The 72,089-nt window shown below is 44.5% G+C and overlaps 2 protein-coding genes across 5 annotated transcripts; both read left to right on the top strand.

Moving 5' to 3' along the window:
* Nucleotides 1-4,099: 4,099 nt before the first annotated feature.
* On the top strand, nucleotides 4,100-17,384 carry LOC106584497 (transcription intermediary factor 1-alpha). Of its 2 annotated transcripts, none has more exons than XM_014169872.3 (18): nucleotides 4,100-4,981; nucleotides 5,339-5,457; nucleotides 7,559-7,706; nucleotides 7,951-8,083; nucleotides 8,288-8,404; nucleotides 8,568-8,682; nucleotides 9,107-9,253; nucleotides 9,426-9,540; nucleotides 9,863-10,263; nucleotides 11,304-11,453; nucleotides 11,950-12,049; nucleotides 12,381-12,435; nucleotides 12,552-12,687; nucleotides 12,980-13,338; nucleotides 13,654-13,792; nucleotides 13,952-14,026; nucleotides 14,789-14,944; nucleotides 16,194-17,384. In XM_014169872.3, exons 1-18 carry the CDS (start codon nucleotides 4,720-4,722, stop codon nucleotides 16,464-16,466), a joined length of 3,000 nt encoding a protein of 999 aa, XP_014025347.1. In that variant the 5' UTR covers nucleotides 4,100-4,719; the 3' UTR covers nucleotides 16,467-17,384. The 2 variants fall into 2 exon arrangements, with proteins under 2 accessions (XP_014025347.1, XP_014025346.1); XM_014169871.3 differs by having other exon boundaries at nucleotides 4,100-5,050.
* A 2,421-nt stretch (nucleotides 17,385-19,805) lies between these two features.
* On the top strand, nucleotides 19,806-63,989 carry LOC106584496 (fibulin-1). Of its 3 annotated transcripts, none has more exons than XM_082968079.1 (17): nucleotides 19,806-20,081; nucleotides 24,685-24,793; nucleotides 27,596-27,728; nucleotides 28,894-29,041; nucleotides 29,379-29,444; nucleotides 29,578-29,670; nucleotides 29,845-29,982; nucleotides 30,567-30,704; nucleotides 32,502-32,645; nucleotides 32,928-33,053; nucleotides 33,302-33,427; nucleotides 33,736-33,855; nucleotides 34,003-34,134; nucleotides 34,570-34,693; nucleotides 39,138-39,280; nucleotides 40,771-40,908; nucleotides 63,032-63,989. In XM_082968079.1, exons 1-17 carry the CDS (start codon nucleotides 20,027-20,029, stop codon nucleotides 63,169-63,171), a joined length of 2,073 nt encoding a protein of 690 aa, XP_082824205.1. In that variant the 5' UTR covers nucleotides 19,806-20,026; the 3' UTR covers nucleotides 63,172-63,989. The 3 variants fall into 3 exon arrangements, with proteins under 3 accessions (XP_082824205.1, XP_014025344.2, XP_014025345.1); XM_014169869.2 differs by having other exon boundaries at nucleotides 39,135-39,280; XM_014169870.2 differs by lacking the exons at nucleotides 39,138-39,280; nucleotides 40,771-40,908; nucleotides 63,032-63,989 and adding an exon at nucleotides 35,299-36,068.
* Nucleotides 63,990-72,089: the final 8,100 nt, after the last annotated feature.

Here is a 72,089-nt window from a genome sequence, read left to right as displayed (position 1 = left end):
TCACGGTTGACAACTCCATTGTGTCCTCCTCCCAGAGTGCTAAGAGCCTTGGCGTGACCCTGGACAACACCCTGTCGTTCAACACCCAACTCGCTGCTGGCGGGGCTCCCTGCCTGTGCCATTAAACCCCTACAACTCATCCAGAATTAATCTCATTTGAAATACGTGGATCCTTGATTCTCAAAAAAGATTCCAGTTTACAGGTGGCTTACCTCGTCCCCAGGCTAAACGTGTCTGGGAATGAGATTAACAGGTGAGAAATCCTAATAATGTGAGCCAAATCAGGCTGGCAGGTATTCTGTACATTCTTGAAAAATAAGAAATTCCAACACTGACAATTGTATTCTTGAATACTCCACAAATAATGTAATGGCTCTCTTAATGTGCAAAGTATTCGTGCTGGAGTTTCATCTTTGTCAAATAGTTTTCTCCCATGCACAGCGTGCATGCGCATCCTAAATATGCATGACACTATAATAATAAAGTAAGTCAAATCAAATCATGCTCTTGGTGCTCTCGGACGGTAAGAGAAATAGGTTTCTCTTACCGTCCGTGGGTCTCCATAAGTCCCTAGCCCCAAGAAGGGAATCTGGTTCCCATCACTGAGAAAATCACTGTGGTTCTCAGCATTAGGTTAATCTCTGAGTCTGTCTGTCTGGGCCAATGATATATATAAACCCTGGAATGCTGATGCTATGTTTTGGCCAATGAAAGGCTTTGAAGCCACCGGTCGGCCATATTGGCACACAGCAGACCTCCATAGGAATGAATGGAATTCTACAGTATTTCGATAAAATATTTCAAGGCTTAAATTACATGTATTTAAGTATTTTTGTTGTTGTAGTGGGGACAGTAACTTTAGTAATTAAAAAATATATATTTTATATATTTTTATGTTTAGCTCACATAATATAATTTAAAAGTATGCATTAAAGTGTCTGTAATAGAATACATTTGTCACTCTCACTCAGATATATTATTAAAAACTGCAAATATTTCTCTCCACCCTATGGCAAAATTTGTAGAATTGCATGAAATTTGTTATAAAATTGTCAAATCTTCTCTCTGCCCTATGGCAAAATGTGTAGAATTGCAGGAAATTAACTCTAAAACTAAGGGGCTGCTAAAATGTGTGTGTGTGTGTGGGGGTGGGGGTGGGGGGCACCAAAAGGCCTCACCAAAAGGCTAGGGCCGGCTCTGACTGCATGTGTAGGTATGGATGTGGGTACGCAGATCTGCAAGCTACTGTGGCCACTCATGATGAGTTGTATTTCTTGGTGGGACTCTCAGTTCTCCTTTTCTCTATAAAAGAGCACAGGAGCAAGCTGGTTTGCAACACAGGATGATACTCCCAAGAACAGGAGATTATAATAGGACAGTTTCACAAGGTTAGTCACTTACTTACTCAGTTATGTGGACACATACAATTAAAATTTCCCATTACACCCCCACCCCTATCAAAGTTGCCCATCCCTGGTCTCTGGACTATGGGAGAGGTGAGGCTGGGGCTTACCTATCTAGGAAACATAATGGCTGATGTATTATCTACTGAGTTACCTTTAATCCAGAATGCAAAATGATCTGCCTAGTTCTCTGCTCTCTGTGTCACTCAGAGCAAAATTACCCGCCTAGTGCTCTGCTCTCTGTGTCACTCAGAGCAAAATGACCCGCCTAGTGCTCTGCTCTCTGTGTCACTCAGTGCAAAATGACCCACCTAGTGCGCTGCTCTCTGTGTCACTTAGTGCTCTGCTCTCTATGTCACTCAGAGCAAAATGGACTAGAAAACCCACAAAGTAGGGTGAATGATGACATAGTACACTTTTGGTTATTCAACTAAAGGCCTGCAAAGCCTGTACGATTTTAGCCGTCTTATGCCACGATTTTGCAGTTTCAGGAAAAATTGCCACATTGTCGTAAACGATTGTCGGATGTCTTGGTTCGTTCAGCGTGACAGGGTCTGCTGATTAAGTACCACTACATGCGCTCGTAGGCTCTGACAAAGTTCTGGTAGTGTCAGAAATTTGGAGCCTTTATCGTGTAATGTGGCTGGTGTTAGGAGCCGATCCCGTTGACTGACCAATAGGAACAATATGATTATTGTGAATAGTCAAATTAATATAATAGCAGGCGTGTCAAACATATGGTCCAATCCGGCCTGGTTTGAGTAAAAAAAAGGTGAGGAAATATAACATATTTTCAGTGCGGCCCTCTGGACCTTGTTGAAGACCAAATGCACCCAAAAGAGCATAGGCTATAGCTAGCTACATCTATGGGCTTTTCTGTTTTTCTGTCATGCTTAATGTGCAGTAGCCTATATCAATACTGTATGTATTGGATAATGGCACAATCATTTGGGCTTTTTTGGACTTGGGCTAATTAAATGTCATTAATGTAGGGCTCATAAAATATATTTAATATATGGCTCATCAGGCTCAGGTAGCATCAGGTTTGAATTTTCATACTGACCAAAGCTCTAATCAAATCCAGACTTATTTATATGCTTTATAATGCTTTTGAATGACACTTCTGGTTTTGGCGGGAAATATTGGTTCACCCAGGAGAAAAGTGATTTATTCTCGGGATGGAACATTTGTAAAATACCGGGAAAATATTAAACCCTAATATAGGCATCATTCCTAACTCAGTTGCTGGAGAGGAAGGAAACCACTCAGGGATTTCACCATGAGGCCAATGGTGATTTTAAAATAGTTACAGTGGTGATATGAGAACTGAGGCTGGATCAACGACATTGTAGTTACTCCACAATACTAAACTAAATGACAGAGTGACAAGAAGGAAGCATGTACAGAATAAAAATATCCCAAAGCATGCATCCTGTTTGCAACAAGGCACTTAAGTAATACTGAAAAAAAATTAGCAAAGAAATGAACTTTTTGTCCTGAATACAAAGCATTATGTTTGGGGCAAATCCAACACAACACATCACTGAGTACCGCTCTTCATATTTCCAAGCATGGTGGTGGCTGCATCATGTTATGGGTATGCTTGTCATCGGCAATGAATAGGGAATACAGCTATAAGCACAGGCAACAGACACTGGAAGACAAATTCACCTTTCAGCAGGACAATAACCTAAAACCCATGGCCAAATCTACACTGGAGTTGCTTACCAAGACGACATTGAATGTTCCTAAGTGGCCTAGTTACAGTTTTGACTTAAATCGGCTTGAAAATCTATGTCAATACTTGAAAATGGCTGTCTAGCAATGAAGAATAATGGCCTAATATTGTATAATCCAGGTGTGCAAAGCTTTTAGAGACTTACCCAAAAAGACTCACAGCTGTAACCACCGCCAAATGTGCTTCTACAAAGTATTGACTCAGGAGTGTGAATACTTATGCAAATGATATTTTTTTTTTAAACATGTTTTCACTTTGTCATTATAGGGTATTGTTTGTAGATGGGTGAGACATAAAAAAAAATACATTTTGCATTCAGGCAGTAACACAACAAAATGTGGAATAAGTCAAGGGGTATGAATACTTTCTGAAGACACTCTAGCTAGCCTCACAAGCCAATTGCAGTCTTCAATGACAAAACTGAAGCAAAGCATACAATCTGGCCAGGTTGATATCAAGATTTGAATTTGGTAACAGCGTACAGTGTGTCATGTAATAATTGTAAAATATGTACAGTGTCGGAAGGCCTTATTAAAGGTGGACTCGGCTAAATGACGGTGCTGCCACATCAGAACAGCGGATATTGAGTTGAGCGAGATGCAAGTCTTAGCTCTCACACAGTATCTGCGCATGTGCACAGGTTCCCTTCACGCACCAAAACAGCGGAGAAGTTGAGCCTCACACTCTTAGTTGTTGCAGAAATTGCCCCACTATGCTGTTTACTTTCTGCACCTATGTCTTATTGCTGAGTCTACCTTTTAAATAAAATTACACTATGGAATAAACTTTTGCCGTTGAGGGTGATTCGCTCAATATTATTATATTTTCATTTGTATTTACATTATATTGTGCAATGTCCCAGGGACATCATACATGTACAGAGCCTTCTCCTCTATGACCAATATAAAAACAAAACCCTCCCACATATGAACGGTCTCCACTGTCGTCCGTCAGATGGCGTCATTCTAACGCGACACGTCATCAGTGCAGACGGCCCTTGCGCTATCAGACGCGAGACAATGGTTTAGAAATTCTGTGATGGAGCTGTCCCTAAATTTAATTCAATTTATTGGAACAAGCGCGCGCTTGAAAGGAGCACACAATTCCCTCCTATCACAGTGCTTTACTGCACCTGACCCCACCCATCTCAGATACCGCAGCTTGCGCGCCGAGGAGCAGTCTGGGACAAATATACAAGCAGCATCTGGATTTGATTTAATTCATACGCGCTGTTGTGCAGTACTGTAGCCTGTAAACAATCATAGAAATTGCTTATATATTTGTTGTGTGTTTGCAAACGAGGGATTTAATTCAGTTATAAATGCGTAGTGCTGCTGAATATCTGAAAGCATTTGACGAAAAGGATCTCATCTGCACGCGGATGTTGACCAAAGAAGACATTGGAGTGTTCCGGAGGCAACACAACACCGACGAGAACGAAGGATGTCTAGACTAGTTCTATTCTTTTGAATGGACATTTTTGGGAATACCTGCTTGTTTGGATAGCTCTCTGTCAGGTGACATAGATAGACAGGGGTTCTTCTTTATCTGTGTTGTTTTAATAAAAGTGAAGCAGCGATGGATGAAGGTGCAGAGTCCGATGATGCTGTCATTATTGTGGAGAACGAAGCAGAGAGCATGCCAGTTCAGGAGAACACGAACGCCTGCAACGAGCGGACAGGCACCTTGAATTTTCTGGACACTTGTCCCGTGTGTCATTTAAACTTTCACAGTCGAGAACCAAAACTTCTGCCATGTCTCCACTCATTTTGTAAGAAGTGTTTGCCGTCGGCTTCCAGGAATTTGGCCATGCCAGACACTAACAGCTCGACGAAACCACGTGAGCTGCTCATGTTTACAAACTATAGATACGCGAGACAGTGCATCCCAAATGGGGAGGTGCATCCGGGTGTGTAAAATTGCAGTCTGTGCAAGACAGGATGCTATCGTGGGATTTGCACTTGTCTGTGATGTATTTAAAACAATGAATCTGTATTGGAAGTCATTGCATCTACCAAGAGGAATTTAATGCACAGATTACAATTTCAGACATGTGATGAGTGGGGTTTGAGGGAGGGAGTGAGTCTTATTTCATGTTGTGCTTTCTTGGAGATATTTAACCATTACAGTTGTGTGTGTGCAACTTCATTCAATATGTATGCATGCTGTGTTTGTCTGCCCATTTACCCATTTACAGTGAATGTGATTCGCTGTCCGGTGTGCAGACAGGAGTGTATGGAGGTAGACGTGATGGAGAACTTCTTTGTGAGGGACTCAGTGGAGGCTTCCAGCAGCACTGTGGAGAGGACTGTTCAGGTGGGTGGAAATACTGGTCAATGTAGGTTACTGCTGGATTGTACATTCCATTTTGTATTATTGGACATAGTCTTGCTTGCCTGACTCATGGCTGCCCTGTAAGAAGAGACTATGGATAACCCAAGCAAAGCTTGTTCAGCCGCCTGGATCTCTCAGTTATTTACCAAGCAATTTCACCAAGATGCCGGGTGTTTTTCAGCTTAGTAGCCCATGAGCATTATACAGATGTAAAGCTGAAGCCTGGCATTATCTCCAACATCAATGTCACTACCACAGACACACAGTTTTGTCTTTGGCAGATTTCAGATTTGTAATGTTTACTTTCTAACCGATATTCTCTGTTCTGAGGCACAATAAGTTCAAGTTCACATTCGACTTAACTTTCGTGGAAAGTAATAAGACTGACTGGTCCCTCTACCTGTCTGTCAGTAGCTATGTACAGTGGGGGAAAAAAGTATTTGATCCCCTGCTGATTTTGTACATTTGCCCACTTACAAAGAAATGATCAGTCTATAATTTTAATAGTAGGTTTATTTGAACAGTGAGGGACAGAATAACAACAACAAAAAATCCAGAAAAACACATGTCAATTGCATTTTAATGAGGGAAATAAGTATTTGACCCCTCTGCAAAACATGACTTATTACTTGGTGGCAAAACCCTTGTTGGCAATCACAGAGGTCAGATGTTTATTGTAGTTGGCCACCAGGTTTGCACACATCTCAGGAGGGATTTTGTCCCACTCCTCTTTGCAGATCTTCTCCAAGTCATTATGGTTTCGAGGCTGACGTTTGGCAACTCGAACCTTCAGCTCCCTCCACAGATTTTCTATGGGATTAAGGTCTGGAGACTGACTAGGCCACTCCAGGACCTTAATGTGCTTCTTCTTGAGCCACTCCTTTGTTGCCTTGGCCGTGTGTTTTGGGTCATTGTCATGCTGGAATACCCATCCACGACCCATTTTCAATTCCCTGGCTGAGGGAAGGAGGTTCTCACCCAAGATTTGACAGTACATGGCCCCGTCCATCGTCCCTTTGATGCGGTGAAGTTGTCCTGTCCCCTTAGCAGAAAAACACCCCCAAAGCATAATGTTTCCACCTCCATGTTTGACGGTGGAGATGGTGTTCTTGGGGTCATAGGCAGTATTCCTCCTCCTCCAAACACGGCGAGTTGAGTTGATGTCAAAGAGCTCCATTTTGGTCTCATCTGACCACAACACTTTCACCAGTTGTCCTCTGAGTCATTCAGATGTTCATTGGCAAACTTCAGACGGGCATGTATATGTATTCTTAAGCAGGGGGACCTTGCCCTTGCGGGCGCTGCAGGATTTCAGTCCTTCACGGCGTAGTGTGTTACCAATTGTTTTCTTGGTGACTATGGTCCCAGCTGCCTTGAGATCATTGACAAGATCCTCCCGTGTAGTTCTGGGCTGATTCCTCACCGTTCTCATGATCATTGCAACTCCACGAGGTGAGATCTTGCATGGAGCCCCAGGCCGAGGGATAGTGACAGTTCTTTTGTGTTTCTTCCATTTGTGAATAATCGCACCAAATGTTGTCACCTTCTCACCAAGCTGCTTGGCGATGGTCTTGTAGCCTATTCCAGCCTTGTGTAGGTCTACAATCTTGTCCCTGACATCCTTGGAGAGCTCTTTGGTCTCGACCATGGTGGAGAGTTTGGAATCTGATTGATTGCTTCTGTGGACAGGTGTCTTTTTTACAGGTAACAAGCTGCGGTTAGGAGCACTCCCTTTAAGAGTGTGCTCCTAATCTCAGCTCGTTACCTGTATAAAAGACCCCTGGGAGCCAGAAATCTTTCTGATTGAGAGTGGGTCAAATACTTATTTCCCTCATTAAAATGCAAATCAATTTATAACATTTCTGACATGCGTTTTTCTGGATATTTTTGTTATTCTGTCTCACTGTTCAAATAAACCTACCATTTAAAATTATAGACTGATCCTTTCTTTGTCAGTGGGCAAACATACAAAATCAGCAGGGGATCAAATACTTTTTCCCCCCACTGTATGTGTCTGTCTGGTCTGTATACCTGTCTCTCTGTTGATGTATATGTCTGACTGGACTCTCTTCCCTGTACGTAGCTGTGTATGAGTTGTGAGGATAACACAGAGACTACAGGTTTTTGTGTGGACTGTGTGGAGTTCATGTGTGCCACCTGCGTGGAGGCCCACCAGAGGGTCAAGTTCACCAAAGACCACACCATCAGACAGAAGGGGGATGTATCTCAAGGTACAGTACAGCTTCCAGTCTGACTGAGGCAGCAACGATTGTCAAGGAAATACCTACAGTACAACAAGCAGAAGCTCTATTTACATTATATTCTTGTTGATTCAGTGATAATAACATTCACATCCTCCTACACAGTACAAAAAGCCTGAGAGAAAATGCATACCTGTACTGTAGCTGACAGATTGGAATTGGTTACAGAAAGATTAACTTCTGGCTTTTAAATGCTTTCCTATTGGTTTTCCAGAGTCTGTGGGTGTTTCCACTCATAGGCCAGTGTTCTGTGAAGTCCACAAGCAGGAGCCCCTGAAGCTGTTCTGTGAAACCTGTGATCTACCAACCTGTCGAGACTGTCAGCTACTCAAGCACAAGGACCACAAGTACGGAATACTGATGTGCCACTATTGATTTAAAAAAGATATATCTAAAAACACATTTTATTTGAATGAAATGTGCTATTTAAATAAATATTGATTTATATATGAATTAATTAATTGATTGATAGTGACTAAAGCTGTACTATATTTGAGTGGATTTGAATTATTTTGTAACAATTAAATAACTAACTATGGTATGTTACTTAGTTACCAGTTTCTGGAGGATGCCTATAAGAATCACAAACATTACATGGAGGATATGAATCGTCAACTGCAGGAAAAAAAGAAGATAATTGAAGATGTGTCAAACTCCATAAACAATGGGTAAACAATGCATATTCTTTAGCATCAGAGAATCTATGCTTGCTGTATATGTACACAATGTATAATAAAATGTGAAGACTATGTCCATCCCTCGTGTATCCAAATACATTTTGTGTTTAGTAAGATGAATTTGTTCATGTCTATTGTCTTTCATGTTTCTCAGACTCCTTCAAGTTGATGAGAACCGCATATCAGTTCACAATGAAATCAAGAAGTCGATCTGTAGTCTGATACTAGAGATCAACAGAAAGGGAAAGATTCTTGTCAATCAGCTTGAGGTACAGTATGATCACAATCACATCTCTAACATTAGGATAGGATGATTCTGTATATTCTCACGTTTCCATAGCTATTCCGACTCTAGGATTTGTCAGGTTTCTTTGTATTCATTATGAGTGCAGAGAGCAGGAGGAAATGGCAAGGCCTACAAATGTTTTGACTGTCATGTGCCCTAAAGTCATGACAGGAGCTTACCCTGAAGGCAGTGTTAAAATGCCACAGATTCTGGGAAAAGGCTATACGGATACTCCTGACCTGCAAAACAATATTTCATTCCAGAATTTGTTAAAATTAGGTTAAGGTTAGGATTTGGTTAAAGTAGGGGTCAGTTTTAGATTTTGGTTAGTCGTTTTAGAGGTCAGGAGTGTCCTTATAGCCTCTCCCCAGATTCTGACTTCTCCATCTATTTCCTATCCCCCGAAGGGCCTGACAAAGGATCATGAGAGCGGTCTGAAGAAGCAGAAGGAGGATATTGGCTATCTGTCCAGACACCTGGATCACGTGATCAACTTCACAAAATGGGCGACAGCTAGGAACGGCGGCACAGCTCTCCTGTACTGCAAACGTTTGGTAAGGCCTCCCTCCCAGACTCTCCCTCAGCCTCAGTCCGCTGACTCCCAGGCATCCCCTATCCCTAAAGCCAGACAGGAGCCCATGGTGTAAAGCATAGATGAAATGCAGAACATATGCCTTGTGTTTTCTCAGTTTCTCCAAATTATTAATAACATCCCTTCTGCTGCAGATTCTGTTTCAGATCGGAAACCTCCTGCGGGCTAAATGCAATACCTCGTTTGTACCGCAGAGCACTGTGCGTTTCCAGTGTCGGTCAGGCTTCTGGGCTTCAAATGTCGATCTGGGTAAGATAGAAAGCACAATGAGTGGCTACACTGAAATCTTACAATTCTATTTAATTGAAACATTTAAATTGGAGTGTTTTATGTTGGGGGAGAAAATGATCTGTTGGACAAGGAGCAGTAGTAGTAGTAGTAGTTATTATTGTAGTGGTTTTAAATGAGCAGTTGCAGTGTGCACTAATTGAGGTAGTAGTATTGTAATAATCTTAGTTATACTGGATGTGTTTGGTATGGCGCAGTTTGTTCCTGAAATAAAAGATCTTTACCAGGTCAGTGTATTACCTCTTCCGTTATGCTGAAGCCGTCTCTCTTTCTGTTCCCTCAGGCTCATTAGTGGTGGAGAATGTCCCAGGCCCACAGCTGGGCGGCTTCCAGGGCATCCCTCATCAACTCCCCCATCCTGGGCAGGGCCCCTCAGGCTCCCCCAACAGCCTGCCCCCAGGCCTCTCCCAGCCCCGCCTGGCCCCCCACAACCACAACACCCTGGCTCAGCTCCAGATGCAGGTGGAGAAACTAGCCCAACAGCCTCACTGGCAGCCCCAGACCCCACCCTGGGCCTGGTACCAGAGCATGCGGCTCCAGAGACCACCTCCAGGGCCCCTCCAGGGTGGCTCTCCCTCCCAGAGTCTCCCCCCCATGCACCAGCAGGGCCGGAGGTTCATTGCCCCCCCTGCAATCCATCTCAGTCCCACCAGTACCCTGCCAAGTCCTGGATATCCTCCCCAGGTGGGAAAGAGTGTGCACGCTCTTGCGTGTGTGTGTGTGTGTGTGTGTCAGTTTGATTGACAGGGATTCTTAACAGGTGCAGACAGTGGATGACGTCTTCCCAAATGGAGCAGACAGCCTTCACATCCTGGGCAATTTATGTCTTGACTTGTCAAGATCAGTTTGAGTCATAAGGTACCATATAAATAAAACACGTATATAAAAAAAGGGCTAAATCTCAGTGCAGCTGCTCATGCGTGATACAGAACAGGCCCAAAGCCTCCAGAGATGATGATGGATATGTCTGCTCTACAGTGTTTAGTCTGAGGTTGAGGCTGTTTTATACAGGCTCTAAAATACAGGCAGATCAAGAGGACAATCCACTGGCCTGTAGATTTCAGACAAGAGTTGCGTCATGGCTGATGTGAACAAGCTGTTGAGGTGGAGCCTGGAAGCACTGTTCTTTTCAACAGCCACGTTATGGATCATTAATACGCTAGGCCTTGTGTTTAGTTTGACTTTATAATGTGTCATCACTGTTTTGAATTATATACAGTGTCAGGAGGGAATGGTTGGTCAGGGCAATGTCTAGTCTCATTATTTCATGAGTACATTTCTGACAAAACGGTGTATAACATCTTTAGTTATATAACCCCTTATCATATTGTCTGTGGAACTCAAAATTCCAGTTTCTATGCATTTTTCCCCCAAAGTAACAACTGTTCACCATTGACCGTTGCACCTGCAGGCTTGGATCTAGACCAAACAAAGAAGGCTGTTTCAAAACAAAGTGCTTAAGTAAAGCATTCTGGAACATTTACAAGTGGCTTGTTTGTGTTCTGTCTTCTGTTCTGCTCTGTGTTGTGAAAGCCAAGGGGCTCCTATCCTAGACATAACCAATCACAGGCTACTATCCCAGACTTAACCAATTACAGACTGACGACACACCATTTCATCTGTCTGTCACCACCATTGACTCATAAGAATAGATATGACATTGATTGTTGATGGCATAGCTCTGTCTGACTCTGTCTCCAACTGTCTGTCTCTTTCACTTACAGGCTGTCCAATCACTGAGAGGCCTGGTGAGCAGCCCCAGCAGCTATGCACTCAAACACATGGACGTATTCAACCCAATGCCTCACTTCTCCCACAATGCACCACTGCCTAGCAACGGCAGCCTCAGTTCTCCTCACTTGCGACAGCAACAGGTACATACAGCTGCGCTCAAATATACTGGCACCCTTGCACTTCACAAAGGAGTGTAATGGAGGAGAATGTTCTGTTTTCTCTCTTCAAAATGGAGTTGAATGGCTATTTCTACCCTGTAGGCACCTGCCACTTACCACAGGTGATATAAATTCCACAGTAAAGGACAATCACCTGCCTCCAACCTATTCATTTGAATTCTGAATAATTTAGTCCAGGCAATTTTTTTCAAACTTTGAATTGAAAAATCTAAATGTCAGTTTAGATACTTTTTGGGGGGGGGACCCTGTGCAGGTGAAAATCCAAAATATACATGTGAAGAACACTAAACATTTTCAAAATGTCAACTTATTTGAGAAGAAATAGTGAATCGTGCAAGGGTGGCAGTATATTTTAGCACAACTGTAGCTCCATTTCACATCCACATATCAATCTGTAGCATTATGTTGTTAAGAATCAGATTGTTAGCAGCTTAATTGATGTTGTGAAACGTTTTAGATGGAGTCTGCATATCACAACAAGCACCCTGGAGGCCCTGTCCAGATAATAAGACCCAACTTCCCTCAGACCCTACCAGCTTCCCTCCCATACAGAACTGGTATGTATTGGTGTTGTGTACTACACTACTAATACTACACAACAAAATATAAGAAAACAAATGCAATGCTTCTTATATATATGACCAGGAATGGAACTTCAGGATTTTGGACACTGTCCAGCCAGGCTAGTAGACGTCAATGTTTTACTAGCCCGGGTTCAAAATCTGTTCTATGGCATATTTGAAAATAAAAAACTTTCACTAGTCAGCAGGCTAGTTTGGCACATTTTCTACTAGCCCGGTCTGAAAAGTACTAGCCACGGTCAAGCAGGCTAGATTAATTTCCATCCCTGTATAATATGTATGAGGAATACAATTTATCTTCCTTTAGCACAAGGACACCATCATGCAGGACTAACTGCTATATCCTGTGAAGAGAAACCAGGGTAAGATAATGATTTCACATTCTTCGGGAATTCTATACAGGCATGGCATTTTGATAAATAAAAAAAATCTTTATATTTCTCTTTCTCTCACCTTCCTTCTGATTGGCTGATTGAAGGACTGTTTCCTGGAAACCTCTGGAGACGCAGCAGAAGGCGTATGGAGCTGGGGGATCAGCTGCCAAGAGGAGACGAAGGTCATCGCCTGGACCCATCATCATCATCAAAGACGAGCCAGAGGACGACATCAGCTGTGTAAGAGGACGGATGGACTATAAATAGACAAATGATAGACAAATGTTCATAACTGATCATTACAAAGTTATGATAATGATTACATGTACATCGTATTGCATGTTACTTGAAATGGTATGGGTGATTTATTTGTCTTTGAGCCACGGTATTTATAGATGGTAACAGCACAGTAATGATATACTGTGATGTTGTAATAGTGTTCAATACCAGGATTGCTGTTGGGTGGTCCCTGAGAGGTCACTGTTCTGTTTTTGAGTGTTCTGTTAAGTAAGTGTGTTTGTGTGTGTTTCAGGTACAGGGTAACCTGAGAGCCAACCTCCCAGACAGTAGCACGGGGGTCCAGGCCCAAACCTGTCAGCAAGATGGAGGGGAACAACAAGTCCAGATATCTCGTCAGAGCACAGAGCAAAAGGCCCAGACCCCACCACAGCCTCCAGGGCCTTCAGGGGACCTGAGTCAAGCCCCACAGCAGAGCCACTCTCTGGGGGCAGAGCAGCAGCTAGGCAGTCAGGGCCCAGCTCCAGAAGAGGACCCTAATGAGGATTGGTGTGCTGTGTGTCAGAATGGAGGAGAGCTGCTGCTGTGTTGTGACAAGTGTCCCAAAGTCTTCCACCTCTCCTGCCACATCCCCACCCTCTTCAGATTACCCAGGTACTATAGGCCCTAGGAGAGAGGTGGACAATCTTACCCTTGGTGGGCCTGAGTCTGTGCAGGCCTTTTCTCCATCCATGCAGAAACACACATGATTGTAAATACTATGATTATTAGAATCAGGTGTGTTTCTGCTTGGTTGGAGCAAAAGCCTGCACATCAGGCTCACAGCCCTCACTGGGTGAGATTGCCTACTGTATCTAATGCACTGCCCTAAAATGGGATTAAATTAAATGGATCGGTTAACTGAAATTGATGCTATAATGTTGTTATTAAACTAAAGTTTCTATTGGCCTGCTGTTGTTTTTCTTTCAGTGGGGAGTGGTTCTGCTCATTCTGCCGTGACCTGTCAGTGCCTGAGGTGGTGTATGACTGTGACATCAGCAGATTAGAGCCCAGAACAGTGAAGGAGGAACCAGACTCTGAGGGAGGATTCTGCCCTGTGGACAAACGGGTCAGTATTGTGCTGTACTGTACTTGAAAGAGACAATAATTTCTCAGGCCTACCTGAGGTGTTTATCTTTGTATAAAGTGTTACTTTTATCTTATTACAATACATCAGCTCTGGGGTTGATATAATGTAAAGGTGTGTTGTATTTCTCTCTCTCTGCAGAAATGTGAGAGACTGTTGCTGAAGATGTACTGCAGTGAACTCAGTGCTGACTTCCAGGAGGCTAGATCTCCCTTGGTGAGTGGAGAGACTAATGCCCAATCCCAGGCTAGATCTCCCTTGGTGAGTGGAGAGACTAATGCCCAATCCCAGGCTAGATCTCCCTTGGTGAGTGGAGAGACTAATGCCCAATCCCAGGCTAGATCTCCCTTGGTGAGTGGAGAGACTAATGCCCAATCCCAGGCTAGATCTCCCTTGGTGAGTGGAGAGACTAATGCCCAATCCCAGGCTAGATCTCCCTTGGTGAGTGGAGAGACTAATGCCCAATCCCAGGCTAGATCTCCCTTGGTGAGTGGAGAGACTAATGCCCAATCCCAGGCTAGATCTCCCTTGGTGAGTGGCGAGACTAATGCCCAATCCCAGGTTAGATCCTCCTTGGTGAGTGGAGACACTAATGCTCAATTGCAAAAATGATCTTCTTACCTTTACATCCATGTGGAGATGAAGAGAATTTAAATTTGATCACTCTTTTGTTGCTAATAATTTCCCTGCACTGCATGAAATGCAGATGAATTCCACAGCAGCACACTGACAACACAGGCTTTGGCCCCACCTTGACTAACCACACACAGGGGAAAAAAACATCCTAGTTTTAAGTCACATACTGAACAGTGTTTCACCTAGGATTTTTTTCAGCAGTGGTGGCAAAGGTAGCTGGGTGGGACATGGATTGAAATGTCTCCTTGGTTTATCATCCACTGTATAGCCATGATGAGGGACATTGAGAGAAACACTTTTTGTTGTTTTGTATATTGTGATAGCCTCTGTCTTTTGCTGTAGATAATGCCAGAGAACCAGGAGAGCCCAAAGACGCCGATGGTTCTGTCCATTGTGAAGAGCAAGCTGGAATCCAGGCAGAGCCCCTGCTACCAGACACCTTCTGAGTTTGTATCAGACATCCGACTCATCTTCAGGAACTGTGCAGCATTCAATGAGGTAGACTAGACAGCACTAACGTTTTCCAGAAGAGTCCTTTTATCTTAGTTTACACAGATGTGTTAATTAAGCTGTTAAAACCTCTGGTATCATTGGGACGCTAGCGTCCCACCTCGACAACAGCCAGTGAAATTGCAGGGCGCCAAATTCAAACAACAGAAATCCCATAATTAAAATTCCTCAAACATACAAGTATTATACACCATTTTAAAGATAAACTTCTTGTTAATCCAACCACAGTGTCCGATTTCAAAAAGGCTTTACGGCGAAAGCACACCATGCGATTATGTTAGGACAGCGCCTAGCCACAAGAAACCATACAGACATTTCACAGCCAATGAGAGGACTCACAAAAGTCAGAAATAGCGATTAAATGAATCACTAACATTTGATGATCTTCATCTGGTGGCACTCCCAGGACTCCATGTTACACAATAAATGTTCGTTTTGTTCGATAATGTCCCTCTTTTTGTACAAAAACCTCAGTTTTGTAGGTGCGTTTAGTTCAGTAATCCAAAGGCACAAAGCGCACTCTCAACACCCAGGCGAAAAGTCAAAAAAGTACAATAAAAGTTCGTAGAAACATGTCAAACTATGTTTAAAATCAATCCTCAGGTTGTTTTTGTTATAAATAATCACTAATATTTCAACCAGACAAAAGCTTCATCAATAGAAAAAGAGAAACAAGAAAGGCGCGCTCCCGATCACGCACTGGCTTCATGTCTGGAAAGTGCTGTGTCCCTCATTTTTCAGAGTAAAAGCCTGGAACAATGCCTAAAGACTGGCCACATGTAGAAGAAGCCATAGAGATCGTGAACTGGGTCCTAAGTCTTTGTATGGTGGATAGGCTTTCAATGGAAAAACAGCCTTTCAAAATAATAGTACTTCCTGGATGGATTTTCCTCCGGTTTTCACCTGCCATATTAGTTCTGTTATACTCACAGACATTATTTTAACAGTGTTGGAAACTTTGGAAAATGTCTATCCAAATCTACCAATTATATGCATATCCCAGCTTCTGGGCCTGAGTAGCAGGCAGTTTAATTTGGGCACGCTTTTCATCCAAAATTCCGAATGCTGCCCCCTACCCGAAGTTAATGTGTGTGTGGATGGACTGTTTTTACAATGTTTCTGTCATTTACATGTTAGTTTTAGTGGATGCTCTTATCCAGAATTAGTTAGTCAGTGCATTCAACTAAGGTAGGTTAAACAACCACATACATCTGTCATCTCTTTCCTCCCATGCCAGGCTGACACTGAGGTTGCCACTGCAGGGAGAAACCTGGAGAGGTTCTTTGAGGAGCAGCTGAAGTTCCTCTACCCTGAACGAATGTTTCCAAAGGTCAAGTCTGAGGTCATCAGTCCTGTGACCCCTCCCGTCTCTCCTCCCCCTCCCACAACCACTGATGAGGAGAGCTCCCAGCATGCAAAGCATCAGCGCAGGTGCTCTGAGACCCAGGAGTTGTGTACTCCTACTCCTGCTCAGCTAAGCTCACCAAAGGGAGAGGAAGAGGCCATATAAGCGCGCACATCGTCATCTCATCAACTTTTATGAGTCAATAACACTGCCAGTACTAGCCTATACTAGTAATTAATCTTATTCTCTGAGAAAGTCTGATTTTCTTAGATGTGCCAAAATACTCCATGTTCTGTGATCGAATCATTTTACACAAAAGAACAGTGAAGCAGGGTACCAAAACCCTTTCCTCCTTCTACTATACCTGCTTAAGACTGGTTTACATTAATGCTGTACTAATATAGTGTTGCTATGACTAAAGAACCTGAGTATCAAATATGAAAACAGAAGCTGTTTGATTATCCAGCAGCCTGTGTGGATATGGATCTTGTAACAGGGTTTGTGTACCTTCTGGGGAATAAGAACTGTGACAAGGTTAATCCAGGTTAGTAAAGTGAAAACACGTCAAAGGTATCAAATCAGCCTGATAAAACATAAGACTATTTCAGTTGTTATTGCAAGACTGTATGAAGTGTTAGTTTCATGAACATGTCAGCTGTGCGAGGTGTAGTTGTTCAGGCCTACGGTAGCCTTGACTCTAGTTTACAGTGTGATGGCTGGTAGCATGACACGAGGCCTACTTTATTAATCGCAACAATAGAACTTCATCGTTGTTCCCTCATTGTTTTGTCATTGAGCCATTCAATGTGTCATGTATTTATATTTCACATTGTTGTAGTGATTTTTATGCAATGTATGTAAATATTTACGATGATTCATTTAAACCAGGCAAGTAAATATTCAACAAAATGCATTTTGTTTCTCTTGCAGTCCCAAATAACCTTTCATTTGCCATGTTTTCTCATGACTTCATACCATCGCTACTTATGAAAACCAAAATATTTTATTCATAAAAAATACTTCTTGCATGCAAGTTTACTTGCAGCTGTTTACAGGGTAAAATAAACAATGTCCAATATCTTACTTTATGATTCTTATTGCTGTTTGGGGTCTGTGTGGTATTCATTCAGCATTTACAGTAAGACATGTTTTATGGGGTGAAGGAAATGTAATCTATTGGTGATGAATATATCTGTCGGAATAGTTTAATATTGGCATAATAGCTAATCCTCTATAAGTTTACTGTAGTAATTAATCATGACATGGGGCCCCAAAGGGCAGGACCAGATAACCAACAGTACAGTATATGTTAGTGGCCTGACGCTGGGTGACATGGAGAGTGTAAGACAAGTCTGGTTGTGGTTCAAAAGGACTTCAGCGCCCTCTAGAAGATTAGCACCATTTAAAAGTGACCTCAGCCACTAATTTCCTCTACCTAAGAGATCTGAGTTTGTCCTGAGCTGCTGTTTCTCGTTAAAGGGTGAAAAGGAGAGGGGAAAGTGCTGTGTGTGATCTCTTGGCCCTCCCACCCTTACTGGAGGGCAGCTCCCGCTCAGCCCAGTCAAAGCTCCCAATGGTGGAACAAGCTTCCCCATAATGTCAGGACAGCGGAGTCCCTGCTCATCTTCCGAAAACGTATGAAACTCTACCTGCTTGAATAGTATCTCAAATAAATCCCACTGATCTGGGTTTGAGTCTGGTCCTCATCATATGGCCTTTTATGGCCCTATCTTTACACTGGTCCTCATCATATGGCCTTTTATGGCCCTATCTTTACACTGGTCCTGTGATCTTACCCCCACCACCCCACACACATTAACCCAGAGAGGAGATAAGATAAGGCGATATACCAGCAGTATAAGTGTTACCTTCTTGTTGATATCTAAAGATGAATTGAGTTTGTGCTCTACTTTCCTGAGTGATGTGAATGCAGTCTGTGGAAACGTGATACTCTTATTGTGTAACAGTGCATCATAAACTTGCTTCTATATTTTCCCACTGCTGTCTAAGATACTTGTTTAGAACTAATTGTTTTACAAGATGACAGTACTGGTGTACCCCCCCCCCCCCCAAAAAAAAAAAGTTGACAGAATGCACTTAGTTGACACTTCCAACTCTCCTCATTTCAGCAAGGGTCCAGAGCATTTCGATAGTAACTAGCCTTAGCAGCACAGGGAGGCCCATCCAGTAGAGTGCTAGTATTAGCCATGCATGGCCACTCGGAGATGTTTCTAGAGGGGCTGTGTGATGTGGTGTGTGTGAGGGGGAGGGGGGACACACATGGCTCTGATTAGATGATTGTTTACTCTTGGCTCTCTCACCATGCATACCCAACGCCAGATGACTGATTGAATTTGCAGAAAGACTTAGTTTGGTATAAAAGGTTTATAATGCCATCCATCAATTATTTACCTCCTTGCAAATTTTGGCACATGGCAGTGTGTGTGTGTGTGTGTGTGTATGTTTATGTTCGCTCGGGCGCACGCACGCACGCACGCGCGTGTGAGTAGCTTTCAAAGGGATTGTGCCCTCTAACAGTTTGAGAAACCTAATGAGTGGTTAATCAAGTGCCCATGGCAAGCTGTCCACAGGCATTATGTGGAAAATGAAATAATTAGTCATTCAGAAAATGTGTGGTGAACACACTTAAAAAAAGCCTCTGCCGCAATTACATGTTATGATTTTTAGCATGTAAACTAATCAACTAATCATTTAATGCATTTTTCCCCTTATAAGCTAATTAGCAATCCATGCATTGAGGTCACCACCTCTACGCAACACCTGGCTGTTACAGAACAGTAGGCTAACACTGGCAGTTCAGATCGAGAGGAAATAGTCCATATACAGTATCTCTTCCACTTCGGAATGTGCTTTGTTTCACCATTTGGTGAAAAAGAAACCCCACGTCTGTGACAGTCTGAGAGGATGAAATAACATACGCTTCAATGAAATCAATCATTTTCCTGAGGAGCAATTTTGTCAACCTCCAATATCAAGTCTGTCTGCGGTAAATGTTGCAAAATATGGAATATGCATTAGATCAAAAAAACATACAAAAAAATATACCTACAAATTCTAAAGATTTTATGTATTGCAGTCTGGAAATGGCCACAACATATTTTTAGATAACCACAGAATCACTACGGAGTGGAGTCCAGGTCTTCTTAAGTGTGATCGTTCTGCCACAGACAGACGTCTGAATGAAAGTAAACGAGGTTGGAGGACAGTGTCAATCAATGTCGCCATTACGTGTCGTATTATTCAGTCAGAAGAAAATGATATTTAGGGCTACTTTAAATCTGTCAGTAGGCCTAGCTAATGGAAGTCATTAAAACGACTTGAATTAAATGTAATTGTGTCATATAAGAACCTGGTAGTTAATAAGAGGAAGTATAATAATGTAATGTCTAAATCAATACACTCCATTTAGGGTTTCTGAACTTTTGATTTAAGAAAGTATTACTCGTCACTTGCGATGGCCCCCACCCGCCCCTCTGAGCGAGATAATTAGACGCTCGTTCCGAGACAGTCACGCTGCGATTCATTCAGCCACATCACCCACACGCATACTCCTGCCCAGCGTGAGCTCACAGTCTGTCTACCTTTCGCTACAAAATCTGCGTGTCCGTGAGAAACTGTGCTGTTGTTTCACACCTAAAGCAGAATATTACAGATCTGACTGTTGTACACTTTCTTTAGTTGAGCAAGAATCTCTCCTCCTTCCAATGGGTCCCGGTATAGTTTTACTATTCTCTCTGTTCGGAGTTCTCAACGGGCAAGGTAAGTTATCTTTCTGCTTCAGGATAGTAGTAGCCTACTGTGTCAAGATGTAATTCTAGCCATGAGAATCAATCCATGCCCATGCGTGATGTACCGCATACTGTATAGACTCAAAGGAGGCTGATGAGGGGAGAACGGCTCATAATAATGGCTGGAATGGAGTATAATGGATGGAATGGAATGTTTTTGATACCATTCCATCTACTCCATTCCAGCCATTATTATAAACTGTCCTCCCCTCAGCAGCCTCCACTGGTATAGACATACAGTAGACAAAATACTCCTGTAAGTACACATAGGCATGGTAGATATTTCAAGCTTACCACCTTACTGCAGTATCACTGTGTGGACAGAGATGAAGTCGGGTACCACTAGAGATAACCAACGGTTCCATTAAGTTTTACATGTCATTTTATGAACACTTTGTCAGTTATATTACAGTACAAATATGTAGCCTACTGTGTCACATGCTGTTCAGAGTGTGTCATTTGATTTTGATTTGATTTGTGAGTGTGTGTGCCATGTGTGTTTGTGTGTATCTTGCCAGTGAAACATCTGCCCATGATTACAAGCTTAAAGGATGGTTTCAACATTCTCAACTTGTCCTAAGGTGATTTGGCAGTGATGAAATGCATTGTGCATAGTTTTTAATATGGACTCATTTCGTTGGTAGAGATTGGTCAGACTACTGCCAGGACTGATATTTGTAATCAGTGAGCGGTCAGTATGCTATTTACATTTTACATCCCTCTTATCCAGAGGGACTTAGAGGAGCAATTAGGGTTAAGTGCCTTGCTCAAGGGCACATTGACAGATTTTGCTGGCTCAGGGATTCAAACCAGCAGCTTTCTGGTTACTGTCCCAACGCTCTTAACCGCTAGACTACCTGCCGATTACAATATTACAGAAGGAAATTATTGCCCAAGCTCTAACAGTAACAAGGCTTTAAAGTTTAGAATACGCAGTACAGAGATGTACTCAAGAGGCTTGATGCTCAGCCAGCCAGCCAGATGCAGGCCAGGTTTCTCCTTACACTATGACGGTGTGTCAAATGAGTCTGGAGCCACTTAAGCAGTACCCCACTGAGCAGTACCCCACTGAGCGTTTGCTGGTCAGGGGGGAGGAGCTCTGATTTAGACCTTTAAGGGCCCCTCCAGGGGTCACAGAAGCTTGGGACGACCCATATACCCCAGATTAGGGTCCACTGGACACACATGGGGCCAATTCCACTCATGGGGCCACTTTCACAGCCTGCCGGGCTCCTGACAGTGGTGTGCCTAGGAAATAAGTTGACATCACCCCATCTCCATTGAATCCAATGTCATTGGGCATGTCGCACGGGGGCTATACCCTCCCCCAACACCTATCAGCACCCCTCGCGCCTCTTCTCAGCTTCCATGCTCCACAGGAGAGAGTCATGGTATGGGGTCAGAGTGGACTGACTGAAGATCTGAAGATGGCCCCATAGGACCAGGTTATGGAACATCCATGTACATTAATCACTCATTCAGACATTTTTGTATCAGCTCAACCATCATAGACTCCACCATCAGCCAAATACGTATTAGGTTGAGTGAAATGTGTCAATGACAGACTTTTGTGACAGGTTCTCAGCACTTATAAGGTAATTTGTGCAACTACGATGCCATTAGGTAAACTGACTAAAGTGTGTTAGTTAAAGGATGTGGCCCATGGAAGTGGACTGTTCTGATGCAATGTCTGGCTCTGTCTGATGGGCCATTGTTGTGGGCTGAGGGACTGGGGCTCCACTGAGCTCATTAAGCAGCGTTTACATGAGGAGTCTAGACGTTCTCTCTCTCTCTCTCACTCTCTCTCTCTCTCGCTCTGTCATGACAGCCCTCACCACCAGCAACACATTCCAAGATGGAAATCAGCCTTTTATGCAGACAGACAATGCATCATACGGACAGGCAGGCGGGTAGACTGCTAGATCTCCTCTGCAACCGCTGGGTTTTCCTCGTTTGATACAATAATAGAGGGTAGATTTAAGACGCTCTGCTCATTCAATTAGTTGGGAAAGGGGGCAGGCTGCGGACTGTGGTGGCTATGGAATGGTCCTGTCATGCACTGTGGGTTAGGATTAGTTATCAGTATAGAGTGGAGGGAGAATACACCAGAACTGCAGGAAGCGAGAGTCATGTGACCACCTCTTCCCATCAGATGAAACTGAGATTCTATGACATTCTCATGCTATGCCTCCTCTGAGCTGGGAAGGGAACCTCATGGAGCTTTGTGGGAGCTGGCGAGATGCATTCTGGGGGTTTGTCTGCTCTTTCTAAAGACATAGTGAGGGTCCCAGCTTCCAGGGTGTTTTGGCAATGAGACGTCAGTTAATGCCAGTGGTAATGGTCAAGAAAAAGAAAAAAGGCCAAACCGGCCAAAACTGGCCTGTGGGGCAGCCGAGCAGGGAGAATTGTTCACTACAGGAGGTTTTGACCATTCCTACTATTCCCCGCTCTTCCAGCTAATGTATTTTCTTCACTTATATATGCGTAACTAAGTTCTCTTTCCAAGCAACTCTTTTGTCACTCTCCAAGAGCATCCTGGTGTTGGTTTCAGCCCTCAGATGAAAGCTGAGATAGACTTTATCACTGTTGAAGAGAGTGGCACTAGTCTAGTCAGAGGCCCATGTGAAGTATTTTACTAAACGCTTTCCCACTGGGCAAGAACTGTTTGAATCAATGTTGATTTCACGAAATTTCAACCCCATTCTGTGATGACATTGAATCAACGTGGGAAAACTGATTGGATTTGAAAAAAAGTCATCAAGATAAGTGAATTTTGACTTTTTTCCACCCAACTTTGAACCTAAATCTAATGACATGGTGACATTTTGATTTGATTTCATGTTGAATTCACCTTAGTGAATGTAAATCAAAACGTTGGACTGACGTCTGTGACCAGTGGGTTATGACTCAGTTAGGACATGGTGGGATGAGGAGCTCGACTGCTGCAGTTGTTAGTCTAGCTGGTCACAACAAGCTCGTTCAATGAGTCAGCAAAATAGTGTTTGTTGGCATGATAATCCATCTTGACTACCTAGTCTGTATTTGTTTGATGATACACATTACTCTTGATTTTCAGCATAAGTTATCTGCGTGGTTGCTACATAATTTAACTACTTTTTATGAATCTGCCCAAATTAACTTTATCATATCTGTTTCTCTCAGGGTCAATGTTGACAGTTTTGTGATTTCCTTCGCATAAATGACCATATTCTTTTTACATTAAGTCACTTTTTATTCACACCTTTGGCCCGTATCTGTACTTCCCATATTCAAAGATATAAAACAAGTTCCCTAGCTCCTCTGGCAGAAATAATTGGAACTCTAAATTGTTATTTTATTACTTTTTTATGGAACTATAAATTAAAGGTGACACATCCTCCCTTAGTTGAAACTTCGGATCCTATTTTGTTGACTCGTCTGCCAAGCTAGAATTAGAAGTTAGACATGCCTATGATCCTCTACGATGTCTGTTATTATTTTCAGTTGTTGTATTCACTATTATTCCTCTAGTCTCCGACTAGGCTACGAATCAACAGCAGGTTTATTGGATGAACTAAGATGACTTTACTTTGAGTGTTCTTCTGGAGGATTTATATCGATAGTACCAATTTGGAAGGCAGAGCTTTGTTTATGCCTAAGGCAAGAAAGGACCAGCCAACCTGCCAGAGTTATTTCACGTTTGGCAAATCACAGTAACCACATGGAAATGAATGTATTTGATCTGATTGCGATGGCTGAATTGTTTACAGAGTTGAGGCATTCCGAGCTCTTTAATCCACATGAAAAAAACAGACGGAGCGCCATAGAGTTGGTTCAGCTCCAGTCGTAAAGCCTCTCTTATTTCTACACAACAGATCCATCATTCAGTATCGCTGGCAAAACATTCCTATAACAGCTCTGAATTTCATTTCCAATCACTTGGAAGACACATTGTTAATAGTTGGGGAGTGTGAGTGGACTTGGGTAAAACAATATATTTTTGTTTGGCTAAGAGTTTTGCACGTTTGGTAAACATGCTTTGCATAATCATTCTAAATAATGTTGTATTGTTCATGCAAGAGAATAGACTCCATTGTATGCTAAACAGGACTTGAAACCTCCATGTATTCTGCTCTATCAGTGTAGTTCTAAGTAATGTTAGAGAGTTTCTTATCCCTTAGATTGACTGTTACCTTATGTAACATGGAAGGTGGTTCTGTGCGTTATGAGTTACCTTGCCTGGGCCCTGAAGTCTAACGTTAGCTCTCAGCAGGCTAAAACCATAGACATAGAACAGCTATAGTCCTACTCCATTTGGGGTCTCTAGATTTCCCACACTGAAGCAATCTGCTACATTACATTTTAACAGACACTCTTGTCCAGAAGAACTTACATGAGCAATTAGGGTTAAGTGCCTTGCTCAAGGACACATTGACAGATTTTTCACCAAGTCAGCTCGGGGATTCAAACCAGCAACCTTTCGGTTACTGGCCCAATGCTCGGCTACCTGCCACCCCACTCTTCACTAGGGCCAGTTACAGCACACAACATAAGCCTATAACCCACTGTTTGTTTGTGGTTTTGTCCAACCACAGGTGGAAAGCAGATGTCAATAGAGGAGTGCTGTAAGGATGGTCGGGACCGAGGCATTGATAACCAGGACTGCACAGCCCTCCCTCTCATCTCCGAGTCCACCACATGCAGGTGATTGCGGCCCCACTACTGTACTTACTGGGCTCTCTTAGCCATAGAAATGTAATGATTACAATAGATAGAACATGGATTGTATTTCTATGGTCTTACCTCTGTGCCCATAGTGGGAAGTGCTTACCTCAGTATTAGTCCCATGGGTTAATTTAAAGCTGTAAAGATAGACTATAGGGCAATATGTATGGTGGTAGGCCATAATGTGAGATGACTTTACCTTACCCCCGGTCATAAATCCCCAGCCACATTATTGACTTGATGTGAGAGCAGGGTACATTACACTAGTAATAATGACAGTAATAACAGCTCTGGTAGTAATATTAGAAGGTGTGTTGCCACAGGTTCAAGCCCGATAAGGAGGAGATCTGTTGCTCAATCTGCTCTCTGGTGGCACATGTATTTACATTGGCTACCCAAGTGATAGAGAATTTGTTCAAATTATAGAGTGAGGGGGGGAAGGGTGAGGGTTTTTGGTTGAGTGGTGGGTTGGGTTTAGGGTTTAGAGAGAGGGGGTATTGCCAAATCCAGGAAATACCACTGAGGTGAAACTATACTCAAAGAGAGGACTGGAGAGGGGGAAGAACAGGAAATCAGAGGGATTATTTCAGACACTGAAAAAAGAGAAGAAGAGAAAAGAAAAACAGGAGCCTGGTTGTGCCCTTAAAAGGTCCTGCGGAGGCGGCGTGAGTGTGGTTGTAGTTTATAAGGAAAAAGAGATCATTTCTGGTAAGAGGTTTGATAAAGACATGGAGCCAGTTACAGGAGTGGAGTAGAGAGGGGATCTAAGTGCTGTACAGTACTGTATATACACTCAAACTCGTAAAACAGACAATGGATTTCACTCCCTCCCTACAGACAGACAGACCAAACAGACCAAACAGACCGACAGGACAGACAGACAGACAGGACAGACAGACCAGAGACAGGACAGACAGACAGACAGACCAGACAGACAGACAGACCCAGAGAAACCAGACAGAACAGAGACAGACCAGACAGATAGATAGACAGACGGACCAGACAGACAGAAAGACAGACAGACCAGAGACAGACCAGAGACAGACCAGAGACAGACCAGACAGACCAGACAGACAGACAGACAGACCAGACAGACAGACCAGAGACAGACCAGAGACAGACCAGAGACAGACAGACAGACAGACAGACAGACAGACAGACAGACAGACAGACAGACAGACAGACAGACAGACAGACAGACAGACAGACAGACAGACAGACAGACAGACAGACAGACAGACAGACAGACAGACAGGACAGATAGACAGATGGACCAGACAGACAGAAAGACAGACAGACCAGAGACAGACCAGACAGACCAGAGACAACCAGACAGAAAGACAGAGAGACAGACCAAAGACAGAGAGACAGACCAGAGACAGACCAGACAGACCAGAGACAGACCAGACAGACCAGAGACAACCAGACAGAAAGACAGAGAGACAGACCAAAGACAGAGAGACAGACCAGAGACAGACCAGACAAACACAAACAGCCCTTAACTTATTAAATTCCCTCAGAGGAGCAGACCATTGAAGGCAAAGCATAGGAACCCCAGACTGTTGATGGTCTGATAAAGCTTGTCTACAGTAAAGAGGTGTGCTGCCTGCACTCACTCTCATTTCAGATCTGATTATTTACAGCAGCTTTTTGTCTGCAGTACAACAACCGTTTCTGGTTTTACTGTAAAACGGCTAATCAAGCCACTCCAACTGGACAGACTGGTCAGAGAGGTGGATATCACTGGTCCTCCAACTGTCTGGAAGTGCTCAGGCATCCTAGATAGGCTGGTTCCACTCCAGACTCAGCCTGGCCATCCCCCAGAGGAATGTAATTCCAGTAATGTTGTCCAGGAAATAGGGATGCAAAATCCAACCAGGATTTCTGGAAAACCTGGGAATTTTGGGAAAGTAAAAATGTTCAAACCTTATCCAGGAAGTGTTGCAGCTCTGCACCCCTCTGTGTCAATCAGGGGAGGAACATCCAATGGGGAGGTGGGTTGGTTAAAATAGTCACGGTAAATAATCGATTCTTAAGTTGGCTTCACTGTACGCATAACAGTGGGTGTGTGGTAAGTCAAATGAAGGCAGTGTGTAACGGGGTGAGTGACTGGTTGCTGGGAAGTCAGGTACAGGAGAGCAGAGATGGGTGATAACAGGAGAACTTTAATATACACCCTGGCCCAAAGGCACAGGCGAGGCAGCACAAAGCACAACCACGGTAACATGAACTGGATTAAACAAAACAAACAAACCTAGGTTTGAAACAAACCTAGCGCAAGCCAGCCTGTAGCGTAACACCCTACACAAAGAACAATTCCACACACTGACATGGGGGAAACAGAGGGTAATATACATTTAGTCTGATGCGGGAATGTGAACCAGGTGTGCGGGAAAACAAGACAAAACAAATGGAAAATGAAAGGTGGAGCGGCGATGGCTAGAAGCCCGATGACGTCGACCGCCGATCGCCGCCCGAACAAGGAGAGGGACCGACTTCGGAAGAAGTCGTGACACAGTGGTGCATTTACCCAACTGTTAAATTGAAGATTTTATACATAAACAACTTTTTATCCACCTTGAGCTCACACAGGGTCTTCCTTTATCACTCAACCACGTACAGCAGCTGCAGCAGGCAGGACTATGAATAGATCCCTATTAGGCATGCCCAGGGCTCTTAACAGGAAGCACTTTGAGACAGCACTCTATTCCACTAATGAGCCCAGTGATGGAATTGAGAATAAACTGTGTTCTCTGTATCTTTCCTGTTCCTGTTTGACAGGATAGTACAGGAGCAGTGCTGCGCGACGGTACTGGAGGACACCATCTGCACCAACGGCATCAACATGGCCAAAGACCAGGGGGGCTGTGACACCCAGTTTCCTGGAAGCACCTGCGAGACCAAGACCGCAAAGGTGTGTGTGTCTGTGAGAGAGTATGTGTGAGAGAGTGTGTGTGTGTGTTTGTGCATATGTGCATACATTGCACAAATACTTGTGTGTGTGTGCGTGTGTGTGTGTGTGTGTATAAAAAGTGTGTATGTCAGAGAAGAATTCATTGTCTGCTTCAAAAACCTTATGTTGAGCACCAACGTGCAATTTCTGCAGGAGAGTGAATGTGATTGTGTGTGTGTGTGTGTGTGTGTGTGTGTGTGTGTGTGTGTGTGTGTGCGATCCTGTTGAGCAGGATGAAACATGTCACTCTGGGGAGAAATGAGGAATGGAGCTTGTTGCTATCAGGTAGATTATACATTCACATAAGATACTGTCTACTACAGGCTCTCTGCCAAGATAGGCGCTCTACACCCAGCTGTCTTCTTCCTCAGGATCCTACGCCACCATATCACTACAACATACTACAGCACATCAAGGCACCAGTCAAGACCCTTGCAGAGCTTTGCCAAGGGATCCACAGTAAATTTGCCCAGAAGAATGAGATCGTTGTTAGTGCAGCCAGCAACATGTCTTAACTTGAACCTCCACCTCCCTGAAATGCAGGTGTTGGCTGATTGCATTAAGGTGTGCTGCATTTTATGAATGGGAGAAAAGAGGTACAGGATGAGTTTAGAATGGGGGATAAACCATAGCATGCTCATTTTCTAGCTCCCTCTAAAATCTCTCAGTACACTACCAGACTACAACCCCACCACCCAATACCCACATTATGACATCCTCAAGACATACACACACAGAAGATACAGACACACTCAGACTAGACTCCTCGGTCGTCACTAGTTACCACAGCCACAAAGTCATAAACCCTGCCTATTTGTGATTTTAAACCTAACCCTAACCACAACCACACTGCTAACCTTATGCCTAACCCTAAACTTAAATTAAGACCAAAAAGTTATGTTTTGATATGATACATTTTTACAATATAGCCAATTTTGACTTTGTGGCTGTGGTAACTGGTGGAAACCCGACCCCTCCCCCGAGTCAAGCCCAGACAGTTCCCTTTCAGACGATGGTGATTGGTGAAGTTGTGAAGTGGTGGTGTAATTTCCCTCTGTATGTCCGTCTGGCCAAATGATGCATATTAACACATTGAGTAATCATGTCTATGATCTGACCCCTCCAGATGTGCTGTGACTGTTGTCTGCTGGGCCGGGCTGCTCAGGAGAAGGGTCTGCCCTGTGACCACAGCCTGTCTTTGGGCTACCAGTGTGGCCTGGTGTCCCGGGCCTGCTGCGATGATGGAGCCCCTGATGTGAAGACCAACACTCTGGGTAAGAGAGGAGGGTAGAAGGAGAGGAGGGTGGAGGGAGAGGAAAGGGTGGAGAGAGGGGAGAGGGTGAAGATAGAGGAGAGGGTGGAGAGAGGGAGGAATGGGAGGTGTTGTAATAGAGAGGGCAGGGAGGAGGGGAAAGATGGAGTACAGTAGAGAAGCTATATGGACTATTTTTCATCTAGTGCTACACTGCCATCTGGTGGCCATTAGGAGACATGGCTCTTACTGTAGTTTTAGTAAAGACCTCCATTGTCATGATGAATAGTTTCAACACTCTTTGTTTGCAAACAGTTTTTGCCTGTACTGGTCAATATGTTATTTCTTATCCCCCACAGTTTCTGACAAAGACAACGAGGCCCTCACTGGCAAGGATAATCCCTTACTGAATGAGTGCAGCAACGGTACTAACTTCCCCTTCACACATTATTGTGACATGTTATTAGCTGACTGTCCTCACAGAGAAAGTCAGAAACATAGGTACTCTAACAGAAAAAAACTATTTACTTTAATGTGCACATTTTCTGTTCTCAACAGGATTAGCGAAGTGTGCACAGGAATGTGTGGGCAACGGCACTTGTGCCTGCTTCAAAGGCTACAAACTCAAACCAGATGGGAAGAACTGTGAAGGTGAGTGGACAGGAGGCAGCAGCCATATCTTGTTGAATAGTAAATGAGTTGGAATAAATCCCTATCGGTCTAGTATCTCCACAGGACTAGGATATCTTACTTCTTAGATACACCTTCCATATTATCCTCTCCTCTTCCTCTCTCCTTCTCTCCCTCTCTCTCTCTCTCGCTCAGATATAAACGAGTGCCTGCTGGGTGCCAGTAACTGCCGAGGAGGCGAGCGCTGCATCAACACGCTGGGGTCATTTCGTTGCCAAAGAGAGGTCAGCTGTGGTACCGGTTACGAGCTTACCGACAGCAACAACTGCAAAGGTCAGAGGTTGCAACACAACGCCTCCTACAGGGGAGAGGGAACATGTAAAGATCATATGTATGATTCATACATCCATGATAAACTGTATACAGACTTTATCTATCTGTCGCCCATCCATCCATTCATCCATCCATCCATCCATCCTCCATCCTCATCCTCCATCCTCCATCCTCCATCCTCCATCCTCCATCCTCATCCTCCATCCATCTATCTATCTATCTATCTATCTATCTATCTATCTATCTATCTATCTATCTATCTATCTATCTATCTATCTATCTATCTATCTATCTATCTATCTATCTATCTATCTATCTATCTATCTATCTATCTATCTATCTATCTATCTATCTATCTATCTATCTATCTATCTATCTATCTATCTATCTATCTATCTATCTATCTATCTATCTATCTATCTATCTATCTATCTATCTATCTATCTATCTATCTGATCTACAGTACGTCTGACTTTGACTATGAAGCTATTGTTGAGTATTTATAAGAATACATTTGAATCACACACATTTTAATATGATGTAAATCTGCTGATGCTTTCGTACAACATGTCTTCTTCCCCCAGACATTGACGAGTGTGAGTCGGGCACCCACAACTGCGCCCCGGACTTTATGTGTCAGAACACTCAGGGGTCGTTCCGCTGTCGGCCCAAGAACCAGTGTGGCGATGGATACATCCAGGATGCCCTGGGCAGCTGCATCGGTGAGCATCAGAACCCCGTTACCATGGCAACACATCACCAGGACAGCACATCACCCCATCCATCCCACATATACCCCCAAACACAGTAACTTCAAAGTACAGTCCACAGGGCCCTCGACATACATACATACAGTTGAGGTCGGAAGTTTACATACACTTAGGTTGGGGTCATTAAAACTCGTTTTTCAACCACTCCACAAATGTCTTGTTAACAAACTATAGTTTTGGCAAGTCGGTTAGGAAATCTACTTTGTGCATGACACAAGTCATTTTTCCAAAAATTGTTTACAGACAGATTATTTCACTCATAATTCACTGACTCACAATTCCAGTGGGTCAGAAGTTTACATACACTAAGTTGACTGTGCCTTTAAACAGCTTGGAAAATTCCAGAAAATTATGTCATGGCTTTAGAAGCTTCTGATAGGCTAATTGACATAATTTCAGTCTATTGGAGGTGTACCTGTGAATGTATTTCAAGGCCTACCTTCAAACTCAGTGCCTCTTTGCTTGACATCATGGGAAAATCTAAAGATATCACCCTCAGAAAAATGTGTAGCCCACCACAAGTCTGGTTCATCCTTGGGAGCAATTTCCAAACGCCTGAAGGAACCATGTTCATCTGTACAAACAATAGTATGCAAGTATAAACACCATGGGACCACGCAGCCGTCATACCGCTCAGGAAGGAGACGTGTTCTGCCTCCTAGAGATGAACGTACTTTGGTGCGAAAAGTGCAAATCAATCCCAGAACAACAGCAAAGGACCTTATGAAGATGCTGGAGGAAACAGGTACAAAAGTATCTATATCCACAGTAAAACAAGTCCTATATCGACATAACCTAAAGGCCGCTCAGCAAGGAAGAAGCCACTGCTCCAAAACCGCCATTAAAAAGTCAGACTACGGTTTGCAACTGCACATGGGGACAAAGATCGTACTTTTTGGAGAAATGTCCTCTGGTCTGATGAAACAAAAATGGAACTGTTTGGCCATAATGACCATCGTTATGTTTGGAGGAAAAAGGGGGAGGCTTGCAAGCCGAAGAACACCATCCCACCCGTGAAGCACGGGGGTGGCAGCATCATGTTGTAGAGGTGCTTTGCTGCAGGAGGGACTGGTGCACTTCACAAAATAGTTGGCATCATGAGGAGGGAAAGTGATGTGGATATATTGAAGCAACATCTCAAGACATCAGTCAGGAAGTTAAAGCTTGGTCGCAAATGGGTCTTCCAAATAGACAATGACCCCAAGCATACTTCCAAAGTTGTGGCAAAATGGCTTAAGGACAACAAAGTCAAGGTATTGGAGTGGCCATCAGTAAGTCCTGACCTCAATCCTATAGAACATTTGTGGGCAGAACTGAAAAAGCGTGTGCAAGCAAGGAGGTCTACAAACCTGACTCAGTTACACCAGCTCTGTCAGGAGGAATGGGGCAAAATTCACCCAAATTATTATGGAAAGCTTGTGGAGGGCTACCCGAAACGTTTGACCCAAGTTAAACAATTTAAAGGCAATGCTACCAAATACTAATTGAGTGTATGTAAACTTCTGACCCGCTGGGAATGTGATGAAAGAAATAAAAGCTGGAATAAATCATTCTCTCTACTATTATTCTGACATTTCACATTGTTAAAGTAAAGTGGTGATCCTAACTGACCTAAGACAGGGATTTCTTACTAGGATTAAATGTCAGGAATTGTGAAAAACTGAGTTTAAATGTATTTGGCTAAGGTGTATGTAATCTTCCGACTTCAACTGTACATGACATATGTATAACCTCTGACCTCTACCCCAGACATCAATGAGTGTCTGGCCCAGACTGGGCCTTGCCACCCTGGCCAGTCGTGTATGAACACGGTGGGCTCCTTCACCTGCCAGAGGAACTCTGTCAACTGTGGCCGGGGATACCACCTAAACGACAACGGCAACCGCTGCGTGGGTACGTACGGCCGCACTGAGGCCTCATCGCGCCAGTCTGGGCATAAGGCCCCCAGAAGGTTCCTGTCCTGGGCTATAGTAGACAGCCTGAACATCCCCTGGAACCACCGCAGCACTGATAGACTTGCTTCTCTACCACGTTCACCTCTTTTGATTAGCATTAGGAACCTGACACCTTAGCCTACATTTCCATGTATTTCTCGTGGCCTCGCTATCCCTCTGCATACCGATGTGTTTTTTCTTCCTGTAATATCTGGTGGTCTCTCTCTCTGCCCTGGTGTAGATATTGATGAGTGTAAAGGTCCTGATGGAGCGTGTGCAGGCCACGGCTGTATCAACCTGGTAGGATCGTTCCGTTGTGAGTGTAAGATTGGCTTCATCTTCAACAGCATCAGCCGCATCTGCGAAGGTACACACTGACTTCCTACTCCTTGTAGTTACCTAGTAGTTACAGGACAGTGTCGTGTCAGTTGACATAAGCAGGACACCAACAGTCGTGACTGTTTATGACATCTGGTATGTCATCGTAATCACAGCGTTATGTAGGTCTTATGACAAAGGGTTAAAAAAATATTGAAAAAATGAACTGCCAGTGGGGAACCCTGCTGTAGATATTCAACTTAGTGTTCTTTTCTTCTTCCCTTTCTTTCTTCTTAGATATCAATGAGTGCAGGCACTACCCTGCGCGCCTCTGTGCCCACAAGTGTGAGAATGCCGTGGGGTCCTATAAGTGCAGCTGCACCCAAGGCTTCAAGCTGGCCAGCGACGGCAGGAACTGTGATGGTAAGGCGGCCTTCCAATGTTAAGAGTTGTTTAAATCTGAGCTTCTCTCATTGGCCATCTCTTGTTTTGCCTTACTGAAGTTTGTGGTCACTTGTTTAATTAGATGTATTCTCTCTTTGTCTCTCTCACTTTGTCTCTCTCTCTTTGTCTCTCTCACTTTGTCTCTCTCTTTGTCTCTCTCTCTCTTTGTCTCTCTCTCTTTGTCTCTCTCTCTGTCTCTCTCACTCTCTCGCTCTCTCTCTTTCTCTGTCTCTCTCCTGTGTATAGATGACTAGTTTTATCTAACTGAGTTACATTGTTGTGTGTAGATCTAAATGAATGTGAGAGCAGCCCCTGCAGTCAAGAGTGTGCCAACGTGTACGGCTCCTACCAGTGCTACTGTCGCCGTGGCTACCAGCTCAGTGACAGGGATGGCATCAACTGTGAAGGTAGGAGACGCTAAAACGCATCTAATGAGCCATAGCCTATGGTGTAACCTAATCAGGAGCCCCATTACACAGGTATTATTTCATTTGACTTCCAGTACCCTTTACATCCTCTATTGTTTGACCTCTGATCTTTGACCTTGTCTCCAGACATTGATGAGTGTGCCTTGCCCACCGGGGGTCACATCTGCTCCTACCGCTGCCACAACACCCCCGGGAGCTTCAACTGCAACTGCCCCGCCACCGGCTATACTCTGGCCCCCAATGGACGCAGCTGCCAGGGTAAGTCCTCGCTCCTTATCGGGATGTAGGGGTCCTCAGCATGGGGGTTATGGTCATTCTTCAGATCAGAAGACAAATACCAGTAAAGATGGCAGCTAGCCTAGCGGTTAAGAGCATTGGGCCAGTAACTGAAAGGTTGCTGGTTTGAATCCCTAGGTGAAAAATATGTCGATGTACCCTATGTACCCTTGAGCAAGCAACATAACCCTAATTGCTCCTGTAAGTTGCTCTGGATAAGAGCGTCTGCGGGAGTGAATAAAATGTAACAGTGATGATTCTGTGAACCAAACTTCCGTAATGAGTAACCTTGCCTGATACCTGAAGACTTGCATTATCTCCCAGAGTAGACCGAGGTTTGAACCTAGGTTTCATGTTTAATATATAGGATTTAAAATGTTTGTGGTTCTGAATGGATTCATTTGTCTTCCTGTCCAGATGTTGATGAGTGTGTGACAGGGACACACACCTGCTCTGAGACAGAGAGCTGCTTCAATGTACAGGGTGGATTCAGATGCTTGTCCTTCGAGTGTCCGCCAAACTATCGCCGAGCAGGAGAGAAGTGAGTACCTACCTACCTACCTACCTACCTGAGGACTGTCTCTCAAGTACTGGGGCTATACGGTATACCTGTTTTTAGTTCACAGTATCCCAAGGTCGCCAGGTATGGAGTTCTCAGTTAAGTTGTCATTGACCAAGGCGGATGACTTTATGTAACTCCTTGTTAATCAGGAGAACAACTCTCTTCACACTACTGAGCCAAACAGAGTGCAGTCAAGGCGAGCATTACTGGGCTGGCCTGGCTCCGCAATGTGAAAGGAAAAATATCCCCTAGCTCTGTATTGAAGCTGTGCATGCCCAATGTTGACTCTTAATGGCTTCAGTTGTAGGGTTCAGTCAAAGCATGTTCTGTGCAGGCAGTCGAATGACGAAATGTAATCCTTTCCTTGAGATGTTCTTGCATGACCCTACAGGGGGCAGTGTGACACATGCTGGTCCACAGAAACACATGAGGCTGACTTTGTCCCTACCCACCTAGCCCCACCCAGCTAGCAGCATGCCATGCACGGCAAATCAAACTTATACCTCTCTTTTGTTCTCTGTTTGTTCTATCTGTCCGTCTTTGTCTTGTCCTGTCCTGTCTCTGGCCCCTGTCTCTCCTTACAGTCGTTGTGAACGCTTGCTTTGCAATCAGACTAGCGAGTGCCTGGCCTCGCCTCTGAGAATAACCTACTACCATCTCACCTTCCCCACCAACATCCCCGTGCCCACCAACGTCTTCCGCATGGGCCCGTCCAACACCGTGCCCGGAGACCATGTCCAGATTGCCATCATCGGCGGCAACAAGGGCGACTTCTTCAGCATGCAGAGAGTGCCCTCTGGTGGCGAGATGGCTGTGACGCGGCCCATCACTGAGCCGCAGGACTTTGAGCTGTCTCTGGAGATGAGACTGCTGCGTTATGGCACCACCAGCACCTACCTAGCCAAAGTCCTGGTGTTTGTTGTCCAGGAGCAGCCCATCATACCATATAACGCCATCCCTGAGTAGAGGGTAGTAGCATATAGCAACAAGAATACGGCAACAACAATAACAGCCAAAAAAGAGCAAACACTGCCATGATAAGCAAGCACAAACACAGTTGACATAGACCAGAAGCAGCATTTTCTGTAATTTGTCTCCTTGTTTTTGGTGTTATTGTAGTTTTTGTGATTACTGTAGCTAAGTATAGCCCCGCAAAATAGGCCAAATGTAATGTACTCACTTGGAGGTACGGCGTTTGAATAGCAGCTAGGTGGCACTCTAGGGCAGGGTATTGAGGTAGTGGCCTGGGGATGCCTATTGATTACTGTAGTAATGGTGTAGTCTGGAGTCCTACAGTATCTTATGGTTGATTTGTTTAATGAAATGTTTTCTATTAAAATTGGAATAGACACAATAGACGTTCAATCCGGATATATTTTTTTGAACATATGTTTTGTGGACAGCACCAGAGATCTCATTTTTTATTTGAATATTACATAGCTGGGGGAACTATGACCTGTAAAGCATGCAGGATGCTTTACAAGAATGCACTTCATGTTTGGGGTAAGTTTATGTGGTTTGTGAAAACATATTTTCAGTGGCATAGGTACATCTCTTGAATAGAACTGTGATATTCCAGTAGGTGAGTATAGCATTTTTAAACAGCGTATTAGCACTGTCAAGTCATAGTTGATGTGGTGGAAGCAGTTAATTTGGTGGATCCACATCCTTCTAATGTGGTCTCACATCCTGACCTAGCCTACTTGATATTTTAGTAATAATGTGAAATGCACATATTCCACTGCATACTGCGGGTGTAAAATCAAGCAGACAGTGACTCAAAGGCAAGCCAGAGTAAGTGACAGGCAATGGGATGCAGTCGTGGAAGACTAGGAAATATGCAAGGCACAGAGATAGAGTATAAATAGCCGAAACATGTTGTTAGGCCACTAGTCAGAGCCTGCCTGGGCTGCTGCTTACAATAACTGTAAATTTAACCATGGGTCCCAGGTTCCTCCCGACCTGTCAGGGCAGTAAGGATGCACCTGTCTAGTCGGGACATCCATAAAATAAAACATGGTGGTCTGTGCACAGCTACAGATATAGTATCTTAATTTGATCACCCTGTTGCAGGAGAACTTTCCTGTAACTCAGGAAATGTAAAACCTGTAGTGTATTTGAGGTTTAAAAAGGCTTCTGAAGTTTGTAATTTCCACTTTGAGATTTCAGACTTGAATTTTCCTTGTGAAAAATGTATCAACCCCTTCAAAAATGTCCGTTAATTATAATCCACAAAATAATTCACATTTCCTGTTGCTGCAAGATTAGTTTCCTTCTGTAGCAAACTGGCTCAAATGAAGATCATACATCTGTAAAGAACAATTCGCTTTTTTCTCTACTCTGACAGTGAGTTATGGGGATCTGGGTTCTGGCCGGTGGTCTGAACAATTTGTGGCGGAGCAACATCACCGCTCGAAGAATGAATGATGCCCTGCAGTGTTTGTGTTGGGGCGTTATCAATCTACTGACTATAAATAATAATTACCCAAAAAATAAAAGGACTTTGCAGCGCTTGACCAGAGGACTTCCATTCCATCCAACAGTCTGTTTTTCTTTCTGGTCTTGAAGTATTGTTTTTTTTTCTGTAGGGCTGCGTCTCTCTGGGCCACGTGAGGTGAAGAGAGATGAGAGGACAGGGGAATACAAGGGCCCTCCTGTGCCCCCCCCCCCCCCCCCCCCCACACACACACACACAAAGGGCATAATTAGCCCTTCTCTCTACTTGCTGTCTAGTCTTTGATGTACCCTGCTCTGTGTGAGGGCCAGTTCACCCTAGGTCATTATAATCTTGTAAATTCACTTTGTGGCCTAGTGGAGCAGAGCGTTCACCCCATCCTCCAGGCCCTGCTCTCTCCTCTTGCTGCTGCTGCTGCAGGCTGAGGTATTATAAACTAGAAGAACATTTGCGGCTTTGGCCTGAACCAAAGCAAAACTTGTACGCTGGCGTTAATTGCTAATTACAAGCCCCTACACAATGGCGGCTTGACTTTTTGTCAGGGGCTTTTCCCCTCTCTCCATGAAAGGAGCTGTGCAACCCGAGCCGGGTTCTGGCCTGGGGTTCTGGCCTGGGGTTCTGGCCTGGGGTTCTGGCCTGTGGTTGAGCTGCAGCCTATAGGTCCCACGAGGAGGGACAGAGAGGCATGATGTAGCTGTATTATACATTACACTGGAGCAGTGGTGGACGTTCACTGGACCCTATACATGGTACTCTTGGGAACCAGAGCCAAATCATGTATGCACTGGCCAGCTACTTGTCTGTTGGCATTACCTTGCATAACCTTCCATTTGAAGCCCATCCACACCAGACATTATCAACTGTATAAGCTGCATGTATGGTATCTTGTCTTTTTAGAATAGGCTCATGGAGAAGCAGAGTTCGTTCGGTAGAGCATGGCACATCCCCACCAAGCAGAGGAGATTATGGCTGACGTTGAGTTGTAGAATTTGTCTTGATATGTTTCGTAACCAGGACCTCCCCCAGGACATTGATGATTTAAATAGGGGTCTCTGTCCCTGGTGCTTGTGGGTGAAAGCCTGCTGAGAAGCAGTTCCTCTCAGATTCCAAGACAGGTTCCTGGCAGCGTAGCAGCCCTGTTGCTGTAGGCATGTGGGTGGGTGGCATTTGTTTCAGCGAGGTCTCCCCTCACCCTAAGCTGCTACTGATTAGATTGTGAAATAAACAGAGTCTTAAATAATGGGATGAGAGCAGCTCGGAGCGCTTGAGGAGTTGTCTAGTCATGTTCTTCACAATTTAGGAGAATTTTAGAACCCCCCTCGTCCCATAAATTCTCCTCAAGAGATTATCTGATATGAAGCCGGGACACGCTCAACAAATCCAAATATTTTCCTGCGAGCAACTCATGCATCATTCTCCCATCTCCTCCATATTTCACTTCTCTTCTTCCCACACAACACAACCAGTGCATCAGAAACCAAACCATCAATGCCTAGCAGAGCCTCTACTAGCCAGCTACACTCTGGCTACTGTGTGATCTTTGGCTGTCGTTGTTTTATCATTCTTGCTAGCCACATACAGTATCGATGTTTTGATGTAGAATACTTTACCCAGCATCCCCGCTGTAGTTGGAGAGATCGTGTTTGTGTAGCGGTTGTTTCACAGGGTCTGCTGAGTTCTTGATTGTGCAGTGCACTTCTCCCTTGGAATAGGATGCCCTGTCATTTGAGCTTCAGGGGGGAACTGAAGGCAGTTTGTGCCTTAGGCTTTTTATAATCTCTCACTAAAGGTCAGAGGTTGTGTGTGTGTGTGTGTGTGTGTGTGTGTGTGTGTGTGTGTGTGTGTGTGTGTGTGTGTGTGTGTGTGTGTGTGTGTGTGTGTGTGTGTGTGTGTGTGTGTGTGTGTGTGTGTGTGTGTGTGTGTGTGTGTGTGTGTGTGTGTGCATTTGTGTGTGTCCTCTCTCAGCAGGGCAAGGGTGGAGCGCTCAGACACCGTCCGCTGTGTGAAGTCGTGCCAGCCCAATGACATCAGCTGTGTCCTGGACCCTGTACACTCCGTCTCCCACACTGTCATCTCCATGCCTACCTTCAGGGAGTTCACCAGGCCTGAAGGTAGGGGGTGATCTCTCATGCACTTATTTAGATTACAACACACTTTTTTTCATATCCAATGTTTTTTTTCACTGCCAGCATGTTATGTGAAAACATACTTGTAAGTATATTCCTTTTTATATTACCTTGTTGTCCAAAATCTCTTGCCCAAAAAAGCCTGTGATAGACTAGCCTCCTGTCCAGGTGGTGTGCTTATACATCAAGCTGCCTCGCGCTACATAATGAGGAGATAGGCTCCTGCTCCTATGAGCCCAAATCCAAGGCTCTTGCAAGGCTACTTATTTACTTGCCCAAAATCAGCTAACGCTTAAAGAGCAACTGCCTTTAAAAATCAACAAATTCCTTTGAAAACAACCTATGTGACATCATTATGAGTCAGAAACAGTTATTGTACCAAACACCTTAGTTAGATGTAAAATTGAGAAATACTGCACCAAACACCTTAGTTAGATGTAAAATTGAGAAATACTGCACCAAACACCTTAGTTAGATGTAAAATTGAGAAATACTGCACCAAACACCTTAGTTAGTTGTAAAATTGAGAAATACTGCACCAAACACCTTAGTTAGTTGTAAAATTGAGAAATACTGCACCAAACACCTTAGTTAGTTGTAAAATTGAGAAATACTGCACCAAACACCTTAGTTAGATGTAAAATTGAGAAATACTGCACCAAACACCTTAGTTAGATGTAAAATTGAGAAATACTGCACCAAACACCTTAGTTAGATGTAAAATTGCACAACTAGAACATCCTCAGCAAAACCGTAAACATTTATAACAGATTTCTTAAGATTTCTTAGATTGATTCTGGGGCTTCCTCGTCTACAGGGTCTCATGGGGGACAAATATCATTAACCAAATGCGGAATCGGTCAGAAAACACACCTCCAAGACTAAAATCTCGTTTCTCTAATGGGCAACATTAGTGGCTCTTTAAGAGTGTTGTTGACAGTGTAGTGGTAATCCGTGCATCAGACACTTCCTCCTTAACTTTCAATATATATATGAGCTGTGTGCATTCAAACCCTGGGGGACAAGGTTGGTGTACTGGTAACACCATTAAGTATTGCCAAGCCGCAAGCCCAAAACCAATGTCTAAGTGTCACATTTTTAATGGATCTGACTGACTGACCACTGTAATCACACCCATACAAACTGAGACAAACTTAGTCCTACATGTGGTGCATGTTTCAGACACACTCATCCTCAACTTCATGGGAAGCTAAGTCCTTGTTGTTTCTCATAAGCTTCTCGTCGGGGTGTTTAGGACTTGCAGGCCTCTAACTGAACAACAGCACTGAACACCCATCATCCCTGTCATGACCCCCTCTGCACACAATTAACCCAGAGCTCAGCTGCCTCCCATTTAATTGTCTTCCTCCTCCGAGAAGTTGGCACGAGCCTGGCCGTTTCAATCCCAGCCTGATTATAAGGGTTTAAAGCCCTGTAAAGCTCTTTTGTCTCTAATTGTTATCTTCTTCCAACAGAGATAGTTTTCCTGAGAACCATGTCGCTGGCGTACTCCTCCCCCCACATCAGCTCCGACATCGTGTTCGACATCCTGGAGGGAAATGTCCAGAATTCCTTCGACATCGTCAAACGTCAGGAGCACGGCATAATCGTGGGTGAGTGGAAAGAAAGAAGGAGCGAAGGGATGCAGCTAGCTAAGCCATACGTCGTTTGACTTGAGTTGAGGTCTGAGTAACTCATCAAGTCACAAGGGCCAAATAACAATAGCAGGCAATCACTAGTCCCGAGGCCTCCCTGGATAGATGTTCAAACAAGCGGTTTTCTGACCTAATTTTGCATTGCGTTTTTTATACGTACAAACCAAACGCATGTGTGTGTCTCCATGTGAGAGCTGAGTGGGGAGAAGAAGAAGAAGAAAGAGAAGCTTTGGTTTGAGAAGTATGAAATTCTCCATCATAAGGATGCTCCCGTGACACAAGTACATCTGACAAACACTTCCAATGCCATTTGCACCCTGGTGGCAGCTGTGGCCCTTCATGTCTCCGTCCTCTATGGAGCTGTCCTTTGGGTTGTCCTCGGAGACCAATGAAGGACAGCTTTCTCTTCTTTCTCCACAAAACATTTGGCATCAGTTTGTCCCACTTTTCTGCACCATTTAATTCACTTACTGACCGCCATGTTTTTTCCATTCCTTAAGCAAAAAAGCCCTTCTTCTCCTCAACAGATCATTGTGGCTATGATGTACAGAGATGGCTTATATTTTTGCATATCAAGCAGTCTGGATGGGCATAATATATTTTCATGTGTGTATGTTAATCTATATGACGATAATCAGTCCTTATTAGGGTTGCAAAAGGAGGATTTATTACTGGTGTCTAATAATCTCTGGCCCTCTGTGTTGCCTTATCACATGCAAAATATATGAAATAGTTAAATAATATTATTTTAAAATAACAAAAATATATAATGCCAGAGCTGTAAAACATTATCCTACATTTACAAACCATCAATTTAGTGAAAACCATTGACGTTTGATATGAGGGTTTCAGCATGAAATATCCTTTTTACACACTTCTTTATTTCACCATGTCAATATGTATTTGTTGTCAATGTTCTGCTGCCAAACTGGTGGCAGTTGTGAACACAGTCAATAGTTGGAAAAGTTGCAGAGTTCATTGAAAATAATGCAATTATTGATTAGATGCTTTTTTCATTAATTAGGCTATTTATTCTTGAACCATGTGGTCTATATATTAGAAACTCATTGACAATATGGACACAGATAGAACAAACGAATACTATATATGAATAACGTTTTTAAAAGTTATTCAAGTATAAATTACCAAAGTTATGATAGATTGACATAGATTTTCTGTTAATGACCAGAATTACTGAATATTCCGGGAACTTTGGTAAATTACCGGTAGCTGTGCAACGCTAGTCCTTATACAGACTTTGAGATAGTAATGGTACCCCACTTAACCCGGCAATCAAGGATCAGATCCAAGTCTGTTGCTGTAGAACAGAGAAGAGAGGAGCCTTGGTGGGTGTGACTGCATGTGGAGCCTCTGTAGTGCAGGAGCACATCCCTTTAGCCTCCACTGGTCTGGTGAGGATCCAGCGCTGCTCACTGTGTCTGGGGGAGATGAACCGAAGCCTGGCTCCAGGAGGATGGGGGTGTACTCGGCCCGGGGATGACGCATAGTTGGGCCTGCCTGGATGTTATTGTTTTGGCTCTGCGATGGGAGGATGGAGGGATGCGGGTAGTGGAAAGAGAGAGTGAGAGATACACACTGTGCTGATGGATGAAAGGATGGCCTGTCACTACGTACCACACAAGGCTGCTGAGGGGAGGACGGCTCATGATAATGGCAGGAACGGAGTCAATGGAATGGCATCCAAACACATGGAAACCATGTTTTTGATGTACTTGATACCATTTCACTAATTGCCATACCAGCCATTACCGCAAATTAATTGGTCCTCCCCAACTAAGGTGCCACCAACCTCTTGTGCAACATACATCTGTCTCTTCCCAGAATGGAGAGGGAGAAAGAGAGAGTAAACAAAGTGGTGAGTGTACACAAAGATTATTAGTCTAACAACCATACAATACCCACTGGGCACAGATGTCAATTCTCAATGTCTATTACACATTGCTTCAATGTAATTTCATTGAAATGATGTGGAAACAACGTTGATTCAACCAGTGTGTGCCCAGTGGGTAGAGTACAGATACCATCTATTGAGTTTTGTGGTTATCATTTTGTTACTGGGGTAACGGGAGGGGAGAAGGGCTATAATTGGGGTGGGGGGTGGAGGAGGTATAATTGAGCTATCCTTTGGTACTTTGGTACTTGGGACTTACGTCACCCATCCTCAGAAGTTTAACGTGTGTGCATGTTTGTGAGAGAATGTGTGTGACCAATGCTTGTGTATATGTGTGTCTCTGTGTGTGTGTTTGTGTGTGTGTGTGTGTGTGCGTGTGTTCGTGCATGTGCAAGAGAGTGTGTGTACCAATATGTGCAGAAGTAATCCTGGGCCCTAGTGATTCATGTGGTTAAATGTATTGTTCAATTTCCCCACACCAGCCCTCAGTGTCTCGTCGAGCATTAGAACACTTTAAATGGCTACCACATGAAAGGCTTCGCTGCCTTGTTTGTGAGGAGGCTCTTCTCTCCCAAACCCTTGGGGTGCTTATTGGATGCAGCTCTTGCATGTTAGCCATAGTCGTCCATGTTGAGTGGCTCTGCTGACGAGGCTTTGGTCAGTGACTGTCTGCTGTGAAGTCTGGTGTCCATGTCGTGATCAGCTATAGGGTTTGGTTTATTCAACTCAGTGGTGGTGCTGCGCGCTGGTTCCTTTGGCTGGTGGCTGTGGCTTAGCTCTGTAGCTAGCTGACGTGTAAACTATCTGTAAGAGTTGCATATGAATCTACTTTACGAACAAGAGGAAAATCCTCCTTTGTATTCACCAATAGCGCTTTTAATAGACTGACCACTTTGACCAGGGTAAGCCGTTTAAGTTTGGTACACTGCTACTTTGGGAGAATGATTGAGTTTGTTCTCTGTTTCACACGCTGACGCACAGTCTCACCCACCCACACACACACACACTGACGCACAGTCTCACCCACCCACACACACACACACTGGCGCACAGTCTCACCCACCCACACACACACACACTGACACACAGTCTCACCCACCCACACACACACACACTGGCGCACAGTCTCACCCACCCACACACACACACACACACACACACACACACTGACACACAGTCTCACCCCACACACACACACACACACACACACACACACACACACTGACGCACAGTCTCACCCACACGCACACACACACACCACACACACACACACACACACACACACACACACACACACACACACACACACACACACACACACACACACACACACACACACACACAGTCTCGCCCATACACACACACACACTGACGCATAGTCTCGCCCACACACACACACACACACACTGACGCACAGTCTCACCCATACACACACACACACACACACAGTCTCACCCACACACACACACACACACACACACACACACCACTGACGCACAGTCACACCCCACACACACACACACACACTGACGCACAGTCTCACCCATACACACACACACACACTGACGCACAGTCTCACCTACACACACACACACACTGACGCACAGTCTCACCCACACACACACACACACACACACACACACACACTGACGCACAGTCTCACCCATATACACACACACACACACACACTGACGCACAGTCTCACCCATACACACACACACACACACACACCTGACGCACAGTCTCACCCATACACACACACACACACACACACACACACTGAAGCACAGTCTCACCCATACACACACACACACACACACACACACACACACACACACACTGACGCACAGTCTCACTCATACACACACACACACACACTGATGCACAGTCTCACCTACACACACACACACACACACACACACACACACACACACACACACACACACACACACACACACACACACACACACACACACTGACGCACAGTCTCACCCATACACACACACACACACACACACACACACACTGACGCACAGTCTCACCCACACACACACACACACACACTAAAGCACAGTCTCACCCATACACACACACACACACACTGACGCACAGTCTCACCCACACACACACACACACTGACGCACAGTCTCACCCACACACACACACTGACGCACAGTCTCACCCACACACACACACACACACTGACGCACAGTCTCACCCCACACACACACACACACTGAAGCACAGTCTCACCCATACACACACACACACACACCTGACGCACAGTCTCACCCACACACACACACACACACAGTCTCACCCACACACACACACTGACGCAGTCTCACCCACACACACACTGACGCACAGTCTCACCCACACACACACACTGACGCACAGTCTCACCCACACACACACACTGACACACAGTCTCACCCACACACACACACACACTGACGCACAGTCTCACCCATACACACACACACACACACACACACACACACACACACACACACACACACACACACTGGCTATACAACGAGCCACACACTGCGAGAGAGCCGCACCACTCTTCCCTAGTCATCCATCAGTGTCACGCGAGAGGTTTTCCCAGCTCTGTCACGTCTGGGTGACAGCCTTGACAGCCAGCCGCATCTGTGCAAACACAACAGCCCCTCAACGCTTGGGGAAAACATGATAACAACCAATCATACACTTACAGAATCCAACGTCCTGGAGCCCAGTGACTAGCCTAGCACCACGTACAGCCAGGACCACACAGCAGATGTCTTACTGAGTCTTACAGCCCTCCAGGTAGAGCTGAAGGAGATCCAGCTTGGTGGTATGTCATCACTAAGACAACATCTCTGGCACATCACATGATGCATATTCGGAAAGACAAACAGTGAAGGAAAAGGTATGCATTACTCAGACTCTCTTGCACTGTCATCCATGCACTTCTGATTAGGGCAGACTGTTTGACGACGACGTCTGTTTGAAGGGACATGATGATAATAGGATGATTGATTCTGGCAGCCAGCCAGAACTGCAGAGCTACTCCCTTTAAAAACAACAGTTCTGTGGTCTACAGCACGAGGAGCAGGTGGTCCGGAATCAGGGGCTTTCCTGTGATGCAGCATGCGGTGGTGGTGGTGGTGTGTGTGTGTGTGTGTGTGGCGTGCTACAGATTGGTGGTGGTCTCTCCATTTGTCTTCCATGGTGTTGGTGGTTCCCCCTGTTTGACTTCGTCTGCCTGGCCACGCTTTCACAGTGGGATAAATATTGTCTTAACAACACTCCCAGTGAACGCATGGTGTGGATGGACTGAGCTCACGTCATGCTCCTGTTAGCAGGCAGAGGTAGCTATGGTTTGAATGGGGCTGTGGGTGGGACTTGGGCTGAGGCTGGGACTGTGGGTGGGAATGGGGCTGAGGCTAATGTAGCATCGTGTGAAATATGTGGGAGAAGAATAAGGATAAGGATGGATGCTAGAAGAAGTAGAATCTTCTTCACAGAAGGGCAACACTTTTTCCTCTGGCCACCGTGAGAGTGGGGAAGTGAGCAAACCATCACAGGCAAGTTCCTAAACCTCATCCTTTGGTGAATCGGGTATGTTCCGTTAGTAAATCAAACCTTCCGTCAATGGGCCACTTACTGGACTGAAGACTGAGACGCCACAGCAAGATTCCAACCATTCTAGAACGCAGGTAGAAATATGCCTCTGGGGTTCTGAGTTATACACAGACAATATGAAAGGCCTATTTACGATGTCATTGGCACAGAGGTGACAGGCTCACCGTGTCCGTTAGCTCCATGAATGAAGGAGTGAGCTCACTGTCTGTGTCTGGTCAGGTACTTTATGTGCTGGTGGAGCCGTTCACAGCAGCTGGTGGAATTTGGGCCTGGTGTGTTAGAGCAGGTGTTAAGGACACAGTGGGGCTTGAGGCTCTAGTCTTGGTGTGCTTCCTAAATGGCGCCCTATTAGTTACCTGATCGAAAGACAAGTAATGCTCTATATAGGGAATAGGGTGACATGTCAGACAAACTCTAACTTGTGGTTGAGTGTATTAGAATGAAGGGAGCTAAGGACAGAAATCTGCAGGTTATATAGTGTGATAAGCAGAGAAAGCCTCCTCGCGGCAGAGAGAGAGCGAGAGAGAGACAGAGAGAGAGAAAGAGAGAGAGAGAGAGGTTGTCTGTCTGTCAGGGGATGATCATGAATTATGACATGGAATCAGCAGGCCCACCAGAGCAGGCCAAGCCCATGAGGAATCCCTGCCTGCCTGTCACTGAGGGGATTAGTACAGCTAATCAAAACAGTGTCTTCTCCACCCGACAACCCCACAGCATAGCAACACACACAAGGCCTTCTCTTCCCGGGGTGGTCTACACTGATGTTTGATAGTGTTACACATCACATGCACACACAGAATGTACAGTGCATTCGGAAAGTATTCAGACCCCTTGTCTTTTTCCACATTATGTTACGTTACAGCCTTATTCAAAAATTGATTAAATTGTTTTTTCCCCCTCATCAATCTAACCACAATACCCCATAACATATTTTTAGACATTGTTGCACATTTATTAAAAATATGACATTTACATAAGTATTCAGACCCTTTACTCAGTACTTTGTTGAAGCACCTTTGGCAGCGATTACAGCCTCGAGTCTTCTTGGGTATGAATACTTGGCTCACCTGTATTTGGGGAGTTCCTCCCATTCTTCTCTGCAGATCCTCTCAAGCTCTATCAGATTAGATGGGGAGCATGGCTGCACAGCTATTTTCAGGTCTCTCCAGAGATCGGGTTCAAGTCTGGGCTCTGGCTGGGCCACTCAAGGACATTCAGAGACTTGTGTACTTAGGGTCGTTGTCCTGTTGGATGGTGAACCTTTGCCCCAGTCTAAGGTCCTGAGCACTCTGGAGCAGGTTTTCATCAAGGATCTCTCTGTACTTTGCACCTTTCATCTTTACCTCGATCCTGACAAGTCTCCCAGTCCCTGCCGCTGAAAAAACATCCCCACAGCATGATGCTGCCACCACCATGCTTCACCGTAGTGATGATGCCAGGTTTCCTCCAGATGTGATACTTGGCATTCAGGCCAAAGAGTTCAATCTTGGTTTCATCAGACCAGAGAATCTTCTTTCTCAAGGTCTGAGAGTCCTTTAGGTGACTTGTGGCAAACTCCAAGTGGGCTGTCATGTGCCTTTTACTGAGGACTGGCTTCCATCTGGCCACTACCATAAAGGCCTGATTGGTGGAGTGCTGCAGAGATGATTATCCTTCTGGAAGGTTCTCCCATCTCTACAGAGGAACTCTGGAGCTCTGTCAGAGTGACCATCAGGTTCTTGGGTTACCTCCCTGAACAAGGTCCTTCTCCCCTGATTGCTCAGTTTGGCCAGGCGGCCAGCTCTAGGACGAGTCTTGGTGATTCCAAACTTCTTCCATTTAAGAATGATGGAGGCAACTGTGTTCTTGGGGACCTTCAATGCTGCAGACATTTTTTGGTACCCTTCCCCAGATCTGTGCCTCGACACAATCCTGTCTCGGAGCTCTACGGACAATTCCTTTGACCTCATAGCTTGGTTTTTGCTCTGACATGCACTGTCAACTGTGGGACCTTATGTAGACAAGTGTGTGCCTTTCCAAATCATGTCCAATCAATTGAATTTACAACAGGTGGACTCCAATCAAGTTGTAGAAACATCTCAAGGATGATCAATGCAAACAGGATGTCTCATAGAAAAGGGTCTGAATACTTATGTAAATAAGGTATTTCTGTTTTTTATTTTTAATAAGTTTGCAAACATTTCTAAAAACCTGTTTTCGCTTTGTCATTATGGGGTATTGTGTGTAGATTTATGAGAAAGAAAACGTATTTAATACATTTTAGAATAAGGCTGTAACATAACAAAATGTGGAAAAAGTCAAGGGGTCTGAATACTTTCTGAATATACTGTTTGTATATTTGCACTCCTCTGAAAACACATGCACATACACTGTGTGCCTACACACACCGCCCCCACACACACATACTGTACACACACATTGACACACCATGGAATCTTGCTGTAAGTGTATTCAAATAGTTTGCCAGACATAGCTAGCTATGTACTTTTCTTCCTCCCCTTTGCTTTCCATTTGATTTGTATTGACTTGTTCATCATCCCTCCCTAGTATCTCCACAGCCACGCTGCTACATTTTTCAGTTTTATTATCACTTTATCTACACTGTATGTCTTTTTGACCAATACAGATAAAAGGTATCAGGAGATACTGGCATGACGTATCTGTTTATCAATAATGGATCCAAAAAAACGTTCACTAGGATATACGCGTGTTGAGGAATCTGTTTCCAAGTCTACCAAATCTAGCATCATCTTTGACATTGGATGTTTTAATGCAGTGTTTTGAGATGTAGATTGAGTGCTATCGTCTACTCTGTCCGGTGGTTAGGTTACTGTATAAGGTCACTTTTATTACGATGTGAAGGTCACGATGAAGATAATGCTACATGTGCAATTCCACGGAAACGGAGTGAATAATAATTACAATAATAATGTACAAAAACACATTTACCTGAAGAACAGTGCAGATTGGTTTGGTAAAGTTTGGTAACAGAATGACAGTTTGTGCGGTTTGTTCTGTTACCGAACTTTGCATCTGTCTCAGCATCATTCTGTTACCTTGAAATTTGCCCATATGCTACTATATCATCAATGTTACTCATTCATCAAACAAACACTGAAAATAGAAAGTCCAAGAAAAGCTAAATCCTTTTCCTTCCAGCTAGCAACTTTTTCAATGATGTCACAACAGTGGAGAAGGACTCCATGCATCCAGCACGGCCCCACGGTTCATTTGGGAGAGATCTGTAACTATGACTCAGGCATCGCTAATTTACCTTGAAATACCAAACTACACAAGCTCGCTTTTCAGACCGGGGGTGTGCAGCGCTCAGGTCCCCTTTGGAGTGGTCAAGGGACTGTTTAGACAGCCTGGCTGGACTGCCCAAACATCTGCCAGTTGGTTGTGATCAGGAGCTATACCAAACACACAAGAAAAGCCAGTCAGGCCCGTGCCCTATGGTCCGGTCCCCAAGGAGCCTGTATGCTAATCCTAGGCTTCCCCCAGAGCGGACTGGGCCTGGCCCTGGGAAAAGCCGTGCTCTGCCTGGCCCCTTTCCAATGGTTTTACAGCACTGAGCAGGCATCGCACCACGGCCAGCGTGTGATTATACAATACTGTGGCGAGGCCGACGCATACTTTCATTTGTTTCCTGGTGTTAAACCCGTTCATTTAGGATTTTGTCATACACTTCCTCGCCGAGTTGTAGAAACCAGAAAACCCCGAAATTGTACTGTTTACATGTAACCCTTCAATATTGTAGCCCTCGCAGCCATAGAGTATGACAAATGCCTTCTGGCATTTGCTTCACTTTGTTTTGTGGCAGTGTCGTATCGCGCTTCTACCATGCATTTAAGGTTATTTTATAATTACGGCCTATTTTATGGTGTGGTGGAATGTTCTGGGGAACAGGGGGTTTGTGCGGCTGTGTGTTTGATGGAGGTTGGAACATGGTGGGGTCACCTCTGCACCCTGCGGCAGATACACTACCTCAGCAACGGAACGAAGCAATCCCGACTCCCAGGGATACCGGAGCAGAGTGCTTTCAGCCGTACTGTAAGCCTACCATCAGATCCTGGAATGAACTACATACACAAAGTAGAGGAGAGATGATATCAGTGAGCGATCTGGTATTTTCATTTTTTTACTTGTACAGGCCTGCACCTCAAGTAATGACGATATGATTGCATCGAAGTGAAACCTGTTAGCTTTGTGGTTAGGCTTTCACCTCACCACAGCTCGTGACGGAGTGAAATGTTTGCAATGATTATGTGGCTGTGGTGGTTTGGTTTCACATCAGGTTCATAGCTAGTATGTTGAGCTCCAGTTGTCACTGTAGATGCCTTGCGTTCATGGAGGATACATTACTCTGTGTGCTGTGGATGTGAAACATGCTGACGGACAGAGCCCTTATGAGGCTCCTCTTCAGGTGACAAATCTGAACTGCTCTGGTTGCGCAATTAAAACATGGGGTGATTGAGAGGAACAACTAGAATCTACAGCTCAGAGAGCTGCTGCACCTCACTGATCAATGACTACAAGTAAGCTGCTGACAGTAGAACTGAGCACAGTACCTGAGAAAGGACTGAGCAGCCCAGCATCAGCTTCAAAACACGTTTTTGCAAAAATTAAAACATTACAGTATGATGTTTTTGTCAATATATGGCATTCACTGGGAAAAGTTGAGTGTCACAGGGTTGACAGACAGACACACTCATAGACAGGCAGGCAGGCAAACAGTTTCATCAAGTCAATCTAAAATATTGTGAACGATATCCTCTTTATAAGGCTCTTAGTTTCTACATTTTCAAGATCATTGTGTCCAATGGAGGGCGAAAATGCTTTTGGGCCAATTGAATTCACATTTCATGTGTCGGGTCATGATCATCCTCTGGTAACAAATATGGAATACTTAGCAACATGCAACCTTTTTAACCCTTCAGAAATGCCCCTTTCACCTCCATACAATGCAAGGCCCACAATGTACATTCTTTAACAATGCCCTGAATTTACTGTTCCACAGAGGGTTGAGAATGAACCATGTTGAGAATGAATTAAGCCACTTCCCATAGCCACAGGAAGCTGAACCTAAACAGAGGGCATCCCTATAAGGTCACAATGGGTTGTTCGGAAGGACAGTTGGCTAGCACAATTGCAGTCTTTGGGGGGGGGGGGGGGGGGGTCATGGTTATGTAAGGGTTGTAGGTAGAACTTTCTATGGAAGAAGGCCTTGTTCTCTGTGGGACCAAGTTTTCACTGTGAGAGTTAATTTCACATGGTCACGTGTAGGCTTGCGTTCATCGTGTGCGTCTGCTGAATGATCCCATACATGATTTGTGTTTCAAGCCTCAACTGTTCTTCCGATGTCACATGATGGCGCCGGAGGGGAAGGCTGCCGTCTTATCCGCTCTTAACCAACCATGTTATTTTGTTTGTTTTTTCGTGTTGTTCGTAACTTGTTTTGTACGTAATGTTGCTGCTTCCGTCTCTTATGACCGAAAATAGCTTCTGGACATCAGAACTGGGATTACTCACCTCAAATTGGACGAGGAGTTCTTCTTCAATGAGTCGGATGGGATGGATATAATACAGACACCCGACCAGGCCCAGACCCCGTGATTCGCTGGAAAAGGTTTCGTGGAAATAGATCAGGATGCCTTGTGAGGATCAGGGGACGAGTGGCTAATCTGCCCTTGCCTTCCATTCTGCTAGCTAACGTTCAATCGCTGGAAAATAAATGGGACGAGCTGAAAGCACGTATATCCTACCAACGGGACATCAAAAACTGTAATATGTTTCACAGAGTCGTGGATGAACGACGACATTAAGAACATACAGTTTGCGGGTTATACACTCTATCGGCAGGACAGAACAGCAGCCTCTGGTAAGACACGGGGCGGGGGCCTGTGCATATTTGTAAACAATAGCTGGTGCACGATATCTAAGGAAGCCTCAAGGTTTTGCTGCCTGAGGTAGGTATCTCATGATATGCTGTCGACTACACTATCTATCTAGAGAGTTTTCATCTGTATTTTTCGGAGCTGTCTACATACCACCACAGACTGAGGCTGGCACTAAAACTGTACTCAATGAGCCTCTAGAGGTGGCGCTCCTAGTGGCCGAGGACTTTAAAGCAGCGAAATTTAATCATTAAATGTGCAACCAGAGGGAAATAAATTCTAGACCACCTTTACTCCACACATAGAGATGCGTACAAAGCTCTCCCTTGCCCTCCATTTGGCAAATATGACCATAACTATATCCTCCTGATTCCTGCTTACAAGCAAAAATTAAAGCCGGAAGCACCAGTGACTCGGTCTATAAAAAAGTGCACTGGAATATGTCCCGGGATTCTTGCGGAGTACACCAGTCACGTCTTCCCCACAGTGACTGTACGTACATACCCCAACCAGAAGCCATGGATTACAGGCAACATTCACACTGAGGTAAGGGTAGAGCTGCCGCTTTCAAGGAGCTGGACTCTAACCCGGAAGCTTATAAGAAATCCCGCTATGCCCTCCGACGAACCATCAAACAGGCAAAGCGTCATTACAGGACTAATATCGAATTGTAATACACTGGCTCCGATGCTCATCGGATGTGGCAGGGCTTACAAACTATTACAGACTACAAAGGGAAGCACAACCGAGAGCTGCCCAGTGACACGAGCCTACCAGATGAGCTAAATCACTTCTATGCTCGCTTCGAGGCAAGTAACACTGAAACATACATGAGAGCATCAGCTGTTCCAGACGACTGTGTGATCACGCTTTCCGCAGCTGATGTGAGTAAGCCCTTAAAACAAGTCAACATTCACAAGGCCGCTGGACCAGATGGATTACCAGGACGTGTACTCCGAGCATGCGCTAACCAACTGGCAAGTGTCTTCACTGACATTTTCAATCTCTCCCTGTCTGAGTCTGTAATACCAACATGTTTCAAGCAGACCACTATAGTCCCTGTGCCCAAGAACACTAAGGTAACCTGCCTAAATGTCTACCGACCCATAGCACTCACATCTGTAGCCATGAAATGCTTTGAAAGGCTGGTCATGGCTCACAACACCATTATCCCAGAAACCCTAGATCCACTCCAATTTGCATACCACACCAACAGATCCACAGATGATGCAATCTCTATTGCACTCCACACTGCCTTTCCCACCTGGACAAAAGGAACGCTTATGTGGGAATGCTATTCATTGACTACAGCTCAGCGTTCAACACCATAGTGCCCTCAAAGCTCATCACTAAGCTAAGAACCCTGGGACTAAACAGCTCCCTCTGCAACTGGATCCTGGACTTCCCGACGGGCCGCCCCCAGGTGTTAAGGGTAGGTAACACCCCATCTTCCACGCTGATCCTCAACACGGAGACCCCTCAGGGGTGCATGCTCAGTCCCCTCCTGCACTCCCTGTTCACTCATGACTGCACAGCCCGGGACGACTCAAACACCATCATTAAGTTTGCTGATGACACAACAGTGGTAGACCTGATCACTGACAACGAGACAGCCTAAAGGGAGGAGGTCAGAGACCTGACTGTGTGGTGCAAGGAAAACAACCTCTCCCTCAACGTAATCAAGACAAAGGAGATGATTGTAGACTACAGGAAAAGGAGGACTGAGCACACACCCATTCTCATCGATTGGGCTGTAGTGGAACAGGTTGAGAGCTTCAAGTTCCTTGGCATCCACATCACCAACAAACTAACATGGTCCAAGCACATCAAGACAGTCGTGAAGAGGGCACGACAAAACCGATTTCCCCCTCAGGAGACTGAAAAGATTTGTCATGGGTCCTCAGATCCTCAAAAGGTTTTACAGCTGCACCATTGAGAGCATCCTGACGGGTTGCATCACTGCCTGGTATGGCAACTGCTCGGCCTCTGACCGCAAGGCACTACAGAGGGTAATGCGTACTGCCTAGTATATCAGCGGGGCCAAGCTTCCTGCCATTCAGGATCTCTATACCAGGCAGTGTCAGAGGAAGGCCCTAAAAATTATCAAAGAAACCAGCCGCCCTAGTCATAGAATGTTCTCTCTGCTATCGCAGGGAAAGCGGTACCTGAGTGCCAAGTCTAGGTCCAAGAGGTTTCTAAACAGCTTCTACCTGCAAGCCATAAGACTCCTGAACAGCTACTCAAATGGCTACCCAGACTATTTACATTGACAGTACCCCCGTGACAGTACCCCCTGCCCCAACAAGCAGCGCAACAACACCAGCCTCGAGGACGATACCTGCCCAGTTGTGGCATCGTCAGACAGACCAGTTGTAGCTGCTGAAGTTGTGCCATCGAACGGACCCGTTGTAGTGACGTCGGACGACCCAGTTGCAGCTGCCGAAGTTGCAGCTGCCAAAGTTGCGGCAGCGCCGGACGGACCAGTCACAGCGTCGTTGGACGGGTCATTCCCACTGTCTCCCTCAATAGTTGATTATTCTGTCATGCTGGTATGAGAAGATTCGGGAGACAAGCACAGTAATGCTTGTCTAATTACGGCGTGCCGTATAAAGGCAAGGGGACGAAGACCAAACAAACACGTAACAAAACACAGGGTTGAAACCCAAACAAAAGAGCGAGGAGTACCTCGAATAAATAACACAAGCGCACAATGATTATCACGCGGGCCGAGACCCATAATCATCTGCACAATCCACAAGGGCACAAAAGCCCAAAACACAGCACAGGTACTCACACGCACCAATGGACATAGTAACAATAATCAACACCACCGTGGTGAACAAAGGGCACATATATACAAATACAATCAGTGGGAATTGGGGCCAGGTGTGCGCAATGAGAGTTCCGGGGGGATCCGTGACACTGTTGTTGATTTACATTTTACACATGCTCTTATCCAGAGCGACTTACAGTAGTGAATACATACATTTCATAAATTTTTTCAATTGTTTTATTTTTTTGTACTGGCCCCCCGTGGGAATCAAACCCACATCCCTGGCGTTGCACACACCATGCTGGCGTTGCAAACACCTTGCTCTACCAACTGAGCAACAGGATTTACATCTGTGTTTTGGGTCGTTGTCATGTTGCATCACCCAACTTCTGTTCAGCTTCAATTGTCGGACAGACCGCAAAACATTCTCCTGCTAAATGTCTTAATAAACTTGGGAATTAATTTTTCCGTCGATGATAGCAAGCTGTCCAGGCCCTGAGGCAGCAAAGCAGCCCCAAACCATGATGCTCCCTCCATCACACTTTACAGTTGGGATGAGGTTTTGATGTTGGTGTGCTGTGCCTTTTTTTCCTTCCAAACAACAAAACTGTAGTTTCATCTGTCCACAGAATATTTTGCCAGTAGCGCTGTGGAACTTCCAGGTGCTCTTTTGCGAACTTCAGACGTGCGGCAATGTTTTTTTGGACAGCAGTGGCTTCTTCCGTGGTGTCGTCCCATGAACACCATTCTTGTTTAGTGTTTTACGTATCGTAGACTCGTCAACAGAGATGTTAGCATATTTCAGAGATTTCTTTAAGTCTTTAGCTGACACTAGGATTTTTCTTAACGTCATTGAGCACTCACTGTGCTTTTGCAGTCATCTTTGCAGGACGGCCACTCCTAGGGAGAGTAGCAACAGTGCTGAACTTTCTCAAATTATAGACAATTTGTCTTACCATGGACTGATGAACATCAAGGCTTTTAGAAATACTTTTGTAACCCTTTCCAGCTTTATGCAAGTCAACAATTCTTAATCTTAGGTCTTCTGATATCTCTTTTGTTCGAGGCATGGTTCACATCAGGCAATGCTTCTTGTGAATCGCAAACTCAAATTTTGTGAGTGTTTTTAATAGGGCAAGGCAGGTCTAACCAACATCTCCAATCTCGTCTCATTGATTGGACTCCAGGTTAGCTGAGGGGTTCACATACTTTTTCCAACCTACACTGTGAATGTTTACATGATGCATTCAATATAGACAAGAAAAATATTAGTTTAAGCGCACTGTGTTTGTCTATTGTTGTGACTTAGATATTTTCTATCTTAACCTGTGTTTAACTAGGCAAGTCAGTTAATAAGGATCCGCCCCTTTTTTTCAATTTTCACCTGAAATTACATACTCAAATCTATCTGCCTGTAGCTCAGCCCTGAAGCAAGGATATGCATATTCTTGGTACCATTTGAAAGGAACACTTTGAAGTTTGTGGAAATGTGAAAGGAACGTAGGAGAATATAACACAATAGATCTGGTAAAAGGATAATACAATGAAAAAACCAACCGTTCTTTTGTATTTTTTTGTACCATCATCTTTGAAATGCAATAGAAAGGCCATAATGTATTATTCCAGCCTACATGCAATATACATTTTGGCCACTAGATGGCAACAATGTATGTGCACCATTTTAGACTGATCCAATGAACCATTGCATTTCTGTTCAAACTTTTGTATCAAGACTGCCCAAATATGCCTAATTTGTTTATTAATAACTTTTTATGGTAAAAATTGTGCACTCTCCTCAAACAATAGCATGGTATTGTTTCAGTGTAATAGCTACTGTAAATTGGACAGTGCAGTTAGATTAACAAGAATTTAAGCTTTCTGCCAATATCTGATATGTCTATGTCCTGAGAAATGTTCTTGTTACTTACAACCTCATGCTAATCGCATTAGCCTACGTTAGCTCAACAGTCCCATTGAAGGTGCACCGATCCCAAATAAGTTTTATTTACAATGACGGCCTAGGAACAGTGGGCTAACTGCCTTGTTCAGGGGCAGAACAACAGATTTTTACCTTGTCAGCTCAGGGATTCGATCTAGCAACCTTTTGATTACTGGCCCAATGCTCTAACCTCTAGGCTACCTGCCGCCCAGATGAAGATCAGATCAAATTTGATGATCGATTTATACAGAAATCCAGGTAATTCCAAAGGTTTCACATTATTTTTCTTGTCACTGTACAGTTGAAGTCGGAAGTTTACATACACTTAGGTTGGTGTCATTAAAACTCGTTTTTCAACCACTCCACAAATTTCTTGTTAACAAACTATGGTTTTGGCAAGTCGGTTAGGACATCTACTTTGTGCATGACACAAGTAATTTTTCCAAAAATTGTTTACAGGTAGATTATTTCACTTTCATCATTCACTGTATCACAATTCCAGTGGGTCAGAAGTTTACATAGGCTAAGTTGACTGTGCCTTTAAACAGCTTGGAAAATTCCAGAAAATTATGTCATGGCTTTAGAAGCTTCTGTTAGGCTAATTGACATAATTTGAGTCAATTGAACGTGTACCTGTGGATTTATTTCAAGGCCTATCTTCAAATTCAGTGCCTCTTTGCTTGACATCATGGGAAAATCAAAAGAAATCAGCCAAAATCTCAGAAAAAAATGGTAGACCTCCACAAGTCTGGTTCATCCTTGGGAGCAATTTCCAAACACCTGAAGGTACCACGTTCATCTGTACAACCAATAGTATGCAAGTATAAACACCATGGGACCACGCAGCCGTCATACCGCTCAGGAAGGAGACGTGTTCTGCCTCCTAGAGATGAACGTACTTTGGTGCAAAAAGTGCAAATCAATCCCAGAACAACAACAAAGGACCTTGTGAAGATGCTGGAGGAAACAGGTACAAAAGTATCTATATCCACAGTTAAACAAGTCCTATATCGACATAACCCGCTCAGCAAGGAGGAAGCCACTGCTCCAAAACTGCCATAAAAAAGCCAGACTACGGTTTGCAATGGCACATGGGGACAAAGATCGTACTTTTTGGAGAAATGTCCTCCAGTCTGATGAAACAAAAATGGAACTGTTTGGCCATAAGAACCATCGTTATGTTTGAAGGAAAAAGTGGGAGGCTTGCAAGCCGAAGAACACCATCCCACCTGTGAAGCACGGGGGTGGCAGCATCATGTTGTGGAGGTGCTTTGCTGCAGGAGGGTCTGGTGCACTTCACAAAATAGATGGCATCATGAGGGAGGAAAAGGATGTGGATATATTGTAGCAACATCTCAAGACATCAGTCAGGAAGTTAAAGCTTGGTCGCAAATGGGTCTTCCAAATGGACAATGACCCCAAGCATACTTCCAAAGTTGTGGCAAAATGGCTTAAGGACAACAAAGTCAAGGTATTGGAGTGGCCATCAGTAAGTCCTGACCTCAATCCTATAGACATTTTGTGGGCAGAACTGAAAAAGTGTGTGCAAGCAAGGAGGCCTACAAACCTGACTCAGTTACACCAGCTCTGTCAGGAGGAATGGGCCAAAATTCACCCAACTGATTGTGGGAAGCTTGTAGAGGGCTATGTTTGACCCAAGTTAAACAATTTAAATGCAATGCTACCAAATACTAATTGAGTGTATGTAAACTTCTGACCCACTGGGAATGTGATGAAAGAAATAAAAGCTGTAATAAATCATTCTCTCTATTTTTATTCTGACATTTCACATTCTTAAAATAAAGTAGTGATCCTAACTGACCTAAGACAGCAATTTTTACGAGGATTAAATGTCAGGAATTGTGAAAAACTGAGTTTAAATGTATTTGGCTAAGGTGTATGTAAACTTCCGACTTCAACTGTATATCTTTGTATAATGGAAATTAAAAATTATGATTTTTTTTTGCTTGTTTGTCCCTCTGATTTGAATTGAAACGTTGTCCTCGTGAGACATTGTTTGCGGCAGGAGCGAACTTGGCCCCAGCTGACCCCTGTAATGGAAAACATCTAGAGCCTCGATTGGATTCGGGTCACATTTATGATCTGAAACCATCGCTCCATTCCCAATAAAACAGGGCTATTGGGAGATCCAGGCCATATTGTGGTGCTCCATACTGTATTTATAATGATATGTTTCATTTTGTTCGCCTCGCTCATCTTCATTGGGTCTTCTGTGAACTGATTGACTTCGAAGTTACATGAACGAATTTGAACTTTATGAACTCTGTTGCTTCACAGGCATCTCACACAGTGCATATATTGCATTGGTAGTATATCTTGTTGTATGTCAACTACTCACATGCAGTGGACCAAAACTCCCAAACTCAGTCAACTTTATGTCCGAATGATCTCTTTGTATTGAGTGAATATATGGCGCCATATTACCGATCAGCATGGCACCTTCATTCGCTAGTGATGATCATATTTTTTTTCATATGCAAAGCCCCAATCTATTTTTCCATGTCCTTTATTTTTCTGAACATTACTGTCATTGAGTTCATGCAGAGGTTTCTCCTCTCTGATGGTGCTGACGGTTTGGAAACAATAAAACCCTCATCCCCCTCCCTTCAGCCCCTCAGCCCTGTGTCACTATGCAACAGAGTCCCAAAACACCAAAACAAGGGGGCAACCCTAGTAAAAAGCGTCCTATTCCACACTCTTCAGGCGTTTATCTCTTGGAATCTTCTGGAATCTTCTGTGTGGCCGCAGGGATCCAGACTGACTGTGAGACGGGTGAGGGAAGAGGGGAGGCTCAGTGAGACTGACTCTGGTTGAGCTCCTCTAACTGAATCCTAAAGATGGATCCCTGAAAGAATGCCTGCCTGCTTCCATGGCTGTATTGCGTGACTGAGACTGCTCCGCTCCCCATCATCCAACACATGGGACTAATTTACCCTCGCGGGCCACAAAGATGGTGCCACAAACATCAGGCAGGCCCCCTCAGGAAGAGAAGGGAAGAGAGGAGAAGAGAAAAGAATGGGAGAGAGGATCTTGATTCTAGCATCACACCATGTCAGTGTCCATCCCAGAGGACATTTTGCAGAAACCAGCTCACACTTGATCATCATAGTTTGCCCTGTGGTGAACATGACAAAATGTCTCTCACTGGTTTATGACAATGTGGTACAAAGGCATTTCATGGATCACACTGAATGATGCCGTGACATCTTGTTGATTTAATTTAAGATGATTCATTGTGCTGTAGTTTTGATGGACTTTATAGCATTCAATTTATTTTAGTACTTTGAGACCAATACCTACTTCATTTAATACCTGTCTCCCTGTGTGTGAGAAACAGAAAAAAGAGCACAAGAGAGAGAGAACAAGAGAGAGAAAGACAACAGTGAAAACAGTGAAAGGACAGTGCAGTGATTGTGCTGCCTGGCTGCACGCTGGACGATGGCTGTTCAAACAAGACTGAGCTGAAATGTCACCAGCCCTCCACAGAGAAAAGGGCCCGCTGACAGCCTGGATAAACAGTGTCGTTCTTTCACCCTGTAATCGCATGTTCACTTAAAAAGAGCTTCCAACAAATTCCATGTGCATTCGGTCATTCTTGGGTCTCAGTCCGCAGTGGTCGTGGTGTGTTTTCCCCACGTTGTTACAGTGACAGGAGAGTCTCTCGCTCTCTCTCTTGTCCTCCAGGGAAGGGTGGAAGGAGGAAGGTGGGGACGGGTGGATGGATAGAGGGAGAGAAGGATGGAGGAGAGAATTAAAAGCCAGATTCACATGAAGAGGTTTGACATTCCTCTCATAATACGAGGTTTATTGGTTTATTTGGATCCTGATTAGCTTTTGCAGAAGCAACAGCTATTCTTTCTGGAGTCCACAAAAAACACACAACATGACAAGTAACAAAACACTGATACACTGATATACAAACAACTTAACAAATAATGTGTGTTAGAGTGTCTCTGTGCGTCCCCTCACAGTCCTTGCCATTCCATGAAATGTTAACTCTTTTTTTTTAAAGGTCATTTTGCTGTTTTTCTTGAGTAATTAGAGATGTAAGGGAGTTCCATGCGATCATGGCGCTGTATAATACTGTGCTTTGCCATTAGTTCGTTTTGGACTTGAGGACTGTCTTGTGGGGTATGTATGGGTGTCTGAGCTGTATGTTATTTGATTATGCAGACAATCTGGAATTTTCATCACAGTAATACTTATCATAAAAAACTAGAAGAGAAGCAGTTCATCTCTCGTCAACCCTCAACCCTCAACCAGGAAAGACTGTCATGCATGTTGTTGATGTTGGTCTGTATGTACAGTTAAATGCAAGGCGTGCTGCTCTGTGTTGAACCAGCTGCAGCTTTGCTAGGTCTTTCTTTGCTGCACTAGACCATATTACTGGACAATAATCAACAAGGAACAAGACCAGAGCCTGAACAACTAGTAGAGTTCATTTTGTGTCAAAAACACAGAGCATATTTTTATAACGGACATACCTCTCCCCATCTTCACAACAACTTTGTCAATATGATTTGACCATGTTAATTGACCATGCAATGTTATGCCTAGGAGTATAGCTTCCTCAAATTGCTCAAATGGTCACACCCTTTATGTACAACTCCAGTTGAGGTTTAGGTCTTAGAGAATGTTTTGAACCAAATACAATGCTTTTAGTTTTAGATGTATTTATGACCAGTTTATTTTTAATCACCCATTCTGATACTGACTGTAACTCTTTATTTCACTGAGCTAACTGGCTTTGGGTGTTGAAATGTAGAGTGTGGAATCATCCTCATACATAGTCATTCTAGCTTTTATGTTAGACCAGTGGCAAATCATGTGTGAAAACAGAGAAGAGTAATGGCCCAAGGAAACTGCCCTGAAGGACACCGCACTGTACATATCTGATGTTAGTGAAGCTTCCATTGAAGAACGTTTTCTGGTTTCTATTGGATAAATAACTCTCCAACCATGTGATGGCAGGTGATGTAAAGCCGTAGCAAGTGAGTTTCTTCAGTAACAATGTATGATCAATAACATCAAAGGCTGTACATGAAGCGATGGAAATCAAACAAAATATTTGTCAAACTACCCCAACGGATTTTTTCAAACATCCCATGTCACAGATGTTGGACCTGAATGTCACCTGTGCTTGTAGAAATCATGGTATACGAGCGCAGCACGTCACTAGATTCCAATAATAGTACTGCTGCACATGATGAGAAGAAAACAATATCCATCCATCCCTGCCACCACTTGTCATTCCTACTCCCTGTAAAATGTTTCCTACCCCTGTAAAAGGTTTCCTACCCCCGTAAAACGTTTCCTACTCCCTGTAAAAGGTTTCCTACCCCCTGTAAAAGGTTTCCTACCCCCGTAAAACGTTTCCTACCCCCTGTAAAAGGTTTCCTACCCCTGTAAAAGGTTTCCTACCCCCTGTAAAAGGTTTCCTACCCCCGTAAAACGTTTCCTACCCCCTGTAAAAGGTTTCCTACCCCCTGTAAAAGGTTTCCTACCTCCGTAAAACGTTTCCTACTCCCTGTAAAAGGTTTCCTACCCCCGTAAAACGTTTCCTACCCCCTGTAAAAGGTTTCCTACCCCCTGTAAAAGGTTTCCTACCTCCGTAAAACGTTTCCTACTCCCTGTAAAAGGTTTCCTACCCCCGTAAAACGTTTCCTACCCCCTGTAAAAGGATCCCTACCCCCTGTAAAATGTTTCCTACCCCTGTAAAATGTTTCCTACCGCCTGTAAAAGGTTTCCTACTCCCCGTAAAATGTTTCCTATCCCCTGTAAAGACGACTGCTAGCTAAATAAAATAGTTTGATTATTCTAATTTGATGGTGAGCCATCACTCTTTACATCCTCCTTCAATACCTTTGGTACCCTTCTCTCTCTGACTATCCCTCTGTCTCCCTTAGGTGTGGTCCGACAAGTGAAGCCTCTGATTGGCCCACTGAACATGGTATTGAAGCTGGCTATGAACTACGTCACCTCTGGGGTGGTGTCTCATCGGAACATCGTCAGCGTCCACATCTTCGTCTCCGAGTTCTGGTTCTGAGTACAGGACACACACCAACACCACCACACATAGCCACGCAGTTCTACCACAGTACTACCAACACCATCACACATAGCCACACAGTTCTACTACAGTACTACCAACACCACCACACATAGCCACACAGTTCTACCACTGTACTACCAACACCACCACACATAGCCACACAGTTCTACCACAGTACGACCAACACCACCACACATAGCCATAAAGTATTACCACTTACACACTACTACCACACAGTATTACCACAGTCCTATAACTTTACCCTCCTAGCATGAAGAGAAAGGAGATTGCTGAGTGCATGGAGGAGAAAATGAAGATTATTTAGGTGTATAACTAAAAGGATATGAATACCATTGGAGGGTCCAATAAAGGGATTTCCTGATACAACCAACACACATTTTACTAACTTTAGTTAACTTTCGTTCCTTTTCGATGAAGATAAACAGACCACTAGCTGCTTAGTTGCTTTTGTTATTGTATGACACTAAAGCACTTCCCAGTAAGTTTACCTGTAATATAAGTTGATGTAACAAGCCAAGCCATGAGTGGATGCATGCATCTGGCCTACAGAACTTGATGTGAAGACTCATAAACTGTATCATATAATGTAAGCATGCTGTCATGCCCAAGACTATAGAATGTGATTGTGAATTGAAAGTGCATGCGTAGACATGGAGATGTGAAAAACCATTGGAGGATTCAACAATTGAATGTAACACTAACCCATGAGTAATGATGTGTATTACATTTCACTTTCTTATTGTATACATTGCGAAAGGTATTTCGGTACTAAATAAACCATCTTGTTTTTATTTGTGAAGCATTTTATTTGTGTGTTGGTAAGTGAAAGCTTCAGATTGGTTGATGAATTTAACTTGTGTACGTTTGGAGGGAAAGTGGGACAAAATTCATTATGGGTACATTGGTTGAGAGTGTTGAAAAAGGGGGAGTCGGTGGAGAGAGGAGGGGTACATAGGAACCAGGGACCACATCCCCAATTAGGTTTGTCACTGAACCAGAAGGGGTCTCTACTCTATTCCCTCTATGTCAGGCTAATGGACATGAGACAGAGCAGTGGAACAGAGCAGATGTCAGTAATTGTCTAACGATGAGGCTGTAATCATCAGTGTGGCTGAGGCCCAGGCAGAGCCTCCAAATGCTTCAAAGACAATGGAGGAAGGAGGGACATCCATCAGGATCCCAGCCCATCTACAGGATCCCAGCCCGTCTACAGGATCCCAGTCCGTCTACAGGATCCCAGCCCGTCTACAGGATCCCAGTCCGTCTACAGGATCCCAGCCCGTCTACGGGATCCCAGCCCGTCTACGGGATCCCAGTCCGTCTACAGGATCCCAGCCCGTCTACAGGATCCCAGCCCGTCTACAGGATCTCAGTCCGTCTACAGGATCTCAGTCCGTCTACAGGATCCCAGCCCGTCTACAGGATCCCAGTCCGTCTACAGGATCTCAGTCCGTCTACAGGATCCCAGCCCGTCTACAGGATCCCAGCCCGTCTACAGGATCCCAGCCCGTCTACAGGATCCCAGCCCGTCTACAGGATCCCAGCCCGTCTACAGGATCCCAGCCCGTCTACAGGATCCCAGCCCGTCTACAGGATCCCAGCCCGTCTACAGGATCCCAGCCCGTCTACAGGATCCCAGTCCGTCTACAGGATCTCAGTCCGTCTACAGGATCCCAGCCCGTCTACATGATCCCAGCCCGTCTACAGGATCCCAGCCCGTCTACTGGATCTCAGTCCGTCTACAAGATCCCAGCCTGTCTACATGATCCCAGTCCGTCTACATGATCCCAGCCCGTCTACAGGATCCCAGCCCGTCTACAGGATCCCAGCCCGTCTACTGGATCTCAGTCCGTCTACAAGATCCCAGCCTGTCTACATGATCCCAGCCCGTCTACTGGATCCCAGCCCATCTACAGGATCACAGCCCATCTATAGGATAAAAGCCTGTCTACAGGATCACAGCCCATCTATAGGATAAAAGCCTGTCTACAGGATCACAGCCCATCTATAGGATAAAAGCCTGTCTACAGGATCACAGCCCATCTACAGGATAAAAGCCTGTCTACACTGACAGCTCTAAAGGTACCGAGGAGGAGGGGGGAGAAACAGTATATATACAAAAATTTGTGGACACAACGTCAAATTAGTGGACTTGACTATTTCAGCCAAACCCGTTGCTGACAGGTGTATAAAATCGAGCACACAGCCATGCAATCTACAAGGACAAACACTGGCAGTAGAATGGCCTTACTGAAGTGCTCAGTGACTTTCAATGTGGCACCGTCATAGAATGCCACCTTTCCAACAAGTCAGTTAGAGCTGCCCCGGTCAACTGGAAGTGCTGTTATTGTGGGAACGTGGGAACGTCTAGGAGCCACAATGGCTCAGCTGCGAAGTGGTAGGGCTCACAAGCTCACAGAACGGGACCTCTGAGTGCTGAAAAGTGTACCCCATAAAACACTCACTAGCAAGTTCCAAACTGCCTCTGGAAGCATCGTCAGAAAAATAACTGTTCGTCGGGAGCTTCATGAAATGGGTTTCCATGGCCGAGCTGCCGCACACAAGCTTAAGTTCACCATGCGCAATGCCAAGCATCGACTGGACTTGCTGCCATTGGACTCTGGAGCAGTGGAAACGTGTTCTCTAGAGTGATGAATCACGCTACCCCATCTAGTAGTCTGATGGACGAATCCGGGTTTGGCGGATGCCAGGAGAACGATACCTGCCCCGGTGCATAGCACCAACTGTAAAGTTTGGTGGAGGAGGAATAATGGTCTGGGGCTGTTTTTCATGGTTCGGGCTAGGCCCCTTTGTTCTAGTGAAGGGAAATGTTAATGCTACAGCATACAATTACATTCTAGATGATTCTGTGCTTCCAACTTTGTGGCAACAGTTTGATCGAAGGCCCTTTCCTGGTTCAGCATGACAATGCCCACGTGCACAAACCAAGGTCCATACAGAAAGGTATGGACCATGTAGCACTACATGACCAAAAGTATGTGGACACCTGCTACATTTCATTACAAAATCATGGCCATTAATATGGAGTTGGTACCCCCTTTTCTGCTATAACAGCCTCCACTCTTCTGGGAAGGCTTTCCACTAGATGTTGGAACATTGCTGCGGGGACTTGCTTCCACTCAGCACAAGAGCATTAGTGAGGTCCGACACTGATGTTGGGCGATGAGTTCTGGCTCATCCCAAAGGTGTTCGATTGGGTTGAGGTCAGGGCTCTGTGCAAGCCAGTCAAGTTCTTCCACACCGATCTCGACAAACCATTTCTGTATGCACCTCACTTTGTGCATGGGGGCATTGTCATGCTGAAACAGGAAAGGTCTTTCCCTAAACTGTTTGGGCACTTACAGTATGCAAAACATGATTTACATAAAGTATAAGGAAACTAGTTGTTTAAACACATAAAAAAAAGTACTTCCTATTAAACACTTTAACGCGTTATTAACAATTCTATATCAAAAATAATTTTATTGTACTGTATGTATACAGTCAATTGTGTGTGTGTGTGTGTGTGTGTGTGTGTGTGTTTGCAGGACAGTAAACAGAAAATAATGAACAGAAAAGCCCTGCATCACCGGACGTGCTACCTTGTCCCGGACCTGCTGTTTTCGACTCTCTCTACCGCACCAGCTGTTTCGACCTCTGAATGCTCGGCTATGAAAAGCCAACTGACATTTACTCCTGAGGTACTGATCTGTTGCACCCTCTACAACCACTGTGATTATTATTTGACCCTACTGGTCATCTATGAACGTTTGAACATGTTGAAGAACAATCTGGCCTTAATGGCCATGTACTCTTATAATCCCCACCCGGCACAGTCAGAAGAGGACTGACCACCCCTCAGAGCCTGGTTCCTCTCTAGGTTTCTTCCTAGGTTCCTCCCTTTCTAGGGAGTTTTTCCTAGCCACCGTGCTTCTACATCTGCATTGCTTGCTATTTGGAGTTTTAGGCTGGGTTTCTGTATAGCACTTTGTGATATTTGATTTGATTGATTGAGTGATAATGGCATTAATCACACTGAACAAAAATATAAATGCAACATTAAACATTTTAAAAGATTTGACTGAGTTACAGTTCATATACGGAAATCAGTCAATGTAAATAAATCTATGGATTTCACAAGACTAGGAATACAGATGATGGTCACAGATACCTTAAAAAAATGGATCAGAAAACCAGTCAGTGTCTTGTGTGAACACCATTTGCCTCAGCAGCGCGACACATCTCCTTCGCATAGAGTTGATCAGGCTATTGATTGCCATGGAAGAACTGTGACATTTTCAGCTTCCAGAAATTGTGTTCAGATCCTTGCAACACGGGGCCGTGGTGTGTGGTGACGGTGGAGGATGAATAGCATGACAATGGGCCTCAGGATCTCTTCACGATATCTCTGTGCATTCAAATTGCCATCGATAAAATGCAATTGTGTTTGTTGTCTGTAGTTATGCCTGCCCATACCATAACCCCACCGCCACCATGGGGCACTCTGTTTACAACGTTGACGTCAGCAAACCGCTTGCCCATACGACGCCATACACGTTGTCTGCCATCTGCCCGGTACAGCTGAAACTAGGCTTCATCTGTGAAGAGCACACTTCTCCAGCATGCCAGTGGCCATCGAAAGTGAGCATTTGCACACTGAAGTCAGTTGTGACGCTGATCTGCAGTCAGGTCAAGATTCTGGTGAGAACGACAAGTACGCAGATGAGCTTCCCTGAAACTGTTTCTGACAGTTTGTGCAGAAATTCTTCGGTTGTGCAAAGTTTCATCAGATGTCCGAGTGGCTGATCTCAGATGATCCCGCAGGTGAAAAAGTGGGACGTGGAGGTCCTGGGCTGCCGTGGTTACATGTGGTCTGCAGTTGTGAGGCTGGTTGGACGTACTGCCAAATTCTATGGTAGAGAAATTAACATTACATTCTCTGGTAACAGCTCTGGTGGACATTCCTGCAGTCAGCATGCCAGTTGTACGCTCCCTCAAAATTTGAGACATCTGTGGCATTGTGTTGTGTGACAAAATTGCACATTATAGAGTGGCCTTATATTGTCCCCAGCACAAGTTTCACCTCTGTAATGATTATGCTGTTTAATCAGCTTCTTGATATGCCATACCTGTCAGGTGGATGGATTATCTTGGCAGATTTGTGCACAAAATTTGAGAGAAATAAGCTTTTTATACGTACATATGGAACATTTCTGGGATCTTTTATTTCAGCTCATGAAACATGGGACCAACACTTTACATTACATTTTGCATTACATTGTATATGCCATTTTGTAGAGGACACCTATGAGCCTCTCTGTTTGGGCTTCCTGGCATGTGATCCGCCTTCATCCTTTTCACTCTCCCTAACCGTAATGGTGTACATTATGTGGGCTCCGTGCTTGGAGGTTGAGGTGCTGGGGCTGTCTGCATCATCTGATGCTTTGTCGTGCTGCACTGGGGTAGATGGGGAGGGTTTGCTGGGATCTCCCTGGCGCCTGGGGGGAGGGCCAGGGGGGGCTGCTCTACCTCTTGTTGCTGCTGAGGTGGAGGGACCTACAATGCACGAGGCAATCAGGACAGTTGGTGAAATTGAGGCCCTTGCTCCAATTGTCTCGTGCAGTAGTTTAATCCACCTCCAGTTCTCAGCAGTGGCCTCTCTTAAATGTAACTTTGTAACTTACAGTGAGAATCTTAGTTGGGTTCAATATTTTATTAATTGAACCAATAATATTGGAGAACAAAAGCAATGAGTTTAGCAGATTATAAAACAACAATGACATTACAATTACACTAAGGTTTCCATGACCCATCCAATGTTTATTACCTTGTACTTATTCTTTAAATTCTCCCACTTCTTTGAGGCCTGCCAACCTGTGAGCTTTCCCTCCAGCACCATCCTCTGAACAATTGTCCTGTAAATAATGACAAAGCATTTGCACATATTAATTAATCATACATATTAACAAACAGAACAAATATTATATTTTAGGGAACTTCGAGGCAGGCAAGCGAACCCGGGTCGATTGGCATAAAAGGCAAACACCCTACGCATCGCACCAATTGGTGAAAATTGTAACGTGGCTCACGGCTACCATCCCACTTCAGACACCAGTGTAACAAACGACAGGGCAGGGAAGCGAAACCGGGTCCTGGTTACTATAGCGCACTGCTAATCCATGACTTATTAGTTATTGTGTTAAAAGTTTAATTTGAAGTTATTAGTATTGACTCCCATCCCACTCTTCCACTAACTCCCAGCCCAGCTTTCAACATTCCTTTTCCCTGTGAACAACTTCTCATTTGCTGCTCGAAGGTTAATGCGGGTTTTGGTCTCCTCTCCTGACCATGTTGTACACAGAACACAATACAATTAACCTTGGGGGATATGATCATATGTCTACTTAAATTAGCTATATAATTATTCATATATACGTCTGCTCTATGATAGCTAGTAAAGGAAATAGCTAGCTAGATGACGTTAGCCTGCCTAGCTGGATCATCTGAAGGAAAATGTGTTATTTCTACAATTTCCAAAAGCTAACCAAACAAAAACATCATATTACTTTTACGAGATGTGTTTGTGCACTCGTGCATTAGTACCACAATTTCCAACTTATTTACATTCGTTTTTACTCACACTTGTATGTTGATTTCTTGATGTTGGTATTAAGTTTTGGCTGACTTTTCTTAGCGTATGTACAATCATTGCAAATTGAATTACTGGGCGTTTCAGCCCCCGGAGTGAACATAATAGTACACTCGCCCTCTCGATCAAAAACGAGGGCTGAGGGATTGACATTGCCAATCTCCCTTGTTTGGTTAATGGTTTGGACAAGCAGCAAATATGGCCACGGGGATTCCCCCAAGGGGATAAGGCGAGGGTAAGTGGAGGAGGGTGTGTCTTTTACATGTTTGGACCGCGGCCAAGGTGTGTGTGTGTAACTTTCCCTCTCCCCTGGACCAGCGGCTTCACAGTGAAACAAAATGGTTGACACAAGAAGCTATAAAGACGTGCCCACAGAGGTAGAGGCATTTAGCCAATCTGGAAGGACATTACAAACCGTCTGACGTGGGGACTATTTAAAGGATGTGGGGACTATTTGAAGGACTACGCATTGGACAGACACATTGTGTAGATGGACTGCAAGAGAGTATAGCCGAACATGTACAGTATAATAGGCTGTACAGCGGGTACTGGACAGAGTATAATGTGGAGGAGGAGGACAGGATAGATTCCAACAAGCTGAATAGTCTGGACAGTAAGAAAGGCTGGGGCAGCAGTCCCTACTCCCTGCACTGCTGCACTACAAAACCACATACATGTGTGGGGACAAATGAGCAAACATCTCTTGCCAGATTCCCTCTGCGAAGCCAAGACGAAGATCCTATGACTAACCAGCTAGCATGGGCCGTGGGCCTGATGAGTTGACATAATGGCAGGGGAGCAGAGCAGCAGGGAAGACCTGTGTGGACTGGACTGGTTTGGCCTGTTTGTTTGTGTACTCTGCTGTGGCACTGTGGTGGTCAGGGCTTTCTGTGTGTGGTCATGGTGGTGTCTGGCTCATAGAGGAGAGAGGAAGAGGCGCGGGGGCTGAGGTGACCTGATGCCCGGTCTGGAGGGCTCAGTGGAGGAAGAAAGGCGGAGGCAGGAGCCAGGACAGACACAAGGGCCCAGGGAGACACGTGCTAGGGCTGACTCCTGCACTCGCCTGATCCCGCTTTTTCCTGGCGACCGACCCTGGCCACCACAGCAACACATGTTATAGGATATAAGTGAGTTCTTTTAATAAATGTTGGGGTATTTCTTTATTTTTTCTCAAGATTGCAAACCACTGTTTCTCATTACAGAAAACACAAAAATGTTGCTGTTAGATGGATACTACCAGAATGCCAATGTCCTGCCCTCATCTATATTTCAGTTACTAGACCTTACAGTAGTTTTTCATCCATTCTGAAGATGACAGGTTAATTGTTATGATTTAAAAAAGAAGGCATTTGGTTGACAGCTCATTCAGATATATTGCTCACAACTTTGGACACTTTTGCGTAGTGACTGACACCCAGTGATATGATGCCCTAATTCCGTGTGGTTGTATCTACTACGAAATGTAGCTTTGTAAACCTGGATTAATTTACAGTAAGTATAACACCTGAGTTGACTGATTGGAGTAAAAGTCCCCCAACAGATCAATTTCAATCTAACTAAACAGTACAGCACATACAATTCACCCATCTTCTCATGGGTTTTCTACAGTTGTCCAATAGATGGCAGACATATACAACACAACACACTGTCTACATTTCAGTCCTTTAGCAGACACTCTTATCCAGAGCAACTTACAGCAGTGAGTGCATACGTTTGTCATACTTGTCAATCAAACCCACTACCCTGGCGTTGCAAGCGCCATGCTCTACCAACTGAGCCACACTGAACCCCAGTCTTCTGCTGTCACCAGGAATGAACTGTTTTACCATGATGGTAAACCAACTCAATACAAATGGAGCTAATTCCTTTCTTCAGGCCTTTATGGAGCCCGGACGTGGTACTCCCAATATCGCTTCTCATGTGATCAATGAAATGCTTTGTGGTTTTGAGTTATAGACAGTGGATCAATTAGACACTGGGATCCACCTTGACCCCAAAGAACAACATAAAATACCCGAGTTGTGACCCTCCATAACTTACTGCTCCTGACTTAACCATCCGACAACCTTGAACTCACCCTGATGCCAGAGTACACACTGGATCAATCACATCGGGGAGTAGGGAGTTGTGCCGGACTCATGAAAATTCAGAGCACAGTCTCTCTGTTGTTGTAGCTCCTGAAAAGAACAGAATATCGCTGCTCCTTATTTTGTGAGGAGAGACGCACAGTGACGTTCGCGGG

This window comes from Salmo salar, chromosome 23 (genome assembly GCF_965601325.2).
Source record: "Salmo salar chromosome 23, fSalSal1, whole genome shotgun sequence".
Lineage (NCBI taxonomy): Eukaryota > Metazoa > Chordata > Actinopteri > Salmoniformes > Salmonidae > Salmo > Salmo salar.
This window is presented reverse-complemented; position numbering and strand designations above follow the sequence as displayed.

Excerpts from the sequence above, each read along its gene's own strand:
- LOC106584497 (XM_014169871.3), top strand. The coding sequence starts at position 4,720 with ATGGATGAAGGTGCAGAGTCCGATGATGCTGTCATTATTGTGGAGAAC. Across the intron at positions 5,051-5,338 it reads AAATGGGGAGGTGCATCCGG|TGAATGTGATTCGCTGTCCG; the intron begins GTGTGTAAAATT and ends ACCCATTTACAG. Across the intron at positions 12,436-12,551 it reads TCCTGTGAAGAGAAACCAGG|GACTGTTTCCTGGAAACCTC; the intron begins GTAAGATAATGA and ends GGCTGATTGAAG.
- LOC106584496 (XM_014169869.2), top strand. The coding sequence starts at position 20,027 with ATGGGTCCCGGTATAGTTTTACTATTCTCTCTGTTCGGAGTTCTCAAC. Across the intron at positions 33,054-33,301 it reads CATCAGCCGCATCTGCGAAG|ATATCAATGAGTGCAGGCAC; the intron begins GTACACACTGAC and ends CTTTCTTCTTAG. Across the intron at positions 33,428-33,735 it reads CGACGGCAGGAACTGTGATG|ATCTAAATGAATGTGAGAGC; the intron begins GTAAGGCGGCCT and ends TGTTGTGTGTAG.